The 65865-nt window shown below is 40.9% G+C and overlaps 1 protein-coding gene across 2 annotated transcripts; it reads left to right on the forward strand.

Moving 5' to 3' along the window:
* Positions 1–31590: 31590 nt before the first annotated feature.
* RAD21 (RAD21 cohesin complex component) lies at positions 31591–58770 on the forward strand. Of its 2 annotated transcripts, XM_034061932.1 has the most exons (14): positions 31591–31728; positions 39767–39940; positions 41702–41831; positions 44140–44239; positions 45181–45287; positions 46184–46387; positions 46945–47070; positions 48897–49019; positions 50256–50479; positions 50805–50964; positions 51344–51495; positions 52988–53137; positions 54363–54446; positions 56937–58770. In XM_034061932.1, exons 2-14 carry the CDS (start codon positions 39797–39799, stop codon positions 57126–57128), a joined length of 1896 nt encoding a protein of 631 aa, XP_033917823.1. In that variant the 5' UTR covers positions 31591–31728; positions 39767–39796; the 3' UTR covers positions 57129–58770. The 2 variants fall into 2 exon arrangements, with proteins under 2 accessions (XP_033917823.1, XP_005150991.1); XM_005150934.3 differs by lacking the exon at positions 31591–31728 and having other exon boundaries at positions 39764–39940.
* Positions 58771–65865: the final 7095 nt, after the last annotated feature.

Raw genomic sequence — 65865 nt, forward strand, 5'->3', positions numbered from 1 at the left:
TGGTAAAGGACTGGAAGGTCAGTGAGCAGAAATTGTGCTTTATCTTCCTTGCATATATATTGCTTGATGATTAAGTCAAAAATATTATGAATACAGATATGAGTGAAAAATATGACTATTCATAGGCAGAGACAGGAAAACAGAGGGGTTTGTTATACTGTTCATTTTAATCCCCATGCAACAGATTCAGAGATGGTTGTGCATTGTTAAGAGTTTGGAAGAACTGCTTTTCTGTCTCCTGTGGGTATTGTTGATCTTTTGCCTTACCATACCTGCAAAGCTTGTGTAAGTTACTAATATAATACATTTTTTACCAATTCTTGGCCATCTCTAGTGCAAAAATGCCTGAAGAACTAGCTCATCCTTTAATTGACAAGTGCAAATTAGTTACATTTCTATCCTATTGACTGCTAAGGGATTTGATCTTGTCTTCAAAACACCTGCAGGGATGGAGGGTGCCTCAGTAGACCCAGTAAAACTGGTTGTATAATTAGTGCTGAAAAATCTGTGGTTCATGTATTTCATGGAGTAGAGGTATGCTGCCTTTCTGGACAAGAATTCATCAAAAGGGAGGGGAAAGACCAAATTCAGACCTTCTGTATAGGGACTGTGCCTTGCCTCAGCTGAACTGAATCATAAGTTTTTAGTAATGAAGTTTCTGTTATGCTGAACTTAAGAGTAGTTTTTGGCAGAAGAGAAATGAAAAATAATAAAGAATTTTTAATGCACAGGGCAGGCAACTGGGCACGAGGCATTTCTGGTCTCTTTGCCTGGATCTGTCATTGACTTGTTGATTATGTCTTGTGGGTCTGTTTTAATCTCTTAAGGGGAAAAAAAAAGGCAATAATCAGAATATTAAGAAAGTGGGGAGGTTTGATTCACTGTAGCATAATCTGTAGGGTCATGTTGAAGGTCGGGTTAGGAGACCTTCAGTATATTTTGGCCCTTTTCTATACGATTTTTCTTATCTGTCTTTACTATATACTGGCTATAATACTGTGACCTTCAGGGCAAATGCTCTATCTGGCTGTATGCGCACAGTGACACTAGCAGTGCAAGATACATATCTGTGCTGGCTTTAAATGATATGTTTCATTAAAGAGGACATTTATACAGACAAAGTCACCAGGCTTCTCTGAGGTGCACAAAGGTCCATGAGGACATGGGGGAGATGCTTTTGGTACTTGAGCTAACTTGAATGCAATACACAGCATAGACTTATCCCTATATAGGAATATTCTACAGGGATGGTATGAAGAGAGCATCCACCTCATGCTGCAGGGGAAAGAGGAAAGGCTGTTTACTATTTATGGATCCTGTCACAACCCCCTCTTCTTGGTGAATTTGTGTGAATGGGCTTTGTAGATGCACACCTGTGTGCAATAGAAACAGTTAACTAGAAAATAGCAAAAGTACACATGGAGAGGTAGTGTGTGAAAGTCTCCCAGAAGCTGATAAGCTCTGGAAACTTGTGGTCCTTTTGAATCTAAGGTAGCTGATAAATTCAGAGTCCTCAGAATGTGTCCATGGCCATCAGCACACAAGGGCATGAACCCCAGCTTTTGTAACTCAGACCACAGCCAAGAAGATGGCAGCTGCTATTGATACAGGGGTAACAAGTGTACAGGGGGTAATACAGAGAAATTGTACAAGGGGGTTAAAGGAATTCCTTTGCTTAAACAAAAGTATTGTCAGTCTTAAATACCTAACATGCTGAGGGGGAGAAGCAGATGCTTAGTTCTACTCTAAGGGACAAAAGCAGATGCTTAGCTCTACTGGCAAGGGACAAAAGCAGGTATTTGGTTCTACTGATAAGTGGGGAGAAACAGACTGGGCACCGACCAAACCCTAAGGCCATGTGTGAAGATTAAAAGGTGAAAAGTTTAAGAAGAAGAAGACTCATTTACTTCATCTTGAGACCTCTGCCCATGACCAGAAGGGGCACTGCATAGGTGCAAAGGACCTTTTAGCTCATTATAATACGAGGCGGGGATAGATAATAACTATGTATAGTTGTATCTAACCTAATGCATATGTATACCTTAAGAGAATAAATGTAAAGGGAGAACAACCCTGAGGTGTGCATACTTTGGAGGAGCTATCCCCATGCACCTCAGCGCTAAATAAAAGCATACCTACTTTACAACTTTAACAAGTTGTGGAGTCTATCCACGTATCACTACATGCAAACACAGACCTCAGGCTACAGGGGCTATATATATGCCTGGGAAAGGAAAGGACTTCTAAACACTTTCCTAAAAGACACTGGTGTACCAGTATAGCTCTCTGTTTCTCAGTAGACACCCAGGATAGGCCTCCCCACTGCTCAACATAGGTAAAATGAAGGATTGAGGGGGATAATAGAATAGAAGGTAGCAAGTTATCTTCTATTAATACTAACAGCTTGATTCTATTGTTCATAATAGCTTGATCTATAAACTAGGTTTCGATAAATATTGGTGGTAGCCTGTATCTCCCCCTGAGTGTTTCCTCTACCTAGAAAAAATTACCTTTTTCCCCCCACAGCTGGAGACAAGGAGGCAATGCAAAGAAGATGCCATACTCTCCTGGCAGGCGATGGGGAGGAAGGGATGATGTGGAGGCATTAGAGAGGAAGGCTTTTAAAGAGGCAGAGAAGGAGAGGCCAGCAACATATCCCAGTTATCCTGGGCTCACTGAGGTTACTCATGACATCCAGGTGCTAATAGAAGTATAACATGTACATTAACAATAATGGTGGCATTATATAACCAAGATCCTTAGACAGACTGTGCTACAGGCTGTTCTGCCTCTTTCATTCAGTGAGCAAAGCAGATGCAAGAGGGTAGTCATGTAAAGATTACTAAGTATTCCTGTCCACTGATAACTTTCTACAGATACTAACTCCTTTTTAATGTGGTTTAATTTCTGGAAAGAGAACACCTCAGTCCACAGAATTTTTCTCCCATTAGCAGTATTAATCAGCTCCTGAATGGACAGTAAAATGTTTGCCTTTATGTTCTCCAGCCCTGTTGCTAAGAGCTATATACAGAAACAAACTGTTCACATAAATTTTCACATTTTTCTTGGCTAAAACCCCAACAGGAAGATGAAAAAAAAATCTGCTGACATTGATAAAGAATTTGAAAAAGCTCCTATGGTTTTTGTCATTCCAGACTGGCAGTTCATAGTCTGGGAACATTATTGCAGCTTCATTTCCACAACAAAAAGGCCCCATTCTTTTCTTAAAGGTTTGACCGTTCATCCTGTCCTCGGTGTTTTGCATCAGAAATGCGTTTGTGCTGTCAGCCTTCCTGTCAGCACTCACTTACCCAGGCTGCCAAAGAAAAGTCTAAGAAAAGGACAAGTGTCTCACAGGTTACTATAGTTTCTTTTGTGCTCTTAAAATTTGCGGACTTCAGGCACTTAAAAACGTGATTAACATTTGTGCATATGATAAATTTAAAAGTTAGGTGAACTTTTCACACTGAATGTTAACAGTTTCCATTGTCCGTTCTCCAGTAAATCTGAATCTCTGATTATTCTCACTCTATGGATTTTCGATGGGCTGTCATCCTGCTGGGTTGTACTAAAGCATTTTACAGGCACAGAACACGAAACAACCATTTGAATTTTTAACGTAAATCCCACAAAATAGAAGGTTTCTTTCCCTCCAAAGGTGAGAGAAAAGGATTTCAATTATCACACGCTGGTAGGTGACAGATGTATTGCTAATAATACGTTATCGAGTTCTTTTCACCATCACTATATATAGTTGTTTAGTTTCAAGCTATGAAAATGTAGGAATAATCCATTTATGTTGCCTCAACGCAGTCCCATAAACAAATTAAATATGATCTTGGAAACATCTAAAGGTACAACGGAATGAATGAAGTTGAGGATATAGAGATCATACAACCAGAGATCTCACATAACAGCGTTCCTCCACTGAAGTACCTCAATTAAATTCCAGAACAGAATAATTGTTAATGTAAGTCATCTTATGGCTACTTGATGTCCTACAAGAAGTGGGTCCAAAGGTTTTAGTGCTCTCTAATTTAAAGCATGCTGGTGTCTATATCACAAAACCAATCACAGTTTTGTGATATGGAGTTGTGATATACAGTTGACAGCCTGGTTGGCAAACTCAGCAGCAAATCCAGTAACTATTGCATTAGCCTCTGGTATCAGCATTTGCAGGTCAGAGTGAGTAAGAAAATGTCATGGAATCTGCATTGCATATATTCCATGTTGAAAACCTGAACTTCATTCTCTGAGGCTGCCAGGGTGATACCTACCAGTTCATATAGTCATTAAAAATGCAGTTGAGGCTTTGTCTGTAAGAGGATATTGCACCACCTTGAGCCATTAGAATGGGAAACAGAACTAAGGCAGTACCACTGAGCTTTGTTGACATGTCTCTTTAAAGATTAGTGCTCAAGAAGAAAAAAAAAGTGCTGCAACATAGAATCTGAGAGTAAACACCTCTGCATTTTAATAACTCAAAAGGCATTTTTGCTGGAATGCCATGAACATTATTGCTGTAAGACAGAACAAAGGACAATCCTATAAAACAGTACATAAAAAGACAAAGACATTACCTCTCCCACTGCTTATTTCAGTGCTAAAATGCTGCATACGTGTTCCAGCTGCACCACTTTAATGTTCCCAGCTGGCTTCTGCAGCAATGTGCTTACTTTGTCTCACGAGGGAATAAGACTATCCTTTCATCCAACACAATTCATATAGGGAACAGAAAAACACAGTCTCCCTATTACCTTTTTACTCCTTATCTCCCTGGCTGAAACAGGATACTTTTGCAGGTCACCAGCACCAACAGGAATTTTTTGGAAAGCAGTGTAAATAAATCAATGTTAAATCAATGGGACTTAATAAGTTCAGTTCAGAAGCCTCACCCCATTGCATATATTTGTGATCCCTCTGGTATGTATGTACTGGTGTTAGGTGTGAGCATCACGATAGCATTAATTGCATTAATCTGCCTGCCAGTGGCAGAGGTAGGATGAAGAAACGGGAATGTTTACTCTTCCTCAGATGGTAAGGAACCTGGAAAGAAATCGAAATGAAGACCCCAGGAGTCAAAAAAAAAACATGTTCTTGGAGGGATAGATTATCCAAGGTTTTCAAAAGGATTACACATTCAGACTCATGAAGCAGGTGAAATGATTCAGATTGACAGAAGGCATGGCTATAAGAGAGAAGCTGAGGAAGAGTTTAGCAAATTTGTTTTATATAACAGCAAAAAGATGCTTGGAAATGAGATCAGAAAAGAACAAGTATTTTAGCAATGAAGATAAGTCGTAACTTAAACAGAGGAGGTTTAGATTGGATATAAGAAAGAAATTCTTTACTGTTAGGGTGGTGAGGCACTGGAATGGGTTGCCCAGGGAGGTTGTGAATGTTCCATCCCTGGCAGTGTTCAAGGCCAGGTTGGGCAGAGCCTTGGGTGGAATGGTTTAGTGTGAGGCGTCCCTGCTGATGGCAGGGGTGTTGGAACTAGATGATCTTAAGGTCCTTTCCAACCCTAACTATTCTATGATTCTATGATTCTACGGGTAGGTTTGTCTGGACTAAAATTATTTTATTTAATAAGTGTGTAGATGGAGAGACAAAGGGAGAATGAGAAATCAAGGACTGTAAAATTCTGAGAAAAAAGGAAAATAAAGAACATCCTTGGGACAGCTGTGGTGTCTCATCTGAAGAGAATTTGACATGAGCAAGGTAACACCAAAGAAGGTATGTGAGAGGCAGAAATGCACATCAGAATGAAAAAAAGAGTTGTAAGTAACAAACTGTTGGGGAGGAGGAGTTAATCCAAATAGAGACTATAAAGATAAAAGGAGGAGGACTGAGAGTGAAAATTTGAAGGGTGCCAACAGATAGTGGAGAGAGAGTGGGAGGATCTACCAGAGGAGGTGCTGAAGAGAACAGTCTTTGAGGTAAAAGTAGAAAGCAGAGCACACGCTCACCAAAGGATAAGGTGGAAAGGAAGAAGATGTGGCAATGTGACAGTGGCCCTGAGGACTGCATTAAGGGGAATCTGAATTGTAAGGAGCTCTCAGGTTTGGCTAAGAAAGAACGTCAGTGAAGGTTACTACAGTGGATACTATATCTAGATAATAAAGACAGTATGAGGAATGCTGGCCAGGAATGAATATTTGGAAGTCTAATTGGGTATGGGAAAAGCTGAGGGTGAAAGTGCAACTGTGTTTCCAGGCTGGCTAAAGACAGAGAATGGAGGCACGGAAACAGAGAAACAGATGAGGAGTAAGAGAACAAGGGGCAGTAAGACTGTGTCGAACAGGGAATAGAGAGGTAGTACCAAAGAATTCTTATCCTCCAAGGCACAGAAAGCAAGAGGAGGTTGGATTTAATTGTGAGACAAACAGATGAGGTAGAAAAATCAAGGCAGTTTTAATTGTCTTTAAAGGGATTTTGCTATTTAATATTAACAAAGTATTGCACACTTTGAAACTGCATACAAGTCTTATAGATGTAGTGCCATATATTAAACTGATGCTATAGTTGGCCTTGGTTCCTGAAGGAGAGACAAGAGATTAACTCATATGGAAACTTTCCAACCACTAAAAGTGCAATAGAACTAGACAAAATATCATGAAATCTGTCTCAGTTAAGGGGCAATCTAGCCATTAATGTTAAGATGAAAATATTTTGGAGAATCATTAGGGTTGATTAAAAGTTTTACGTGTCCTGTGAATTATAGAATGAAACTCTGTGGGGACCCCTATTTATGCCCTGGTTCCAAGGCAAGGTGCAACAATGATATAATGTGTTGTACTGGTACTTGGGTGCTATACCCATATTGCCGTGAAGGCTACAGTCCCCTTCCAAAATTCAGTAAGTTTGCATCAGACATTAAGATATCCATCACTTCAGTGGCAGCACAGTGTGCAGGTGCTATTTGTCACATCCTCATTATATACGGTGGAGTATTAGCAGTGCTAATAGCAATGCATTAGTTGAGTATAGAAAAAGTTGCTGACCTACGCTAAAACATTGACTAAAGTTGCCATGTCTTAATCTGATATATAAAAGTGACTTTACATATCCAGCATTAAGAATTATAGGGCACACTCCTTATAACTAACAAGAAATATATCCTTGCAGATCCTACCTAATTTTACAAGAAATTGCAAAAAAGAGCTTCCTAAGTACGTTGTTTTCTCTTGCTTGTGTAGAAAAGTACCAACAATAAATGACAGGAGGAAAAAATACATTTTAAAAAAGGTCACCTGCCATTGTATGCTTCAGAAGACTTAAGTTCATTTAATAGGGCAATGATGTGTCTCTTCTACGGGACCTCTTGCAGGCTCATCTTGGTAAAGATATTAAACAAGCAATACATTTTTAAGTGATCTCCCTTCAAATAAATCAAACAACATAACTGAATTTTATCTGCTTTGAAAATTAAATTTTTTTTCAACACAAAATCAGCAACACAGCTTTCTATTTTGAAACACCATGGTAGGAGGATGCTTTCAGGTGGTGGGGGCTTTTCGTGGGTTTGTTTTTTCAAAGATTACTTATTCTTTATGGTTTAAGTACAAAGACTGCCTGCCTTCATTGGGAAGCTGGGTTAACAAAAGACTCATAAAATCTATGCAATCCTATATATCAATACATCTGATGATTAACAGTGTGTGAATCTCTTAAAACTCAGATCCACTTATATCTAATAAGAGGCAAGAACTTTGGTAAAACTTCTACTCAGAAAGTCAGAATCATTCATCAGAAAATGTTTGGTTTATCTCATTAGCACTAATCTATCCTAGGGAGAAATACAGAGAGATATAATTTCCCTACTCTAATCTCTCATGTAAATGTTGACAGAACATCTAACTTTCTTTTGAAATGTTCACTCTGGGGAAAGTTAAAGGAAGTATAAGAGGATTATAAAATCTGGCAGATGAGATTTGGCACAAAATGCTTTAAAACCAAAAGTATATATGACTGATGAAAAGATGTGACATCCTTAGATGCATCAGAAATGTAGAGAGAACAGGATGCATTGCATACAACAAATCAAAACCCTGTAGCTTTTCCCATGATTCAGAAACCAGTCATCTCAGACGAAAAACAGCCCAGCACCAAAAATCCAGGACAAATCCATGTTGGATTTTAACACTGTAATTCCTTAGTAATGGTTGATTATTTGTTAGAAAATCAGCTGTGGTCCAATTGCAAGTCCTTGTGGAATTATTCTTGCAAAGAAAACCCAGCACAACATTTGACCATGAAGCCAGCGGTGTGTGGTAGTGGCTCTTCAGGAGCCAAGAACCACTTGGCTACAAGGCTGAAACATCTTCTCACTCAAAATATTAGTAGGGCACCTGCACTGATGGTTCATGGTAATTTTTAATCTTTCCTTGCATTTATTTTATGAAATATCATAGGATTTCACTCTTTTGAGTACTGGAGACATTACTCCAATGCAATTCTCCCCAAAGCCTCACTGAGTAAGGAGGAGAGGGTAACCTTAGAGCCACAGACAGACAGACACTGGAATATCCCTAGCAAGCCTTGAGGATAGGCAGAGCAGTGCAGAGCTGGGCAAACGGATACCGTTCAGGTACCAGTATCTAATGATCCTGAGGCTGTTGCTTAGTGGATAAATTCAGAATCACTCATCCACTGTACATTGTTTTACTGTCCATCACAACTGAAACGCTTGTGTCAGCTTTGTTTATGCAAACAGAGGCCTCTAGCGGGAGGACAGCAAATGCCAGACAAACTGTTTCTGCAAGGATAGTTCAAATGGCTTAACACAAAACTCTCGTTCAGAGTTGTGAGAGAGAGCTCACTGGACCCGGATGGTTAGCGGTATGGCTTTTTTCAAGCCCCCATCCTTAGCTGGTACAGGAAACACTGTGCACTAGCTAAGCCTGGGGTACAGGGGTTCGTGAAGCTGAGCGTTATCACAAAGAATGGCATCTGGATATTGGCATCACAGAGTTGGGACCAAGTTCATTTATTCCAAAGAAAAGGCAGCGTAGAGCTACAAGAGTGCCATGTGCACATAATGGGTGCACACATATGATATTATGACAAGAGATATGTGAGATTTGGTGAGCTTTCAGAAGCAGGGTGAGTCGGCATGTGGAGATACTGTGTGGATGAAGGCAATCTCACTGTGATGCTTCACAGCCCTCCACTGACCAATGAAGTTTTAAAAACAACCTTGTCCTACTATGCAAGGATTTAAAGCACAAGCTCTGACATTAATCTCTCACATTATCATAATCTTCAATATTAAATAGTTGGCATTTAACTTCAAACCTACAGGGATTCCCCAGAACTTCTTTCATCAGTAATAGCTAAAACATTCTCAAGACCGCTGGCATCTGTCTGGCATACCTAATGTATACTGGGCCTGCTTCTTCACTGTATCAGTTTTATACCAGTGTAAAACTGATATAACAGAGAGCAAAGCCTCCAGCTTCTGTGTTTGAACTGCCAAACCTTAGCTTTAGTACAAAAGAATATAAATCAGTGTATCTGTTCCATATTTCTTGTCTTCTCTCCAGAAGCAAAATCGTTTTGGATAGGTGCCCAAGGGAGCAGAGAAGACCATGTGTTTTCAGCTTTTGTGATATTTGTTGCATCTTGGATCAGAAGATTACAGTAATCTCACAATAAAATAAACTCCAAACAATAATAAATCTCCAATGTTTCAGCTGTGTGAAGAAAAGCCCTCTCAGTGAAGACTTTCAAAAGAAAGAAGAGGTGATGGAGAGGTTAATTTGGAGGTAATTCTTTAGGGGATTTGATTCATGACTGGGAGCAGCACTACTGAAGAAAATGCATTCCACTTCTCTGATGGGATTTGAACTCGATCAATAGCAAAGGTCCTGTCAAGAAGTCTACAGCAGTGGTCCATGATTCCTAGGAAGCAGGTTGATGTGAGCATTGTACATGTGCAACAGCATGGCTCAGGAGGGTACTAAATGTTGCTTTGCCCTGTTCCATCACTTCTCCTAGCCCAAACAGGCCTTTAAAACTGCCTTGATGCCTCCCACCAGCCCAAGCTTCAGTTTTCTCCTGGTGTCTAGCAGAATATGCAAATACAGACTTAGACATGTATTCATTTCCCAAAGTTCTATGAAAAACAGGTAGATGCTTAGTGAAGACATCGTTTTTCTTCATTCTTATTCATGCTGCAAAACAACAGCACACACAACTACATCGGCTTCTCTCTCCCTCTGAACAAGCGTACACTGATACTTGAATAGTTGTGGTTAAACTGATGGGGGAGCTGGAAGTACAAAGTGCTGGCAAAAACCGGGCTTCAGAACTGCATTTCTCACAGCTGTTACATTTTCCATAGCAGGCATGAAATATACTCCTTGAAGACGCTTCCTTTTTGAAATTGTTACTGGCTTTGAGAAAAACAACACGTTTTGAGGTTTCTTTGCACATTGTAAGGAAACACAAACCGGTTACAAATGGCATTTAAAAAATTCTCTGCCAGTCCCCTTTAAAAACCTGCAACTTTCTGTAGAAGGACTCTGCTCTATTTTCTCCCATAAAAACCCTTCTGTTTCAGGTCTTCTCAGTGCCCTGTTTCTGCTATATGTAAAAAGGTACCTTAGCAATAGCGTATCACATAGGGCACAATTCTTCTATGATGTGACATCCTAATACAGTACAGTTTTAGGAATCATCCGAGCTGGAGTCAGATATTAGTTTATGTTCAGTGATGTTCTTGAAAGGTGACACTGTTCTAAGAAGAAGAAAGAAACCAAACCCTTAAGTTACAAAAAATACTACAGGAAAAAAAAAACATGGAGGTATACTTTTTCATGGAGGTATACTTGAAAAATATGTTAAAGGACCCAGGATATGGACGTTCTGTACTTGTATGTTTTTTCTGACAGATGTTCAAATCAAGATCTAGCTGAAGAAAATAAACCTGCTATAAGAAAAGTCCCTTTCTACACTGAACTGTCTTCCTCAGCTACAACATTTCCAACTGCCTCTCATGCAGGTCTTCCTAAAATGTAAGGCTGGACCCAGTGCTATCACTGGTAATGACTCCTATACATTCCAAAGGGACCTTTATGTGGTCACCTATGGTGCATTTATCTTCACATTTGTTTCCTAGAAGTTGGGCATCTAGTTCAAACCAATTGTCCAGAGAACCTCTCCATCCAGCGGAGGGAGACAAGTATCTTCATACATCTCCAGATGCGTGTTTGGCACCAATAAGAACTGGTGCTCTGGATGTACCTGTGTCAGACCACTAAATGTGAAAACAGCTTGGTTGGCAATCTCAGCCTTTACGTGACTGAATATTAACAGAATAAAGCTCACCACAAATGTACTGTTGTACTGAGGACACTATTAGGCTCAGATTCATTCCACCTTTCTTTAGGTACAATTCCAAGGCACCTATGGGAGGAGTCATTTGCCTGGAGGACTTTCTATAGAGACTGGAGAATAACAGGCGCATCCTGAGAGTGAGCCACACCACAGGGCTGCCCAGAAGAACGTGAGAAAGGAGCTCTCAGAGTCTATTCGGGTCATCCAAGATCTACTAAGAGACTACAACAGGAGCCAAGCACAAGCCTTTTCCATTTCAGGCATCCTGAACAAGCAGTTAACATTATGTGGGATGAATCCCAGCTTAAACCCCACTAAATTGTGGATTTCCACAAGTACAGTACAGTACTAACTGCAACATCATACTTTGCTGCAAGATAAACAATACCCAATAATAAGGCAAATCCATAGTTGTCTGAAATAGTAGCTCTTAAAGTGCTTTTTTATAGCAGAGCATACCAGATGCTGACTTTATGGATGTGATAAACTCTTTTAAAACTGTAGTACAATAGGATTTCAGCTGTTAGCACAGATCCTGCTAAGTCATCTGTATATGCCCAAGGAGAAAATTTGTTCTTAATGACTATACTTCTGCTTATTTTTAAGTGGCAGCTTAAAAACATCAGCCAGCATGAAGTATCGGAGACAAGTGGTCTCTTGCTGTGTCTATTAATTTCAGTGTAGAGTCATTTAACTTTGCATTTTTGCCATTCCGATGTTTGTGCACCATATTCTCCAGTATTTCTGCTTGCAGTAGTGTGGTACATGGAGATGTGTTGACATCATGTGTCAGACAAAAGCTGTTGAAGTATTTCTGGACCAAAACTTGTCCTGGAAAGCATAACAGTCAAGTATGCAAAGAAAGCGTCCAAACTAGCACACCAGGGGTCTGGCTAACCCTGTAACTGCAGCTTGCATGGTTTTGCATTCTTGTCCACCACACAAACTCTGCTCACCTGTAACACCACTCTCAGGGGTAACAGACCCAGCTGAATGCAGAAATACCTTTATTTCACCAATCTCCATTAGTCCATGTCCTACCCTGAAGTGCAGCTCCTTAGTTATTTCTGCTATTGGTAGTTTAGCTCCTGTATCTCAGTCCTGTTGGATCATCACACAGTAAAGTCAACACTGCTGCTAAACTAGGCTGGCCTCCACTGTGCAAAGACCCAAGGCGAGATAGTCCAGTCCTTCAGCTTATCTCTACAAACTTCATTAGGTAAAATCAGATACTCCCCCATCCTCCTTCTCCTTCTTTCTCCTTCTGTATCTCTTCTTCTTGACTGTACCTCCTTTCCCAGCTGCCCATACAGCCATGCAGGAAGTGCTCACTGCAAGGCACTCTCTGTTCACCCATTCTCTTTTATCACCAAGGTAAAAATAGGATGCTGTTGACATCTGAGGAAAACATAAGCAAATAATATATAAAGAGAAATTATGAAGTTGTGTAATTGATACAAATGTATAGTCTAAAAGTTAGTTTTCTCCCTACACATGAAGCAGAGATTTCTATGCTTCTAAATAATATTCTTACAATGTTCGCATTTCATATAAATTGACTTTGGGGTTCTCCCTGGGTCACTGTGGATGTTTTCCCATTACCAGTGATTGTCAAGTGCTTTCTTACAGTCTGATTTTCTTATGTGCGAAGGTAACAATATAAAGGTAAGCTTACCTTACCCTGAAGGAACAGTAAAACCAGATTTATAACACCATGTGGTGTTTAACTGCTGGGAGTTAAGGATATTGTATATAGGAAGTTTACTGGAAAGTGCAGAGCTAAGGGATTTCTGCATATTAGTTATGACATCTCTGGGAATATTTAGATTTTGAATCAGAACTCAGCTGGGTTTCAGAGACATCAATTTTATCCTGAAAGGAATATTATCACATTGTGGGCAAATAGTACTGGCTTGTTCCTGTAAGAAAAGCTTCATCTTTATAAAAAATTATGTGCTGACTAGGTGAACCTCTCTGCTGTGCTGAAAGATTGTGTAAGGTTTATGCAAAACCTTATTCTGAGGATACATAAAGACCTCAGAATAGGATGTGAGGGGGTGTGTATACATATACAGCTTTCATCCTCAAAACACGATACAGTTAAAGGCAAGAAAAACTCTGGGATTCTTGTGCCCCAGTTAGCCTGTTAAGTGTTCACACTAATAGATACAGTTGCTAGCTGAAAACACAGCTCTTGGTGTTGAGATTGCTGTATATGGGAGTTAGAGATAAGCAGAATTTTTACAATGAAACTAGAACAAAGGAAGGTAAGCAGGTAGGTTGTCACATACTAGTATTGTTTCCAAATCTCAACTAAAAGCAATTCATCTCTATCTTGGAACAGAGGGAGCCACAAGTTAGGAAAAATAGTTTATTTATTCCATGTTAAACAATCTAGATGGGTTTAGCAGCTTTAGTCTTCCTATGGCTTGAAGCAGGAATCTGGAGCCTGGCATAATACAGTTACAGTTCTACTGATCTGTGTTTGTCTTCTCTGTGAAAATGCTGCCTACAGCAGAGCAAGCTGTTAGCCTGAATTTGAAGGGAAATGAGGCTTATTCAATTACGGTCTCCGTCAATCCTTCCCTAATAATTTTTGAACCAGATGGACAGTTTAAAATAAGTACATAAATACACAAACTAATAAATAATGCCAAGGGGACTGAAGTCTCTGCAGTCTGAGGTTCCTAAAAGCTTACAGAAGAGAAGCGAATACAAAAAGAAGGAAGAATTAAATATTGCATCCCCAGTGGAGAAGTGAGCTCAAGTTACCTGCTGTGCCTGGCCTGCCAGGCAGCCCCTCAGCAGCGGTACATCCAGGGAATCAGCACCCTGGCAGCCCAGGATCCACCACAGTACACACATCCTCTTGCCTTGTCCATGGGAGGAAACTAAGGACAAAATGGGGGGGGGGGGGGGGGGGGGGGAAGGGCTTACAGGAAATGAGGAGGGAATATTTAAAGAAAAGGAAAAATGCTAGAGGCCGGGAGGGAGACAAGTGCTCTCCTAGGTGAGGGCAGAGGGAATACGTAGGAATAGAGACAGAAATTGATAGGAAATTAGATTTAAATAGTTCTGTGGTTCATGCGGCTTCCTGCTTATTAACTATAATCACCCTGGAATCATACAAAAGTGCTTCCACTGAACCCAGATTTTACAAAAATATCAGAAAAAATTATATATGATATATAAACATACATACATATGTATCTGTATGTATTTAGATCTTATTGACCCTGTTTTATCTGAACATCAGGGACACGGATATTTCTGAGGGCAACAAGAAAGGCACATTAGGTAAAGCAAAGAACAACAATAAAACATGAACATTTCTTCTACCTAAGAAATCTGGGATTGCATTATTTAGATTTGCAATTACTACTTGCAGCTTATATATACATATATATATATATATGCCATGAGCATGAAAGCTCTTCCAGCAAATTCAAACTGACTCTAAAACACCTACGGTATGACCTGAGTCAAGAATCCCTTTATTTTTTGCATCACCTCAAGAAGGCAAGCTTGAAAAATGTTCCACAGTGTAACAGATGAGTTTGCAGACCTACAAAGACCAGATTGGCCATGCCAATTTATTTTACTGCATCCTTTATTATTGTGCACTATATCTTACTGCCTTCACATTAATGCTGTTTCTATTAGACAATGTATGGTCTATATAACAATGTGTTATCATAGTACCACAGAATAAAACACTGACCAGTAATAGATGTCAATAGAAAATGCTGGAAGCCCTGTAGTGAAGAATAATGGGGCAGACAATTCAGAGACAACCTGCATACAGGAGTAAATGTTCCCTTGTTTTCAGTACACAGTAGTGGCTTTATGCAGTGTCATGCAGCCTTTATATTACTGGAGAAAATTCCGTCTAAATGTGGGGATATTATCTACATAAATACCAAGTTTTTTACATGCCTTACTTAGCCTTTGACCTGAATCTGACCATAAATGCTATGGGTCATTCTTGCATTAGATACTTCATGTTTTCTTTTATTACTTTTATAAATACTACCATATTGTCTTCTAATTGCATTGGAAGTTCAACCGTAAGTTTCTGCTAATGCCTAAACTTTGCAGCCTATAATAAAATAAGGACAGGCTATGTTCTCATCTCCTCCTCAATCCTGCCCATTTATTGACCTCCTTTAAGGCTAGAAGGCCTAGCCTACTAACTTAGACCAGGACAAGTTAAGCAAGATAAACTCCAGTGGAAACTTCAGATCCCAAAGATGTAAATAAAACTTTTTTCCATTGATCTTTCTGGATAGTAGCTGGAGGCATTAAAAACCTTACTGTTTCCTGGCACCCTGGGTCTCCAGTAGGCTAATGGTGTGTATTTTCTCTTTTATCACTTGTCTTCCTGTATGCCTTGCCTAACTATAACTCAGGCCCAGCTCCCTCTGTCTTTTGATCTCAGTTTGATTGCTTTGCTCTTTTGCTGACCAGATTCTCACAGCTTACAGGGAGCTGTGACTCAGAAAGTGATTCAGAACTAGGCCCATCAAAGTGTAATTTAGGAACAAATATAACCACTCCCACCACTGTATGTGATTTTAAAAAGGTTACAACTCAGAAGAAATTGCTAACATTTCTTTTGCACTGTAAAGATAACAAAATAGCTTAGACACATTTCAGTTATCTGTATCTGAAAAAGAAATGCTTTTCTTTAATAGAGATTAGCTGCCAAGATTTAAGAAATAAAATCACAGGTATTAGGAATGTTGAGTAGGAAACAAACTGCCAGTCATGTTATATTACCCCATTCACACACTAACCAAGAAACAGGAAGTACTTTTCACTCTTGCATTTCTCATTCTAGAGTCGTAGTTTTCTGATGTTTGGAAATTTTAACTTCTAGCTTCAGTTTTCCTGTGAAAAGACTACATGTGTTTGTCTTTGAGTCATCACTGCCAGCTGGCTGAACTGAATCTTCACCTTCTATGGAATTTACTTCTCTTGCCCTCTCTGCTTTTGTAAACTTAAATACATCAGTCCCTTTTATTCTCTTGACAGAAACAGATTCCCTGTTCTCCCAGTTCTCTCAGTACCCTCACCTCACAGTACTGCAAGTCAAGCCTGTGTTTCTAGGAAAAATATAATACCACTCTAAAGGTGGTATTTATACCAATAAAAAATATATATGTAGTACCAGCCCCTGAGGGCATAAGTACAGGATCATCCACACTATCAAAACTCTAGCCTGCTCCCTGCTACAGGTTTAGCCCACACGATCCAGCATCCCTCTGGACAACACATAGCTTGGGGGACAGAGAAAGTTATGGCCATTCCCAGGAGATGCTTTAGGATGAATCCTGGACTTCTCTTTTAGCCGTGGCAGTTGGGAAGGCGGAATGCTATTTAAGTTTATGAGCCATTTATTTACTAATGTAGATATAGCCCTACAATTTCAGATGTTAATGAGCCTTCATTTACATTCTGCCAGTATCTCCACTAGAGATACTTTGATACAGTTGATGATTGCATTTTCTGTTTTCATGGACACATTATATGGATGACATCACATCAATCGACCTTTTGCAGTTGAGGCCCTTAGAAGCTGCTTTTGTTTACACTGCCATTTAATTACAGCTGAACTAATTTCTGATCACTCATTTTAAAGCATTTTTCAATTACCACTTTTCAATAACATGGCCAAGCAAGTCTAATATAGTACCATTTCTGATTGGGTCTGTGGTTGTTTGGTGTGCCAGATTCTTGTCAGATATCAGGCTCGGAAATCTCTAAATTTTACAATCCACACCAGAATGACAGACAAGCACTTAAGTGAATTGCATCTATGTTTAAATTGAAACCTGAGGGAAGAATTCTGGCAAACTTCATTCCCTCGCTTCAGGAAACTTTCTTTTTTAACAGTCATCAAAAGGGATGGTAAACTTCTTTTTCTTTTTGTATCCCTTTTGCAGGCTCTAGCATTTAGCAATCTGTTCCACTCCAAACTGCCTTTAACTTTTTTTCTGAAGATGTGATTTCTAGTTACTTATTTCAGAACATTTTATGCTTTATAAAGATGATTGCTATTCACTTTGTCCCTGTTGTTTGTGTAACATCTAATTACATATTCTGTGTTGGTTGTTCTAATTTTTTTCCTTGCTTTTGTGTAAACCCCTTATAATTACTGTATAGATGCTTCAATTGCTTTTTACTATTTATATCCAATTTTTTCAGACAGATGAGACACTGTCCTTTTTATATCTGCTTTTATGAATTCAAATACTTGCTTCTAGCTAGCAATGTTTTTCTACTCTTTAACCTATTCTTTTTTGTGTTTGTGTACTTTTTAATCAAGTTCTGTTTAATCTGTGCTAAAACCAGATGTCTTTTCCAGTCCTCATAATTCCTTCCCTACTTCACTCATGTAACACTCCAAAAAGGCCAGTATCCCTGGTGCTCAGTACTGTTATCATAAATGTTTTCTAGGAGATGGATATCCTAAAATCTTTCTGACACAGAGACAATCCATGGCTGCATTACATTTTTATGACTATGCCACAGAATTAGAAGAAAGGTAAACTGCAGGAGCCCCTGCAGATCAAGTCCAACCTTACTGATCAAGGCAGAGCTAGCTGGAGGGATAGATCATGAGGTGTGGAAGCAGCAACAGCAGGAAAAATCAAAGGCAAGAGAAGCATGATATGAATGACCTCCTATTGAAGGCACATAGGGATTAGCAATTCATCATTATCCTAACACATGAATAGGACACCCTGATCAGAGACAAAGAACAGCTGAATAAATGATAACAATTCATGGAGGTGAGATAGGATGGAAAAACTCATCACTGAGATGCCCTAAAAGGGAAAAAAAGGCACATGCAAAAATCAGCACATAACTCCTAACCTAAGAAGAGAACAGGAGACAAGATGAGGTCTCAACAGCCAGTGTACTTGTTCTTCAAACAGGACTCAGGGACAGAACACCTGGATTCAAGCATTCTGATGCCTGCATACTGCACACACCACCTGGGTATACATGTCCTGGAACTTGTCTGTGGGAGTGTGACACAGGATTGGGCAAATCAGTATTGTTTTAATGTAAATGACCTTCCAGTCCCATTCTTGGGGGGCAGCAAGAGTGTGGTTGCTCTATAAAGGAAGACAAGCCAGGAGCTTAGGGTGACCACACATGGGCAGAGGAACCCTTCCACCAGACTGAAACAAGGTGAGAATGGCTGAGTTCCCAGGAACAGGGACTGGTGACAGCCCATTGACAATCAAATGAACACCAAGTGATGGGTCATATCCAAGACAACCCAGAAAATCCTATTAGTGAGTCAGCAAGGGACAGAGCTGGGCAAAGACCCACAACATAGCTGAAGAAGGACTGAGTAGAAATAGGACTTCAGGGCCCCTGGGAAAGAGGGTGGGCTCCCAAGTAAGGCTCATCAGGGCAATTAAGGCTTAATGGCTACTCAGGGCCCTGCTATCTTTCACTATGCAATTTGTTAACAACGTTGCAACATTCTTTCTTATTCATCCAGTTAATTTTTAACAATACCCTAAGGTCAAATATTCACAGATCCTTGAACAACCCATTAAAGGGGTAAATCTTGAGCATGGTAAAGCTTTCATTGTGTTTAAATCATAGAATCATAGGTTAGGGTAGGAAAGGACCTCAAGATCATCTAGTTCCAATCCCCCTGCCATGGGCATGGACACCTCACACTAAACCATGTCACCCAAAGCTCTGTCCAACACGGCCTTGAACACCACCAGGGATGGGGCATTCACAACCTCCCTGGGAAACCCATTCCAGTGCCTCACCACCCTTATAGTGAAGAACTTCCTCCTTATATCTAATCTAAACCTCCCCTGTTTAAATTTGAACCCGTTACCCCTTGTCCTATCACTACAGTCCCTAATGAGCAGTCCCTCTCCAGCATCCCTGTAGGCCCCCTTCAGATACTGGAAGGCTGCTATGAGGTCTCCACGCAGCCTTCTCTTCTCCAGGCTGAACAGACCCAACTTTCTCAGCCTGTCTTCTTACGGGAGGTGCTCCAGTCCCTGATCATCCTCATGGCCTCCTCTGGACTTGTTCCAACAGTTCCATGTCCTTTTTATGTTGAGGACACCAGAACTGCACACAATACTCCAAGTGAGTTCTCACAAGAGCAGAGTAGAGGGGCAGGATCACCTCCTTTGACCTGCTGGTCACGTTTCTTTTGATGCAGCCCAGGATACAGTTGGCTTTCTGGGCTGTAAGCACACACTGCAGCTGGCTCATGTTCATTTTCTCATTGACCAACACCCTCAAGTCCTTCTCCGCAGGGCTGCACTGAATCTCTTCTCTGCCCAACCTGTAGCTGTGCCTGGGATTGCTGCGACTCAGGTGTAGGACCTTGCACTTGGCATGGTTAAACTTCATGAGGTTGGCATCAGCCCACCTCATAGGCATGTCAAGGACCCTCTGGACGGCATTCCTTCCCTCCAGCGTATCAACCAAACCACACAGCTTAGTGTCATTGGCAAACTTGCTGAGGGCACACTCAATCCCACTGTCCATGTCACTAACAAAGATGTTGAACAAGACTGGTCCCAACACCGATCCCTGAGGGACACCACTCGTTACTGGTCTCCAGCAGTAAAGAACTTCTTCCTTATATCCAATTTAATCCAATTCCTTCTAGTTGGGATGCAACACTCCTGAGCTTGTAGTAGGTGATCCTTGAATATCAGTCAACAATCTTGGGCTCCCCTGCCCTCTAGAGCTATATCCCATGGAACCTTACCAAGGAGGTTCTTGAAGAGGCCAAAGTCTGCTCTCTTGAAGTCCAGGGCAGTGAGCTTGCTGCACGCTCTTCTCACTGTCCTGAGGATCTCAAATTCCACCATCTCATGATCACTGCATCTAAGGCATCCCTTAAGCATCACATTTCCACCGAGCCCTTCCTTGTTGGTGAGCACGAGGTCAAGCAGGGCACCTCTCCTTGTTGGCTCCTCTATTGCTTGCAGAAGGAAGTTGTCTTCCACACAATCGAGAAAACTCCTGGATTGTTTGTGCCAGGCTGTAGCGTCCCTCCAACAGATATCAGGGTGGTTGAAGTCCCCCATAAGAACAAGGGTCTGCAAGCGTGAGGCTGTTCCTGTCTGTCTATAGGGCATTTCATCCATAGATTCCTCTTGATCACGCGGTCTATAACAGATCCCCACAGTAATGTCTCCCATCACTGTTCTCCCTTTAACCCTGACTCACAAACTCTCTGTTGAGTGCTCACCTGTCCCCAGAGAGAGTTCCATACTCTCTAGCCTATCCCTAACATAAAGGGCAACTCCCCCTCCCCACCTGCCTGACCTGCCTTTTCTAAAGAGCCTGTAACCTTCCATTCCAACACTCTAGTCAAAAGAGCCATCCCACCATGTTTCTGTGATGCCTATTATATCATACCCCCTTAGACGTGCACACATCTCTAATTCCTCTTGTGTGTTCCCCATGCTCCAGGCATTTGTATAGGGGCATCTGAGCTGAGCTCCAAATGAAGCCAGCTCATTGGCTGAAGAGGCTGGAATATCTCTACATTGCTCTGAGCATTTATTATAGGTGCTGGCAACTGACTGGGTGTGTTGGGATGGAATGATGGCCCCCTGACCCAACACATCTAGTTTAAAGCTTTCTTGAGCAGCCTGGCAAGCCTCCTACCAAAACTGCTCTTCCCCTTGTCAGACCACTCTGCCAGCCTCTGGTAGACCTGGCCTCCCAAACTGAGTCCCATGTTCTAAATACCCAAACCCCTGACTATGGCACCACTGTTCTAACCATTTACTAACCTGGCAAATCCGCCTCACCTTTTTAAGGTCCTCCCCTTTAGCCTGGAGAATTGAGGAAAAGACTATGATTGATGAAAAGAAAATCACTGAAGCCTGCAACTGCTGCTTCTTGTTCTTTCACTATGCCTGCCCAGTCTTTTCTAAAGCTCTCCTTAAGGAGTGGAAAACTGCTTTTAGAGTCTTCTCTTCTGCAGGCTGAAGTCCACTTCACTTTGCCTCTCCTCTTACACCATAGACTTTAACTCCCTCACCAAATGGTTTAGTCACCCTCTGTAGTCTGCTGACAATTCACTTGTTTGGGGCAGGGCCCACCCAGCTTTTATAAAGTGTTTGAAATGTGACCTCACTGGTGTTAAGCAGATGGTAAATAGAGAAAGGTGAACAAAGAATAAATGAGTAGAGGACAAATGCAAAGAGATGTTCCATTTCTTGAGCATTTCTCCCTAGCTTGCCATAATGATCCCTGATCTGTTCCAAGTGATGTCATTTGTCCACAGAAAAATGACAACCAGAGGACTCTCTTGCGGTTCATCACGCTACAAATATACATCAAACTACATCTTGGTCACTTTTCAAGGCTGCTGTAACACTCAGTATGTCTACAGCTTTGCTTATGACCTTGGTATATGAAAATCTCTAACATCTTCCACTTACATGCTTCCAGACACCTTCAGTTTATTCTATATGTAGCTGTAACTTACAACATTTATTGATCATCTATTAATTATACATGAAGTATTTATAAGTGTACCCTTCATATAAAGTGTGATTCATTCACCAGCAGAAATGTATTGTTTCTGGGGGTTATATTATATAAACCAGAACTTAATTACTAATAGAATGAAAATACAGTATCCTGTAAAAATCATTCATGATTACAAAGAGAAACTATGCTCACATGTTTAATAGTATTAGAAATTAAGTAGTACAGCTATTACATTTTATATATAATATGTATGTGTTTATATGGCTGAAATGCACTTGGCTTCTTTCTTTATTTAATAGTTACTTTGATCCACTGCGTTGCTCTAACTTCTATCACAATTCTCTATAAATCATGGAACACACTGGGTCTAATTATTTGTTCTACTTGACCAAAGCCATACCTACATGAAACAGTACAATACCCAGGAGAAAATTCAACAGACTGTCCCAGGCAATTTATACTGAAAAAATATTTACATGAACACTCTGCAGTGTAAAGCAACTGCAAACAGAAAAGGTGAAATGTACAAACTCACAGAGGAAAAGTGCATAACTGAAGAAAAAAATCAGTGGGAAAATTGCCTTTTTATTCCTAAAATTTTTTAAGACCTCATACCTACATGGTATAAAATACTGTATTTCTACCAACTTCCAGTACTTGATTTGATGGCTGGATGATTTATGCCACTGGGAAACCTTGCTCAACGATCATTAATGTTACTCAAAACATAGTTTCACTCAGAATCTCTATTCCACAATTTTTCCCCAAGACTTCAACCTTGTCTACAAGGTTACCTTGCAGTAAGAATATTCTTTCTAGTCATGTAACACTAATGGGGATGCTTCATTCATGTTCAATGAGCTGACTTTTACTTTACCATGATGCATTGTTTCTATGGAAAGAATTGAATTTATTTTGAATGGCATACTCAACTTGGGGAAGAGGTATGCTGCTCTCTTCACTCCCCTTCTGAACACCATGCTTTGGGGGCTGGATTTTATGAGGGCTTAAAGGACACTTAACAGAAAGAGGTAGGTTGGAAGTTGATGTAATTGAGTATGGAACTGAGTTTTTGAAGTATCAGGATTTGTTTCCAGACATCTTTTAAAATTGCATCAAAATATAATTTTGATATAACTTTCTATACCCTTTCATAAAGTCTGTGATGCATCAGCAGTGTTTGGGAGCAAGGTATGACTTCTACCTTCTATCTTCTGTATGTCACCAATGGATCAAAGCACCTTTGGGGCCAGGAACAGACGCTAACAAAGGTTTTCAATTCAGCAGCTATGTATTGCAGCCGTAGTGTCAGAAAGAGATGGCAACAGTGGGAATGGCTGTTGGACCAGCTTCATTCTGTGCAAAACTGTTTCCAGACTTGTGAAAACCACCGATAGGTACATTTGGTACAGTCAGACCTGTATCTGTAGTGTTACCAGAAAAAAAGGGGTACCCCTGTGATCTGTGCAGAGCCTTCCTCAGAAGCCCAGTGGCATAAGAGCTTCTTTGTCTCTGTTGAAATGTGTGGCTATTTTCCTCTGAAAGCTCAGCACTCTGCACTGCTACTGGCAAGTTATGAGGTACAGACAGCAAGAAATCTTGTGATGAAGACAGGTGCCATTATTTAATAGATATCCACATGTTTTAGGGCTTATCAGGAGATAATAGTTGTGCTGTATATTGGTGTACATCAACAGGAAGCTCACTTTATGGTTCTTACCTCCACTATGTCCACCAATTGAACAAAAGGTGGGATTCAGGAAATCATAATTTGGAAAGCCTACAAGTACAGACTTACCTAAGAATCAGATTTGTCTTCTTTGACAATTTTACCTCAGAAGACTTATACCTACCAAACAATGCAACTATCCTATAAGTAGATAAGTAAAACTATAGTCTTGATGTAAATACACCTTTTATGCTAACACATGAAAAATAATGATTATATTAATTGACATCACAGGAGTCTGAGAAGTCAAATGAAAGAGAGGATGGTAAAATCAAATTGCCTAACCACAGCTGGAACAACAATATATACTTAACACTCTCATTACGAACTCTAAAATTTTCCAATACATCTAATTACTCTAGTGTGCTAAAATCTAATTAATTTGCATTTTATCTTCCAGAGATGTGGTAGCCTCAGAGCCACAGTTAAAGAAAGCTTCATGATTCCTAATGATTTTAATTATATACTCTTTCTAAAATGTTCTCTATTTAGAGAAATGTATGATGGATTATAATGGGTAGGAAAGGGTGAAGCTCCTTATGCATTGTATTTTGTGAATGCTTTCAGACATTATCAATAACAGATAATTTTCATTTACATCAGCAATATATACCTTTTTCTCTTAACAGCATTTCAGTATTGAACTACTTCCAGAGCAAGTATTATGTGAATATCACAATGTAGATAGAGATCTGATGCATACTTTTATTTCTACAAAGTTTACATCAACCTCAATTAAAATGCCATAGAGCAAGTATGCATAAAGTTGGTGGATGTGACTGAAGATCTACTTAAAAATCAATGTTTCATTCATATTTCTAATGCTTGCCTTCAGCCTCTTCCTTCTCTCCAGAGATGTCCCTGTGGTCTTTTCCCTGGAACCAGCCAGTTTCCTCATCAGTTTAATCCTTCAATCAACTTCAGAAGTTAAAAATGACCACGAACTGCAGATAGCAGGCTGGGAGGAGAAAGACAGAAATGTGTGGGAAGAGTGTAACAGAAGACAGGAGAGAAGACAGATTGCAACTGAGCAGCAAGTTGAAATCTTCAGGTCCCAAAAAACATTACCAGTATTTCCTGGTTAAATGTGAAACCTGTTAAGTTTCAGTACACAAGAAAACCTTCACCTGATAAACTGCAATTAAAAAACCCCCAAAACAACAGCCAACCAACTAAATCCCTCCTCCAAAAAAAACCCCAACCAACTGCCGCGGAATGGACTCAGTCAGAGATCAATATGATCAGACAAAAAGCCATTTATTGCAAAGCATTAACTCCTTATATACTACTGCTTACACACACCTACGGTAATTTGGCATATCATGATTGGATACTTGTCCTGAAGACCCTTAGTGACTAACATATAACTGGTTAAGCACAGGTGTGAGAACTCGATCTCGAAAGCTTGCCAACAGTCCAGTTCTCATAACTCAGTGAATTCCAGCTTCTTCTTATCTTGCTTGCTTAAGCCTCCTCGGGCCTCTCACAGCCTTGCTGTATCTTTCCGAGTTATTCAGAGCTCATGTACCAAATATCCATTCTCCTGTGAGAACACTGTCTCCACAACCAACCAAACCCAAAACCCAAGAAAACAAATAAAAAAAGCCAACCCTAGAACAAAAGAAATTCCAAACAAACAAAACAAACAAAAAAACCCTTCCAGAAAATTATTGCAAATGGCTAAGCACGTATTTCAGATTACTGGAAATAAAATGTGTTAGGAAGAGAAAGGGGAAGCTTTCAAAGCTTTCTCCTAGAGGAACAACAAGCTTAAATCTTTTAAAAGTTGCTGAGCAGCAGTGGGCTGATGTGTGGTTGAGCCAAAAGGCCAGTACAAGAAGCTGAGTCTACAGATCATTTGAAATTCCTACAGCATTTCTGCTGAGCTGGGAAAAAATCCTCTTCATTCTCAGAAACAAAATTACAGAGACCTTGTAAACCCCAATGCTAACAAGTTTATTTGGACTGATTACATGGTGCATGATTTGCTGTGTCAGATCAAACAACATTTCACTAATACAGTACTAGCAAATGTCAACAGCAGTATTTCAATTGCAGTTTCAGAAATCCAAATGCTTTTTTTTTGCCTCAGTTATACTTCTTTGTGTTCCTCAAATGAAATAAAGTGGTAGGAAACACCATTGACTCACTACGTAAAGAATTCCTAACAAATATAAAGCCTTTCTGCCTGGAGCTACTGGCAAAAGGATGCACTATGAACAAAAAGACAAAGTGGCAAGAATGCAATGTTCTTGTTTTCTTGCATCTTTCATGTACTTCATGTGGGATCTGTGCCAGGTGGCCCATACCTGAAAATAGGAAGTCTAAAGTGTCTACAAGCCTATAGCAACTAGAGCGCAAACATTTGTCTGGTAATATTCAGAATAAAGAATGCTAATTCTGGGGTGGCAGCTGAATGCCAGTTTCAGAAACCATTACACCTATGGATCGCCTAAAGGCAGTCGTGGCTTTCACTTAAAAACTGCTGTCCATGTGCACTTGCAGGAGGTCCTTTTCAAGCACCTTCTGCTCTTCTGTATAGCTGTGGCAGAGCTAACTTGCTATAAACAGCACCTGAAATTGCTCCTCAGAGAAGGTCCAACATACTGGAGAAACTTTGAATTATTTGCCTTGAAATGCTCAAGTTTTCAGAGAACACAGATTCTAATAAAAATGATGGTATTTTTTATTCTGCTTCACATTACAGAAGCGTGACTGTGACTGTCCTGAATTTCTTCTTTTTTGGCTCAAAAAAGCAATTTATCTGGCAACTATGTTGCTAGTACTTTGAAGTGATTAGGCAAAATAGCTTAAACTGGAAGGAAGATGTGTGTGTGACTTAAGAGAGCATCTGGTTCTCAAATTTCAAGGGAAAATGTTTATCAGGGAATGGTTACTTCAGTTATTCAGAAAGAATTACATGCTGTCCTTTCTCCTAAGAGAAAGTTATTTATATATGAACTAAATTGTTCTGCACTTGAAAATTGTGGTTGTGATGCCTGATAAACTTGACCAAAGCTGGAAATTAAAATAGGCTCTTTGCCTCAGTTTCTTTCTAAATGCCACTGTATAATGTGATCGTTATATGCTAGCAAGAGTGTACATAACAGTCACAAACTTGTTTTTTTAAGGACCATCTGGAATGCATGTGTCTGAGCAGAGCCAGAAGAGGAATTCAGCAAAGTACCAAGCACCGCATACAAATCAAAGAGCATGCTTTTTATCTTGTGGGGAAACAAATGGGGCAGGAAGATGAGTTTCACTATCTATCTCAGGCCAGGATGCTCAGAGCACTTTCCAATCTGAGTGAAAAACTAAACAAACTTTAGTAATGAAGAATATTTTCATGAAAACTGAAGTGCAAAAGACTACCATTGAAAAATATTTGACTTAAGTCATAAACATTTGAAGGAATCATGCAAAAGTTTAATATATGATTAATAAGGAAGACAGCTCATTTGTGTTCTTTAAAACCGACAGGTCAGTGGATGGAACTCAATGGACATGAGTTCCAATACACTGTGTTTTGCTCTTCCTTGCTTACTGTACTATAATTGCTTTAATTTTAGCAGAATATCTGAAAATGATGCTGAAGTTAACATCAACTTGCTCATGAAGTACATTCATCTCCACAGAAAAAATTAAACATCTTTATATTGGTCAATTAACCTTCGTTTTGGACCATGCAAATGAAATGACTTGATTTTAATTTTGATGGAATGAAGCATTCTGGTTAGATGAAGCAGAAAAGTATCAAAAAGACCTTGGAAAAAATAAGCCATATTAAATTAGACTGGCATCCTTATAGAACAGATTCAAGAATAAATTAAGAGGACAAGCTTACAGACTTATCTTCACAGTAGTCACAGACTGCCATGAGAAACAGATGTGATAACAATTCAAATCCTTTAGATTTAAACTGAGCCAAATTTAGACGGTAAACTCCCTGGGATTTGCATAAACTTGCTTCTTTGAAGTATGTACTTTTAAAGCCCTGTAATTAAGTATGGAAAGGCTGGAAACTAAACTTTGGAAGAATTGCAGAATCTAACTATGGTGAGTCATCTGGAAGGGACTGGACCTGTGTATTAGCTTTATGCTTTTAACAGATGGTGGGTGTTACCAAAAACTTACCTTTAAGCATCTTAAGTTAGGTTTCAAAAAGGCTGTCTTTCAAACCATCAAAAAATCTGAGACAATTTTTTTTGTTTTATTTTAAAAAAGGGCAATTATTAAGAAAATGGCAGTGACAATTTGAAAAAAAAAACAAACCCAAAACATAATTCTCTCCCACTGTTAATTTCTGCCATCAGTCAAAGGCAATCTGATGTAGGGTTTACAGACAGGCAATCAGCACACACTGGCCAATGTGAGCTAGAAAAGAAATTTTGGACAGAAGCCACTAATACTCAGTGTCTGCTGAGACAGAGAAATAAAGATTTCTTATTAAAATTAATGTAATTGAGATAAGCACTCAGCAGGGCAAGAACCAAAACAAGGCTATGCTGTAGACTTCTCAGTAATAAGGTGGGTTGAGGTATGAAGTTTTTCCTACTCTGTGGTTTGCATGGCAAAGCTTTGGTAGCAGAGGGTTGCAGAGGTGGCTTCTGTAAGATGTCCGAAGCTTCCCCTGTGTCCAATAGAGCCAGTGCGAACTGGCTGCAAGAGGAACCTGCTGCTGACCAAGGCTGAGCCAATCAGCAACAATGATAGCACCTCTGGGATAGCATGGTTAAGAAGGCTGAGGAAAAACTGTGCAAAACCAATTGCTGACAGAGAGCAGTGAGTGTATGGGAAACAGCCTGCAAACACCCAGGTCAGTGCAGAAGGAGGGCAGGAGGTGCTCCAAGTGCCGGAGCAGAGGTTCCCCTGCAGTCCATGGTGCAGCCCATGGTGCAGCCCATGGTGAAGCAGGCTGTGAATCTGCAGCCCATGGAGGTCCATGGAGAGCAGATATCCACTTGCAGCCTCCACACTGGAGCAGGGGGATGCTCAAAGGAGGCTGTGACCCAGTGTGAGGCCTGTGCTGGAGCAGGCTCTTGGGAGGACCTGTGACCTTGTAGAGAGAGGAGCCCACACTGGAGCAGGTTTGCTGATAGGAGCTGTGACCTGCAGGGGCTGCATGCTGGAGCAGTCTGTTGCTGAAGGATGCACACCATGGAAGGGATGCATGCTGGACCAGCTCATAAAGAACTGCAGCCTGTGGGAAGGACTCACATTGGAGAAGTCCATGGAGGGCTGTCTCCTGTGGGAGGGGCCCCACACTGGAGCAGGGGAAGAGTGTGAGAAGTCCTCCCCTGAGGAGGAAGGAGCAGCAGAGACAACGCGTAATGAACTGACATAACCCTTATACCCCGTTCCCCTGCACTGCTGTGGGGGATGATGTATAGAAAATCAGAAGTGAAGTTGAGCCTGGGAAGGTGTGAGGAGGGTATTTCTAAGATTTGATTCTATTTCTTATTATCTTATTGTGGTTTGACTGGTTACAAACTAACTCCCCCAGGTCAAGCCTATTTTGCTCATGACAGTAATTGGTGAGCGATCTTTCCCTGTCCTTAACTCAACCCAGGAGGTTTTTGTGATATCTTTTCTCTCTGTCCAGCAAAAGAGGTGTCCTGGGTTCAGCAGCAGCAGTCATTTTTCTCCTTCTTAGTAGCTGGTGCAGTCCTGTGGTTTTGACTTTCAGCCTGGGAACAGCACTGACAACACCAATGTTTTTTGTTGCTGCTTAGTAATGTTTAGTCTGACCAAGGACTTTCTGAGTCTCATGCTCTGCCAGGAGGAGGGGAAGCCAGGAGGAAGCAGAAACAGGACACCTGACCCGAACTAACCAAAGAGGTATTCCATACCACAGCACGGCATGCCCAGGATGTAGAACCAGGGGCAGTTACCCAGAAGGGTTTGATTACTGCTTGGGTCAGGCTGGGTATCGGTCAGTGGGTGGTGAGGGTTGTATTCTCTTCCCTTGTTATTTCCCTTATCATTATTATTATTGGTGGTAGCAGTAGTGGTTTGTGTTATACCTTAGTTACTGGACTGTTCTTATCTCAACCAGTGGGAGTTACATTCTTTCGATTCTCCTCCCCATCTCTCCGGGTGTGGGGGGAGGAAGGGAGGAAGAGTGAGAGAGTGAGCTGCGTGGCTGGGCTCAAACCACGACAAGAAGGCAGTGACAGAGAAGCTATGGTGGGCACCTGTCATCCAGCCAGGGTAAAACCACCACACCAGCTCACACAGTTTTGTTACTACTTTACTGCATTGGTGTTTGGTTTTGTTTATTTCCCTATAACAGCAAACAATGCATCTTTGCTGGTCCAGACTTCTGGTGGATTTCACGCAACCCAGTGTATCACCACTGTTAAGTTTCTATACAATGGTTCACTGGCCTATAGCCTACATGCTCCCTGGTTCAATGCCTTGATCACTAACTCACTTCATATGGGGATAGAGGAGGGAACAAATAGTGGTGATAAAGCAGATGTTTTCTTGCAGATAAAAACCCTTGAAACATTACTGTACCCCAGAGAATTATGTGTGGGGCATATGGAGAGGCAATGTTTGTCCTGAATAAAGGTTCTAGTGAGACATCATAAACGAAAATGGATGCTGAAATCAGCAAAATTGAATCTGAGGAATGAGAATCAGGAGACTGAGCCTGTATACTTTTACACATTATTTGTTGATGTTGTCATCCAGTAAGATATGCTATCAGTGTTTGAAATAACAGTAATGCTTCTTAAAACCTTAGTAGGCACATTTTCTTGGTATTCTAACAGTATTTTTGTAAACTGATGCCTCATTACACACAAAATACTATTTTAGAGATGTGATTTTAATAAGATTTTTGTATCTTGAGTCTCTTTGGGATGAAGATCTTTTGTTATTGATACAGAATTTTACTTTATGTACTTGTAGCTTCAGACTTCCTGGTGACTCAGACAGAAGACCAGAAAAATCTTATTCACAGAATCACAGAATAGCTTGGGTAGGAAAGGAACTTGAGATCATCCAGTTCCAACCCCCCCTACTATGGGCAGGGACATCTCATACTAGGCCAGGTCACCCAGGGCTCTGTGCAACTTGGTCTTGAACACTGCCAGCCTTGTTTCCCTTTCCATTCCTTTTACCTAGTCATTGACCCTTTCTGTTGAAGTCCAGTTGTAGCCACAGCTCTCTGTTTAGCTATCATCACAGGTGGCTGTCATACGTAGATAAGCAAATTTGAAATAAGAAAACCTTTCTCAGTCCTGTTGAAATAGTTAGCCCAAAAAAAGAAAACACAGTGTGTGCAGCTGTTCCCAACACATGCACCAAGCACCCCGACAGCATCAAAGAAACACCTGCAGTGTCCTAGATAGCAGGAGTATGCTCCAAATCTCAGAAAGACCTTGTGTGTTACCCTCCCTAAGGAAGCAGGGTGCATAAACGGATGTTTTATTTAAAAGTCTTTTGTTTTGCTTTAAACTAACTGAAAATTCAGTCACCTGCAAGGTATTGTTTTTTGTTAGCTGGGTAACAAGAAGCACCACACGCAGACAGGCCAGTCTCCACAACGGCCCAGGCTGGACATGACGGTTGTGCTACACACCTCTGCCAGAAGGGGGCCCTCAGGCCAAGCCCGACCAGGCAGCACCAGGGGTGCATAGACACACGAACGCCCCGCGGGCTGCCTGCCCGACACCCCTCAAGGCCCAGCCCAGGCCCAAGCCGCCCCGCCGCGGCAGAGGACGGAGAGCGATGCGGCAGGGCTGGGCCAGCTAACACTGCCCGCCTCATCAGCCGCGCGCTCCCATGGCAACCAGCCACTTCCGCCCATAGCCGCCGGAGTGAGGCTGCGCAGGCGCAGTATGCCCCTATCAGTGAATGGGTAGCACTCATTCGGCCGTTCGTCATCCCGGGTTGTGCGCATGCGCAATTCTGGTCGCTCGGAAGGCGGGCCGCGGCTCGGCGGGGTAGGGCGCAGGCGCAGAGCGTGGCGCGGCGCGCGGAGGAGGGGGCATTTTAACAGTAAACATCCTGTGATTTGAACGGCCGCTTTGGGCGGCAGGAAGGGCCGCGGCCGCCATCTTGTTTGTTTGAGTGAGCGGCTCGGCTCGGCGCGGCGGAGCGCAGCGGTCACCGGGCCAGGCCTCGCCAGCCGCCGCACCAGGGTAAGGAGCGGCTCCGGCCGCGCTCACGCCCGCCGGTCGCACGGGCTCGTTGCCGCCGTGCAAAAGGGGCATGGCGGCGGCCTGCAGCAGCCTGGCTGCCGGGATGCTGCCGGCCTACTCGGATTCGGCTGCCGGCCCCTCGCGGCTGTGCGCGGCCTTTCGGGGAGGGCCGGGGCGATCCTGGCAGCCTGGAGCGCGGCTCTGGGGCTCCTCCGGAGGGCCCGGGGCGGGGCTGGGTGGTTATGGTGGTCTTGCCGCGGTCAGGTGTTGTGGGGCACAGTCTGCGGCCTGGCGGGGGCACGGATAGAGCTCCGCGGGGGAGCAGAGTGCGCCTCCGGGCAGGGCAGAGCGAGATATGAGCGGCGTGGTGGGGCGGGCTGAGAGCCTGGAGTGATCTCCCTGTTTCCAGGGAAGAGCCAGTTCATGGGAGGCGAGGGAGCAGTGCGTTAGGATCCCGTGGCCGACATAATGTACCAGATCCTCGGCTGCAGGTTGGCAGAATGGATGGTGTAGCTGCAGGGCTGCTGCAGACTGGGGAGGGGAGGGGAGGGAAGAGGAGCTGAGTTTCATCGGCCTGTTTGTGTTTCTGATGTAATTTAACTTCTCACTGGATAAAGCACACTAGTGAATGCTTTTGCAGCCATCGCTAGTAACATGTAAACTGTTTTCTGGTATTCTGTTCGTCTGCAAATAAAAGCCTCCTTTAAAAATACCTGCCTCTTGAAAAATTAAGATCTTACTCTGGCACCTTCTGTGGACACTCTTGATATAAATCTTGCTATAATTTTTAAGATTTCTCCTTGATTCTGAAAGGCTTCTGTTAAACATAAAACAGTGCCATGTTTCTGGCAGTAACAAAGGGAGTTGGGGTCACTATGACTTACTGGCAGTGTTTCAGAGAAAACAGCTTTTTGTTACATTTCAACACACGGAAGAAAATACTGTAGATTTGGAGAAGTTATCATTTAGGCCCACATTGTGTGAACTTGTGCAATAAACATGCACTTTCATTAATCTCTTCCTCGGTAAACCTTGTTACATCAAGTATGTGAAACATCAAAACATTAGTAGGGCCGGGCTTGCGTTTTATTTCATGAAGTTTCATTTGTAAATATTTGTCATTCTGTGAAACTTGGAAACACAAAGCCTGCTGACCTGAAGTTGTAACTAGAGAGTAATTAGGTGGGGGGAAGGATAAAAGGCAGAACAAAAAGTTAGTGAGACCTACAATAAACCTAAATTACCACACAATTAAATCAGTTTTGTCTTGCCATCAGGGTCGCCAATACCATGGGATTTCTCAGAGAAATTAGAGTAGTTGCCTCAGTTAATACATGAGTTTCTTTGTTGCAAAATGTTAGAAAGTTGGTTTTTTACATCTAGGCTCTTTGGATGAGCAGTGCTGGAAAAGATGGAATAACATAATGAATTCTATTCTCACATTCAACTTATGTACATTTAGGAAGTATGTTAATACATGTTTTCTGCAAGTGCATCAATTTGACTTGGAGTTGCAGAAAACAGGTTGGGACAATTGAGATAGGGCCGAAAATAGAAGATTCCTTTCCACTGGATGAGTGGGCATACAGGATCTAAGGGCCAGGGCAGGATGCCTGCTGAGGTTTAGATGTGAAGTGGAGGTGGGAAGGGGTGAACAGTGTTCATAGGGTTCAGTAATCTTAAGCTCTGTGCAATAATTCTGAGTGATCTGCCTTTTGAATTAGTAACTTTAATGGGATGCTGGTTCTAACAATTTGATTGTATAAGTGTATGGTATATCATAATGCAGAACAGTGAATGCAGTTCCTGTGAAGGGACGGTGCACTTTGAGCAGATAGAGACCTGATAGGGCAACCTCAGTCACAGGATCTCAGACAAGAGGTTGGTGGAAAAACCCAGACCTGGAGACAAATGGAAAATGCTCTATGTGTTTATCAAAGGTATGTTGAGTTGGACTAGTTCAGTTTCATCTTGTCAATAATTAATTTTGTTGACATAAGAAATGGAGGCGACTTGTCACTGAACTTCAGTAAAGCTGCAGGTGCCATAAAGAAATAGATGAAAATTCAGAAAAATGTGGATTAACAAAGAATTATTAAGGTGGTTGAAGGAACGGGATGAAATAAGGTGGTGCTGAAAAGAGGCATTGAGCTAGGAGTAAGGAGTTACTGCCAGTTTGTGAAAATGGGTCCTATGATGAATTTTAGGTGTTCTTCAGTGGCACCAGGTGCTCAGTATGCAAATGGTGAAACAGCAGCAGTAAGAGCCCACACCAGGGAAGCTTTAGAGTCATAGAATAGTTAGGATTAGAAAGGACCTTAAGATCATCTAGGTCCAACCCCCCTGCCATGGGCAGGGACACCTCACACTAAACCATGTCACCCAAGGCTCTGTCCAACCTGGCCTTGAACACTGCCAGGAATGGAGCATTCACAATCTCCCTGGGCAACCCATTCCAGTACCTCACCATTCTAACAGTAAAGAATTTCTTCCTTGTATCCAGTCTAAACCTCCCCTGTTTAAATTTGAACCCTTTACCCCTTGTCCTATCACTACAGTCCCTAATGAATAGTCCTTCACCAGCATCTCTATAGGCCCCTTCAGATACTACTAGAAGGCTGCTATGAGGTCTCCACGCAGCCTTCTCTTCTCCAGGCTAAACAGCCCCAACTTTCTCAGCCTGTCTTCATATGGGAGATGCTCTGGTCCCCTGATTATCCCTGTGGCCCTCCTCTGGACTTGTTCCAACAGTTCCATGTCCATTTGATGTTGTGGACACCAGAGCTACACACAGTACTCCAAGTGAAGTCTGAGGAGAGCAGAGCAGAGGGGCAGGATCACCTCCTTTGACTTGCTGGTCACGCTTCTTTTGATGCAGCCCAGGATACAGTTGGCTTTCTGGGCTGCGAGTGCACACTGAGGCTGGCTCGTGTTCATTTTCTCATTGGCCAACACCCCCAAGTCCTTCTCCGCAGGGCTGCACTGAATTTCCTTTTTGCCCAACCTGTAGCTGTGCCTGGGATTGCTCCGACCCAGGTGTAGGACCTTGCATTTGGCATGGTTAAACTTCATGAGTTTGGCATCAGCCCACCTCACAAGCGTGTCAAGGTCCCTCTGGATGGCATTCCTTCCCTCCAGCATATCAACCAAACCACGCAGCTTGGTGTCATTGGCAACCTTGCTGAGGGCACGCTCAATCCCACTGTCCATGTCACTGATGAAGATGTTAAGCAAGATCAGTTCCAACACCGATCCCTGAGGGACAGCACTCATTACTGGTCTCCAGCTGGACATTTAGCCATTGACCACAACTGTTTGCATGCTCCCATCCATCCAGTTCTTTATCCACTGAGTAGTCCACCTATCAAATTGATGTCTCTCCACTTTAGAGACAAGGATGTCATATTTTGACATGTAAGAAGGACTGTGAAGGATTATGAGTTAAAATTTAATAACTCCAAGTACAATTGTAGGGTCAGGGTAATCCTGCTGGACTTCGGAAGCTTGGCAGAGCCAACTCAGGCTGTTTCAGGTGCACAGGTTAAGCTCACTCTTCCCCACATACCCCAGGGCTGGCTTGGCTTAGCAAAACAGAAACAGAGAGCATAGGAAGAAAATGTGTGTAGGGAGGAACCAGGAGAGAAGAGAGGCTGAAATATGGGCTAAGAGCAAATAAATTTAAATGACTGGCTGATTTTTACACTGTAGTATGGAAGTTATCTGCTGATCAGTGGATGAATGTGGCTCTGGAGTAGCCTGAGGAACAGAAGTAGTGACAATAAAACAAGACTGAACGTAACCTGTGAACTGGCATGTGTATACATAGCCTGACCTAGCAGAGTAACAGGCAAGTGGATTTAATGGGCTATAGTGAACCAGTCAAATAAAATTATGGTGAATGTTGTATCTGTTGTCTGCAATATTGTTGTCAACTGTTAGATCATTAACCTTTCTGCATGACTTGAAGGATGGGACTCAAGCTATGGGAAAGTGCTTTTCAGAGCTCACATGGATAAATTGCTGTTCTAAGGTGCAGAAGGATTTCAGGGCTAAGTATTTGTGAACTGATGGTCAAGATGAAGTTCATGGGTAGAATCTGCCCAATTTTCTTGCTTCTCCAGGGGGTTAAATTACCAGATTCTCAGATGGGAGAATGAAACAGGCAGATACTGGATCAGACCCTGTGTACTAGCTGTATTTTATTAGTTTTGCTTTAAGTGCTCAGTTACTTTCTGTATCGAATTATTGCCTTTTTTACACTTCTTAGAAATAAACATACTGAAAATAAGATTATGCAGTTGTTGAAGACCAGTTTAAGCAGGGGAACCTGAGGGAAATTGTGGTACATGAGAATAAATTTGAGGTTAATTAAAAACAAGGTTAAAGTCTTAAAAGCACAATTTGGCAAGATGAGGATTTGATCCCACCTGGTCCTGTGTGAGTACATACTATTTTTGCCTCAGAGCAGTGCAAGCGAAATGAAAAAGTTAGTACATTCTTAAAGCAAACTTTAAGGTCCTAGTTCACATCCAGTCAATTTCAAAAATTAAGAGTTATATTTTACCTCACAAGCTTTTCAGGAGCTGTCAGCTACCCCTTTTCTTCTGAGGATTCTTATGAGTTGCTCTTGCAGCCAACAACATATGTTCTACATGTCTGCCTTAGCACCCTGCCACTCCAAAAGCTCTTAGTTCCTTTAACATTCTTCCCAGCCTCAAATTATGCCAGAGAAATCTACTTTTTTATGCCACCGCATCAGCATACTGCCCTATGAATTAAAGATCAGACAAAAAGCCTGAAATAAAGAAAAGGATTATCTGAAAAGAAAGAAATCTGGGGACAGTGAGAGCAGGCTTTGGGGCCATTGCCTGATCCTCTAAACAGCGGCACAGAACCATGAAGGTGGGCTTTGTACCATTTATGGTACCCAGGTATTACCATACACAGCAGAGCATCTGCTGGAATTTCAAAGTAGCAGAGGCTGATATTGTGACAGGAAATTAGTGCTTCATGGAATAGGGGTTGAATTTGTTAGTAATAGTTCAGTTTAAAATACATTTTAAACTGTCTGTAGTCTGTCGCTGTTTCTCTTCATGTGTTTTGCTGTGGCGAGGCTTCAATAATGTATGAGGAGAAACAGAAGACCTCTGTCAGAATCTAATTATTTTTGGTTCTTACTGCCTCCAAAAGTTCAAACAGCCTGCACGTGTAGTATTATTTATTCATTAGTCTTCCAAGCAAGTTCTAGGTTTGATCTATAGCTCCTGTGCTGGGTGGTAGTCAAACCTGGGAAACATCACAAGCACAGGTGACCCCTTACTGTTCTTGTGCCTTCCCTTGATACTATAGTTTTCAGCTTCTAGTCTTTAATTTATTTGGTAAGGAAGCATATGTTTTGAAACCCATTCATGCATGGTAAGCCCCCTTATGGGGAGTACTTTGCCTTGGATTATCAATTCTTTATAAGACAGAGGTTAATAACGTGTCAAATAAAAAGCTGTAAAATCATTTTAGCACTGGTGTGATCCAAACACCTAATTTTTGGGGGAACCTTGCTTCCTTTTAGATAGCCATTTGTCTTATGCTTGCATTACCCTTGCTGTTTGGGATTTAAAATGATAAGTTGTTTCTGAGGTGTCCAACTAATATGTTTCACATTGAACAGGAATCTTCCATATATTCTCAGGGTTACAATTAACCCTATGTTTGAAGGTTTGTGAATCCATGCTACGTATTTTAGTGATTGTCAAACATTGCTGAATAATTGCCCCAAACTCTATGAATCAGAGTATGGTCTTCTGCAGCTGTTGTTTTTAATGGAGTAATGCAAGCATTTTTGTTAATTGTGTGTTTGTATTTTTCCCTGTTCCTCTTACTCAGGGGTAATTTAGAGACCTGCTGTTGCCAAAGCACTGCATGGTTGTGGTAGCAAGTTGAGATATCAGAATGCTGTGCTGCAAAGTTATGTCTCTGCATACACAAAAGTACTGAGGCCTTTGAAAATGCACAAGGGATTGTCTGCTGGCCTTTGAGCCAGTGTGGTGTCTTTCAAAAAACATGGTGTGGGAATAAGCACAATACCTTCCTTTAGATAACTTTTATTGACTAAGAAGTTTTCCAAATTGTTCTGTTGTGCTTCCTAGAAAAGCTTTCTCATGGCCATCACTGTACAGTGTTGTCCTTGGCCTCAACACAATCTCAACAAATAAAAGTGGCTTTTTAACTTTTTGTTAATCTGCAGCTTTGTTATGATTCAAAGATGTCGACTTCACCCCTAAGAGTAATTTAAATCCTTTCTATCTCCTGAGTTAATTCAAGCTGAAGGTGAACATGGCCTTTATTTCCTTTAAATCCTCTCCACTGTGTACATTCTTGTTTGTGAATGGAGTCAATGGCCAGTCTGTCATTAAGACTGGTAAGCTTGGTAGTCAGTTCTGCTGTCTGAAAACTGTTCTGCTTAATGCAGCTGAAATTCACAGCTTTCATCATCTTGCATGTTGAAAAATACCTAAGAATGGGTACAAGTATGGAGTATGGTATTACTGTAATCTTCCATATGCTTTATATTCCTTCAAATCCCACTTGTCAAAACAAAAACCACCACCACCCCAGCCCCATCCCCAAAAATAATTGTCCTTACTTTCAGAGAGGTCAAGCTCTGTTGTTCAGACATGAGATTGGCTTTGCTTCCACTGAACAAGTAATGTCAGTGCTTCTCTTGCCCCTATGCTTTTTTTCTGGAAATCACAATTGTGTTGCTCCTCTTGTTTTTTGGAAGTGTACCCTATAAATAACAACAGCTCTGCCCTACCTGCTTTGAAACTTGTTTCTTCTACCTATAACTAAATTGGTATGGTTTAGGAATTAGCTTCTGGAGAATCTCTCTCTGGCTGTCATGTTTACCAATGCTTTGTGTTTCCCTGTGTTTCCTATATAATTGTGGTGGTGTGCATTTGGGAAACACTGGGTCTTTTTTTTTTATGGCTAGAAACTGGTGCTCCTTGCACTGGCTCTGCTCAGATTAAACTGCCCTGCTTTTACTGTTGTGTTGCTGTGCTTCCTCTGACAGTTCTTCTGTAGGCATGGAGATGAAATGCAATAGTTGCATCTCTCCTGTTCTTTTCATTTCTGTTCCCTGGTTATGGATATTGCCAAAGAAAAAGCTGTTTGTGGAGAATCTTCCACCTCTTTAAAGCAAACTTTGTTTTCTCAGCTTGTAGTTGAACTGAATCATATGCTTACCTCATGCATGAAATCAGCATCTTCAGATCAGAAGACATCATGCTGTTCTGCTTTCCAGTGGTTTGATATATTGCCATCTTACTAGCTGTAAGAAGGCAGTTACTGCATAAATAGGTAAAAGGAAGCCTGTCCTGGTGAAGGAGAAAAACTAAATCTTCAGGAAGTTCAAGATAATAGAGTCAATTTTCTTAACATTTTTATCAACACTTGAATAAAAAATATGAAGTGTTATTAAAAGGATTATGAAATGGAGAGAGTCTGCTCAGAAATGAAGATATAATTTTACTTTCCATAAGAAAATACAGGGAAATCCAAGAAGTTTGGAACGATGTATAACACTGAATGTTTTACTGAAACCATGTAGAATGTATACTGGTGTAGTATATTAGTAGCTACTGAATTAAGAGTGGAAAGGGTTGAAAGTGGAAAGTAGGAAACCGCTGTGGACTGAAAAGTGAGTCATGTTTGTGTTGTATGAGTTTGGTGTCATTACCATAAAGTTTAATATATTAAAGTTTGGTTTTTCCTTGTGGGATAGTAAACATTTTTAAATTATATAAATGGACATTGGTTACTGTTCTTCCTGCTTTGTATTTCCTCTGCAATAAATATATATGCTATTGCTTGGCCACCACTTGTAAGTGTTGGGTTTTTAAATAGCTTCAACAAATAGTCTGACCATAATGAATGAAAAGCAAACCTGTGCTTTGCCTGCTGAGGATAAGGGGTTGTTTATAGGGATGTTACTCTTACAGATCTTCTACAAAAAAGAACAAAACTGCCTTTCTCTTTGCAGGTTTGCACTTTGTTTTAGACATCTGGGATCATGTTCTATGCCCACTTCGTCCTCAGCAAGCGTGGGCCGCTGGCCAAAATCTGGCTGGCGGCCCACTGGGATAAGAAGCTGACCAAAGCCCATGTTTTTGAATGTAATCTGGAGAGCAGTGTGGAGAGTATCATTTCACCCAAGGTACATGTTTTACACTGATGTAATGTTATCTTGTAGTAATAAGAAATAGTGTGTACAGGTGGTAGTTACTGTTTGGGTCACTGATACAAATAAAATCTGTCATGTTGTTACTGTAAAGGGTGGAAAGGTCTGTTCAGATGTTAAATAGTCTGTTGACTCTGATTCTTAAGAGTATTTTCTTGTCAATTTTCTAATTCGGAAGTATAATGCAATTTAGTTACAAAATGTTTTGCTTTGTGTAAGTAGGAGACTTGTATCTTGATATACCGTGTGTCATTTAGAAGGAAGTATTTGGAAGAGAGGAAAGCCCAGGCTTTCTGACAAGTACCATTTAAAGGCATTTTGCTAAGACTCTTTCAGTGCTGTTGTTACTGGGAGGGGTAGAAATAATATTTTAAGATAACTTGTTTGTGCTTGTTACTGAAGTTCAAAGCATTTTTCTGCTTAGCTACAACAAAAAGATCTGAAGTATCATAGTAGCTTGTAATGTTACTGGTTACATGAGGGTAGTTTTACATGCAATAAAAGTACTGTATTAGTGTAAAAGCTTTTGAACCTTTTTCTCTGGTTTTCTGGGAAGTGAATAGAGAGCAACAAAACTGAAAGAATGTAAGACTTCTGGATGGCTCTTGGGATTTTCTTTTTACTTTTTTTCCTTCTCTTCATGAAATTTTCCATTGAAGAGCTAGTGGACTGATATGGTTGTGACTTTTGCCACTTAGCAGGTGCCTGAATGTCTCGAAGGAACAGCAACTCTTTGAAAAAGAAAACTTATTTTTATCTTTCAGTACAAACATGAAGTGTTTCTATAATGCTACTCTGGATTTTGAAGAACTGCAAAGTATAAGCAAAAACTGCATCATACAGTCAGAGGTGCTCTTCTAGAGCAGTGATTTGCTTCAGTGTCAACTCTGGAGGGATTTAGGAAGATTATGATAATGTTTATGGCATCACTAGTGAGCTGCAGCATTCTTGCAGAAAAAGGAAAATAGGCACTCTTGCATATGTTTAATTCTGTGGAACACTTTCATTAACTGGGATGTTAGAAAGACACTGTATACAGCACAGGTCTGGAAGTTTTAGAGTTTGAGGTTAAAACCCTATGCCTTCTATGGCTTAATATTTCTAGGAGACAATTTTCCATGTGCCCTTCATTGCATTGCACACTAAAATACTTAAGAAGAGTCCTTCTCTGAAACCTTTTCAATCAGTTTTCTGTTTCCACGGCAGATACTTGATTACATAGTAAAGCAGTCAGTTTATAGAGGAAAGATACTAACTTGTTTTAATGTGGCAGTGCTCGTTTATGGATGCCCCACATCTTCCACTATTTTTCGCTGTTTTTTTCCTTAACTGCAGGACAGAAGATGGAGAGGCAATAGGTATCAGGTTTTAAACAACTTTTACTTAAGTTGTGATTTATGACTGTCCTTTCCCCCACCCCAATAACAAAGACGTCAGAATAAGATACTGTAAAATGGGGTTTGCTTTGTCACTTTTTTTTTGTACTAGACAGAGCAGTGTTTGGGAATTCCTGGAGTGGGATGCTATTAATTCATGGATGACCTGGCAAATACCAGTCAGTAATGTGTAGAGTATCATCTTGAATTGTCGACTTTGTATTCATTTGTTCCTCAGTTTTCTGCTGATTTTTATGCTTGCTTTGGATATTTGATGTTACTTGTGCAAAGCCAACTGAAATTTCATTAAAGGGAAAAAAAAGTGAGGCCGTATCTAATTCACTGTGCAATATGTTTTTAGGTGAAGATGGCACTTCGAACCTCAGGACATCTCTTACTAGGCGTTGTTAGAATCTACCACAGGAAAGCAAAATATCTTCTTGCAGACTGTAATGAGGCTTTCATTAAGATTAAGATGGCTTTTCGTCCAGGTATCTGTCTTTAAGCACTCTGAAAAGTAGCATTGTTTATCTACGTTGGAGGTACTCAAGGCCCGCCTGGTCAAGTTCCTGTGTGATGTACTCTAGGTTACCCTGCTCTTACTGGGGGGTTGGACTAGATGATCTTTCGAGGTCCCTTCCAACCCTTGGGATTTTGTGATTCTGTAAAGATAACTGTTAAGAAGCTATACAATTCTATCTTCCTGTCTCTGTAGAAGAATTGCATACAGTTCTTTCTACATGATTATAGAGGTTCTTCAGCACGGTTTCAAGTCCGCTGAGTTTTATGCTAAAAAACATCTTTCGTGTTCTGAAAGAAAACTTTAGTGCTGATTCACTAAATCTCAGTTATGATTTTGGCTGTTGGTGTATAAATGGAAATATGCTGCATGGTTTTTACCTTCTGTCACAAATCTGTAAAAGGTCAATTGCATGCACTGCATAGAAACACAGGAACTTGTTTCCACTGAGGGCAAAGAATGCCTAGCCATGAGTTACAGAAGAAATGTAGAAGTAAGCTGGGTTTTTATTTTTATCTCCTTCACATTTTAGTTTCTGGAAATAATGTGAACTGTATTGTGTGCAACAAAGATATTTTCCCTTTTGTATGTGCAGCACACAACTTCTCCCCTGTATAGTTGCTTACTCTTAAGATTTTTTTTCCATGCAGATGTGGAGCCATATTAATAACTGAAATTATTTTCCATACAGCAATTCATTACTTGGCTAACACACAGTTGATAGTTTTCTTTCATTTTGGCCTGGGAAACTTTTTTCCAGCTGTGGCAGTGATGCTGCTGGATACTTACAGCTGCTGAATACATTCTACCTTTTTAAGTCTGTGAGTATAACAGATTTAAAAGCTGAACTTTTTCTTTAAAAGCAGTGCTTTAAAAGAAGACTTTTTTGTTTTCTGGTTTTTTTTCAAAGGCAACTCTTGAAAGCCAGTGCAACAGTAAATTTGAGGAAAGTGAAGGCATATCATTCTTTTATCTTCGTTTTCCAATCTCCATTTTGTGCTTCAGGCATTGAAGTTTATGTAGCTTTCAGTGACAGTTTGTTGACCATTGCAGATTTTTTATTTACTGTTGCATTTAACTGCCCAAGGTGATCATATCATAAATTTGTCTAATTTCACAAAGCAATTTGTTTTCCCAGTTTTTCCACTCCTAACAGAGCGTGTGTAGAAGGTGAAGCACCTTAAAACAAGGCTAACAGGGTATGGCATGCTGACCTGAAACAAGTTGAGGCACTTATCTTTGTTCCCAGTTTATCAGCTTTGTGGTTTAGACATTGTCTTGACCCTGTCTGCACTGAGAATCATTTACATGTTTTATTTTAAGCAGCCAACAGCTAAAAATATTGGATAGCCCTGATAGGATGGACTAGGGTTTTTTCATTCCTAGCCAAGTTCCAGGATGAGTAAACTACAGACTCATGCTTGTTCCTGGTCTCTCTAGACTGTGACTCTCTGCTTGTTCATTGCAGAAGGAAATATGATGGGCAGAGTGTTTCTGAAGTAGCTGTACCTCAGAGTTGCATGTGTTGTGGGGGTCAGAAGGCAGAACATAGATCTCAAATGTTCGTCAAGTTACAGAAGAAATTGAACTTTCATTTCCTATGCACTTTAAAGTGTCCTGATCTCTAAGCCTTTGAATAAAAGAGAGGCTCCAACTACTGGCACTATTCTTATGTGATGCCTAATCTGATAGTCATGCTCTCAGAATGCCCACTGAATAGTAGGTTATACATCTCAGGAGGGTAAGAAAAGATATGTATATGGTTTAGGTAATCCAGCTCTTCCAAATGCTGAAACCTAGGAGTTTGTGCAGCCCAGGTACAGTCAGTACTGTGCTGGGACTTTCAGAGCTCATTGAACTGACTGAATCACTGCTTTAACCAAAACAGACTGCTGTGTTGCTGCTTTACCCAAACCAATGGGACTAACTAGCTCATCTGGAGCATCATGATAAACTGATTATGTAGCAGGTTACCTGCATAGTGTTTTGATGATATGCAGTGCCTCTGTTAGCTGCAAAGCTCTGCATTGTGCTACACAAACGTTACCCAGTGATCTGAGGCTTCCAGGGTCATACAAAACAGGACAAGGGCTTGAGGGTATATATTTTGAATTTAGACTGAATCTCAGTTCTAACATTACCTAAGGTTTCTTCATAGGTGTTTAGCATCAATTCAATTTAAAGACAAACTCATGCAGAGAAAACAGTACTGAAGGCAGAGGGGAGAACGCTGTCCTTGTAAGGAGTGGGATCTTACATCTGGGTGTTCTTCTCTGCAGGGGTTGTCGATTTGCCTGAGGAAAACAGAGAGGCTGCTTACAATGCTATTACCTTACCTGAGGAATTTCATGATTTTGACCAACCACTTCCAGATCTAGAGTAAGCTTGGGTTGTTTTTTTTGTTTGGTTTATAGTTTGTTTGGTTTTTCTTTTATTTCCATGCGAATGATGTCTGGTTTTAGTTACGGAGAGCTTGGTTTTAAACAGCAAAAGCCTTGACAAACTAAAAAAATCCAGTCTGTAGGTAGCTTGTATCCTTAAACCTTTTGTACACCAAGGAAGTACACCATCATCTTTGCGTTGATTTGAGGTTCACAGTAACATGTAATTTTAACTGAAGCTAAAGCTGTCCTTACAGAAGCTTTTAAGAAACTCAGATATGCATTATTATTTGCTTCTTTCTCTGTACAAGGTATCACATGTATTCTCAGGTTAGACAAGATTAGTTTTATGGAAATGTCTGTAGTGGCACTTTCAATTCTTTTTAATACTGATTGGTGACTTGTGAACATAGTAACAAGGGTACAACTTGAATTGTTTGTTACCCTTTTGGATTATTCATAATGGAATTTCTGGGATTCAGTTTGCTTTACTCAATATTCTGTCTGGTTTATATTTCAAATTAATTTGAAACTGCATAAAAATTCTGTGGTCTTCTAAGAAACAGACCTTAACACACCACAGAGTGTTAACTTGTCACTGCTACTAGATTATGATAAATTAATATACTAATAGCTTTTGAAGTTTGAAAGGGGGGTATCTTTTCTTGCTTATTAATTTGGTCTTTAAAATTAGTGACCCTGACATAGCAAGGGGTAAGAGAGGCTCCTGATACATCTCCCAGAAACTATTGTAATTTGGATGATAGGTTTTAATTGTGAATCATCTGACTGGTTTAAATAGTGTTTTCTGTTCTGTATCCACTATAAGTTTTTCATTGATTGAAGTATGTAGTGTACTACTTAGAAGCTCATTTCACATTTCTCTAAGCAAGCTTTATCTGTTCTTCATTTTTAATAATTGTCTTCTCTTTGTTCAAGTGACATTGATGTGGCTCAGCAGTTCAGTTTGAACCAGAGTAGAGTGGAAGAAATTACAATGAGAGAAGAAGTGGGCAACATCAGTATCCTCCAAGATAATGACTTCGGTAAAAATCTTGTATATTACTGTGTGTTAGTAAGCTGGTTTTGGTAACTGTAAAGTTACTGTTTGCAATTGCAATGGGATTCCCACCAAAACAGGTCCAAAATGTTGTGTTTCTGTACATTTAATATTTAGTTTGTTCATGTCAGTTTTTCCTCTTAATTTCAGCAAGCTTTTAGCTGCTTATGTAAAGCTGAAGAATCATAGCGTCAGCTGTGTTGGAAAAGACCTATAAGATCATCAAATCCAAATATAGTAAAGGGTATTGAGTCAGGTTGATTAGTGAAGTACTGTGTCAATTACAATTTTCAAAATGTGCTGTGAATATGAAGTCAGCTGTTGCTTTACCCATAGGCATGTTTCTAATCAGAAACTGTTACGAGGTTTCTAAAGCTAAAGCAGTTACGGCCACTAGTTTACTTCTTTCAGTATCTTTTGAAGGACAGCATTCTAAGATCTGAATTAAAGCCTGAAGACAGCTGCACTTGAATATCTAGTTCCCAGAGTACACAAATGTAATCCATAATTTAGTAATCTTTTTGAAAGTATAATCTAAGTATTGATGGTGGTATTGGCTTGCTGTCTGTACCTGAAGCCCAAGCTCAAGGCATAAGGTACAACTTTTTTTTTGATTTCTCGGAATTCTTTGGTTTCAGTGAAGCTAAATTTTAGTAGGATCTCGCTGAAATCAATTCACATAATAAAATTCTTTGAAGAGGAGATGGTTATTTTTGCAATTGTTTGAACAGTATTTTCACTGTGGTGTTATTGGGCACTATTCCTTATATCTTGTCATTAACTGCAAGTAAGGTAACTTGAAATGGTCTTACATATGGGCCTTTGATGAGCTAGGTCTCTTCCATCTTGGTTCTTTATATCAGTGAAACCGTATCCTTGCAGGTGACTTTGGGATGGATGATCGTGAGATGATGAGAGAAGGTAGTGCATTTGAGGATGACATGCTAGTGAGCACCAGTGCTTCCAATCTCCTACTGGAACCTGAACAGAGCACGAGTCACCTCAATGAGAAATCTAATCACCTGGAATATGAAGACCAATACAAAGATGATAATTTTGGAGAAGGAAATGATGGTGGAATATTGGGTATGTTTGAGAAATTTGTTTTTCCTCTGTTCTATCTTCTGCCTCAACGAGGGGAAGCAGGGAGGAGGGTGTTTCCTTTGTTGGCAAGGTCCCTCTCTAGGTTGTGTCTTCACCAGTGGGAATATGGTTTGAGAGTGCTACTGTGATACAAATGATGTGTAGCATGTTAAGTGTTGGCGTATTTTAAATGAAGTAAAATTAAATCATCCTGAGTTTTTACCATTCCATAACATTCTTTGACCAAAATATTGTACTCTTCTTGTTCTTTGACTCCTTCCAAGGGATTAATTAATATGTTGAGAATTGTATCAAGTGCTTCTTTGTGAATTACTAAGGAACTAGTAAAATGCAAGTATGTGGAATGTGCATTGTAATAAAGGCTATCTGTAATCTCAAAATTTGAGCAGAAATGTGCCTTGAAAAAAAGCATTATGTCAGCTTTGAAAGTATAGGTTTCTTTAATCTTTGCATTATCTTTATCTGTGTTGTCATGAGTTTGTTTATACTTGTTTCATGAGTTTGTGGATGCAAAACTGATTGCTTCATATGGTTTTCAGATGATAAACTTCTCAGTAATAATGATGGTGGTATTTTTGATGACCCACCTGCTCTCTCAGAAAGTGGAGTGATGATGCCAGAGCAGCCTCCTCATGATGATATGGATGATGATGATAATGTGTCAAGTGAGTATGATAGAGGGCTAGGTCTAGAATTACTTTTTCTAAACAAATTTAATTGGGATCCTGATTCACAGAATTATAGAATAGTATTCCTTAAAAACACATTGAGCTTGAAAGTATGAAATGTGGTAAACCACTTTAAGGTGTGAAGGAGGGAATTGTCAGGATCCGATTGGAGAAAAACCCAGTGTCAGACCCTTTTTCATTTGTGATCCCAAGAGTGAAATTAAGATGCAAACAAGGTCAAGTATTGTAGTTGATCAGTTGGCAAGTAGAAAATTATACAAGAATTTGGGATGCAGAGGGAGAGATAGTCACCACCGTGGATCTGGCAGTGTCCCAGGGATCTGTTGTAATCAGTGGTGGGAGTTCTTCAGGGTTTGTAGTCAGTATTAGGGCAGAGTGTCCCCTAAGAGTCTTTAGTAGTTGTTGGAGGTGGGTGTTCTCGTGGAGGTGTCCTGGAGTTGTCCTCTTGAAGGCACCCTTGGAGGTGTCCTGATGGAGTCGCCCTCATGGCGATGTCTCATGGATGGTGTTCCTCAGGGTCCATAATAGTCATCGATGGAGAGTGTCCTCACAGAGGTGTCCTTTTGAAGTCATCCTTATGGCAAAGGTTTTTTTTTTTTTTTTGTGATTACCTGTTGCCCCTTTTATAATGAGTTTAGGGGAGTACCTCTGTTCTCCATGTCATGTATTTGTTGTGGTTTAAGCCCAGCCAGTAACTTGGAACCACACAGCCGCTCACTCATTCCCCCCCCCCCCCCCCACTCCCAGAGGGATGGGGAGGAGAATCGAAAGAATGTAAATCCCACAGGCTGAGATAAGAACAGTCCAGTAACTAAGATACGACATAAAACTACTACTGCTACCACCAATAATAATAATGATAAGGGAAATAAAATAACAATGGGAGAGAATACAATTGCTTACCACCCACCGACCGATACCCAGCCAGACCCAAGCAGCAATCTGGGCCTTCCAGGTATCTCCCCACAGTTTATATACTGGGCATGACATGCTGTGATATGGAATACCCCTTTGGCTAGTTTGCATCAGGTGTTCTGTCTCTGCTTCCTCCTGGCTTCCTGTGCCCCTCCTCACTGGCAGAGCATGAAAGACTGAAAAGTCCTTGATGGGAGTAAGCATTACTTAGCAACAACTGAAAACATCCATGTTACCAGCACTGTTTTCAGGCTGAAGTCAAAAACACAGCACTGCACCAGGTACCAAGGAGAAAAGTGACTGCTACAGCTGAACAGTACTAAACATTCCTGGGGGACCAGTTTTCCTGGTCTTGTAGCCAGCTCTTCAACTGCATGTGCCTGCAGCAAATCTGGGGGTAATGGGCAGCAGTTCTTCACACTTCAAGATAATGGAGTCCTAGCTCTTTCATACTCATCCCTCAGGCAATGGATTAGTGATGTCCCATTTCAGCTCCTCACACCCTTTTCCCAGGTATTGGACACTGGAGTCTTAACTCCTCCCACTCCTCTCTGAGACAATGGACTGGTGGAATTCCATCTCAGCTTCTCATAAGAATCAGATCTCTTACAGGCATGGGAAGGGTAGCACAGTTTCTTAATGTTTGACATTGTGAAAGGTACTTGTTCTAGTTGGCAGTGGGTGGACCAGACAGCCCAGACTTGGTAGATCCAGTTGAACTGTTGCCAGCTATTCCATAAAAGGAAAAATGGTTATTCCTTAAAAGCATGTTGAGCTCAAAAGTATGAAATGTGGTAAACCACTTAAAGTGTGGAGGAGGGCATGGGAAGGGTAGCACAGTTTCTTAATGTTTTGACATCGTGCAAGATACTTGTTCTAATTGGCAGTGGGTGGACCAGACAGCCCAGACTCGGTAGATCCAGTTGAACCATTACCAACTATGACTGATCAGACAACACTTGTCCCCAATGAAGAGGAAGCTTTTGCTCTGGAGCCTATTGACATTACTGGTGAGTAAGCAATTTGTGGATGTTCTGCTTGGGTCGTCAGAGACCACCTTAGTTTGATGAAGTGGAAATGAATGTCTAGCACTGCTGCTGACTCTAGTTCTCAGTTGAAAGAGAAAACAGAGACCAAGCGCTGTATTTCTTTTATTCTAACCATAGCTTTCAAGCACTTTCCACGTAGGTAACTTCCACTGATGGTCTAAGCTGATCCTAGTTCGTAGTTTCTGCAGTCAGTGTGTGCAGCAGCATGATACTGTAGCTTTTGGTAAACATGCTGCTTAAAATACAGTGCATTGGAATAGAACTTACCATGACTTTAATTCTAATGCAGTATCTGTAGTGCAGCACAATTATGTTTGATGGTCAGGAGTTACTGTTTACACCAAGAATGAGAGCTCTTCTGATGACTGATAGCTTTAATGAATTGATGATTTCTGGAGATGCATCTGTAGTTGATGTTCTTCTAAATAGTGAAATTCCTTCTCTTTTTCTCTAATGCAAGACACTCTCTTATTTTAACTGGTGCTTTACTTGGCTCATCAGAAACAGATCCCTGTTTTATTAAAAAAATTATAAAAGATTTGGAAAAAATGTAGTTTGTTCTGTGTTTTCAGACTGAACTCCAGGCCAGATTTACTGCTTGGCCAGTTAAAAAGCCCTAGCGCTGCCCTCTGGTGGCAAGCTAGCAACAGAGGTCCTAGCTGATCAGCTGGGACCAGCAAAGACAGTGTTTGCCAGAGCTTCAGGGTCAGCTGCAGAGTGCCAGGCTGTAAGCAATTTGCAGTAAAGTCATTCTAGAGCAGGATGAGAGGTACAGGTAAGATAACCACCCACATTAACACTACCAAAGTTCAGATAGGGCTTAGGGGAAAAATTTGGTAGCATTTTGACTCTTTGGTCAGAGGGACCTTACGTCTCAAGGGTTTGCTCCTGAAGAACACCAGCCTGACAAGCAAACCATGAGGGAGGGAGGCAGATGAGGACATTGAGGCTTAGGTAGATTTAGAAGAGCTGCATGTACACATGGAAAGGATTATAGGTTCTCGTACAGGATTCATAGTGTTTGACCCTTAATACGGCTTGTAGCTTTTCATTCCTTCTTGCAAATCTAACATTGCCTTAGATTCTTGAGGCAGCATTATACATGGGTGGATAATATCTATAGAGAAGCTGCAGGATTATTGCACAGTGCAGTGTCTGTTTGAGCTAACCTTTATTACTCGCTAAAAATCTCAACAGTCAAGGAAACCAAAGCAAAGAGGAAGAGAAAGCTGATTGTGGACAGTGTGAAAGAGCTGGATAGCAAGACTATTCGAGCCCAGTTAAGTGACTACTCTGACATTGTTACTACGTTGGACTTGGCACCTCCTACTAAGAAGCTGATGATGTGGAAGGAAACTGGTGGTGTTGAAAAGCTTTTCTCTCTGCCTGCTCAGCCTTTGTGGAATAACAGGCTACTGAAGGTAATGGCTTTGTGCAGGTTCGTTTCTAAATGGACTATATTCAGGATTGTGCCTCATATATAGTAAGCATCAGCATATGAATAGCGATGTGATAGCAGTATTTATAATTTTTTAAAGTCATTAAAACAACCAAGATAACACTAGTGCTTAAAATAGTTATTAGTTACAGAAATAAATTACCTTTTTGTTAAATGTTACTACTGTTGGAAAGGAGCATAAAGAGTGGGGAAGGAAATGGTCATAATTGCTTGTTCTGAAATGAAATTAAATGAAATGAAGGACACTGAGAACTACAGTAGTGATTAACGTCACCTTTCCCCTGTAGCTCTTTACTCGTTGTCTTACACCCCTGGTACCAGAAGACCTAAGAAAGAGGAGGAAAGGTGGAGAAGCTGACAACCTTGATGAGTTCCTTAAAGATTTTGAAAACCCAGAGGTTCCCAGAGAGGAACAGCAACAACAGCAACAGCAGCGAGATGTCATTGGTTTGTGTCTTGTCAAAGATGCTCTGCTTTCTGTCAGAGCTTATTTTTGACTCCTCTGTTTGTGCATTGCAGTAAGTCACCAAAGATTATGAAAGAAGCAAAGAGCTTTGTAATGGTTGTTTAGCTCGATATACAGCCTGTGACTTAAAATAGCCTTTTTTCCTAGAAGCAGAAGACAATTAGAGTTTTGATCCAGTAGGTTAAATGGATGTTGGATTGGGTTGTATGCACATCTGTACCAGTTCTGTTCCAAGATGGTGACAAAGCTATGCAAGCTCTTAAAAGAGTGCTCAATTCTCGATTAATAGCAGGTTGGGCTTAGCGATGTAATTTGAAGCTCTACCAAAGTATCTAAAACTGGGTTTGTTCTGTAAAATAGATGAACCTATTATTGAAGAACCAAGTCGTTTGCAAGAATCAATGATGGAAGGCAGCAGAACCAACCTGGATGACTCTGTTATGCCACCCCCACCACCTCAGACAGGTGTTAAGCGCAAACTACAGCAAGTAGAACCAGAGCCAGTGTTACCTGTGAGTAAGGTTTTTTTTTTATTTTATTTTCAATATAAAAATGAAAAGTGATACAGATTTGAGGCACTAGTTTTCTGTGGTGGTGTGAATATGCTGGAGTAGTATCAGAATCTATGGTCCTGAGTAGTCTTTGTGGTATTTTACTTAAATGCTTCAGTAAGATTTGCATTTAAAATGCAGGTAGGATAAAGAAATAGCGTTGTCTCCTCCAGAAAATAGCCTTCAAGGAGAAAGGTTTGTGGCTTACAAAGCTATACAAAAAGCTTACAAAGTTCTGTTTGGCAAGTGTGTATGAGCAGCTTTCACTGATGAAGAAAGGATTGTGTTAAGTTTTACAACTTCCTTTTAAAGATGGTCCTGATGTTCTACAATAAAGGGTTCAAAGGAAAACTTTGACTTTTAGGAGAGATTTCCTAGTTGAGCTATGAGTAGGCTTGGAAACCAGCTCATATCTTTTTCTTCTGTAAAAGATACTATGATACAGTATGAAAGGTAACCATGCTTGTGAAGGTGGGGGGGAAATGAGCAAAACAAAAGTTGTATTCCTTTTCTGAATGCTTACTTGGTGAGAGCAGTCCAGGTTTATGCTGTCTTGTGTGTGTATTTTTTAACCCCACTTTTCACAAGTTTCTTGGCGAATAGGTCATTTGCTGTAGAATGGGACTGTTGGATATTACATTATCTTACTAAAAAGGGTTTCAGCTGCTGCTCCTCTTGGCCATGTCATTGGATGAAATTGGCATCGACTATACTTTGTGGTGAAGTCAGTGCCGTTGGTGTGTGTTGGGAATTCTTTGATCATGTCAACCAGATCAGGCCTCTAGCAGTAAATTCTACCTGTAGCAGTATCTGCTCTGTGTCTCTAAAATTTCCAGGTGTCATGGTAACTTTATTGGCAATCACTTAACTAAGTATAGATTCAGGGGGGGGAATAATGTTATTAAAACTGAATACATAAATCCTTTTAAATTGCTTTTCTCAATTTTCTTGATAAAAAAATCTGAGAAATGATACCTGAGTACCAAAGTCACTCATACATTTTGAGAAACTTAACAAAGTACCTACATCTTAATTCCTTCATGCTTGTCTTGCAAAGAACATAATTTTGATAGTTTGAAGATATCTTCTTCCAGTGAGTTAAAATGTGTTTGTGTAGCACTGCATATGGTTACATGGGATTTTAAAGTTGCACGAGCTGATCCAAAAAATGAGATCAGTAGTTTGGGTGGTGGACTAAGTGAAGTTTATTGGAAAGCCTTTTTCCTTATAGTGGTGTCGTAATTAGTGGTTTGAATAGAATGGAAAAGATTAAAATACATCTGTGGACAGCAAAACAAATTGCTTGATGTGTTTCAAAACTGAAAAATTCAGACAAATGGCTCAGATTTAGGGACTTGGATTTTGTGAAAAGTGGTTTACAGCATCAGCATTCTATTGTAAAAGCACAGATAAATGATGCCTACTGGTTTATCTGTATTGTGTACTCTTAAAGCATCCACCATCACAACAGCTGGAAATACCACCTGTAGAAATGCCTCCAGAGGAGCCCCAAAACATCTGCCAGCTAATACCAGAGCTAGAACTTCTGCCAGAAAAAGAGAAGGAGAAGGAAAAGGAGAAAGAGGAGGAGGAAGAAGAGGAGGTAAGAAATCTTATGTGGAAAGGGTTTTTGTGTTCCTCAGCACTGATTGACTTTGGAATCATTAACTGGCATAAGAAATAAATCTTTAGTCCTTACATGGGAAACTAAATTTGTATTTCCAAAGGTTCTAAATGTGAATTTAAAAATTATTCTATGGCCATTTCATATTATTTATATTATTCGGTTTTATAAATTGCATATACATCCTTCTTTGAATTAGAGGGTTCACCTGTTCTCCAATATGGTTAGATTAAACCGCTGAATGGTTATGATGCCTTATATGAGAAGTTTTTACCTTAATTTTATGATTCCATTTCAAATAATTGATGCCAGTTCATAGATGTAGATTTTTGTAAGAAAACTGTTGATGTTCTAAAATGTGATAACTGAAGCTGTTTCTTAGCAACAGTATTTAATATTCTATGGATATCAAGCCAAACTTCATTGATTGCTTTCATTTTACACCCAGAAAACATAATATCAAACTAGTTTGTTGAACTGTTTTATTGTTGAAGAAGGAATGTATCTGGACATGTGAAGTTACTCTCTGTAAGAAGTCACATATACAAAGAAATGTGAATTACTTCAGTCAGGATGATTTTCCTAACGGTGTAAATAGCTGTTAGAGCATTTTCAGTTGGAAGTGATGTACAACAATCATCTAGTCCAACTGCCTGACACTTCAGGTTGTTGCTTTTAAAATATATAACACATCTTCTATAAACAAGTACTGTTTTGTGTAGGTGAGTGTTTCATAGGACATAGGGAGCTGAGTCATTACAGCTGCTCATCTTTGCAGCTTTTAGTAATAACCTGTTTTCAGTAGTTCTGGTTCCAAAATGAAATATGAACATACCTGTGTTTATTAGTGTTTGCAATGTAAAAAGCACCGTTAGTACTGTGTTTAGTGCTAGCAATCCTAGATTGGAAGCAAGGGTCTCATTCATCTGTCATGACTGAACTTCTGTGTTTTACTAATTCTCAGCATAACATTCTGGGGTATCATCACAGTAGGCAACCTTGCTGCGGTGCATCAACTTAGATCTGTGTCTGCCTCCAACCTACTTCCTGCCTCTCCTAGATGCTTCCTGCAACTCAAGTTGTCTAAACTTTCTGGCTTGATCAAAAGAAAAAAGCTGCAGTGATATCTAGATATCCTCTTTTATTATATAACTTAGTGGATGAAAGATTGTTTTGTAAATGCATGAATTTTTGCTATTTGCAGGAGGAAGATGGCACAGGGGGTGATCAGGATCAAGAAGAAAGGAGATGGAACAAGAGGACTCAACAAATGCTTCATGGACTTCAGGTACCCATGATCATTTGCTTCTTTTAAAGTAGCCTTTGATGCGTCTGACCGAAGTTGGAAGGTTAAGAAAGAACTTTCTTTGCAGTAGATGTTACAGACTTAACATACCAGTTCTGTTTTTGGGGGGGGAGGGAAATGCTTGTAATTGATTAAATCATAATATAATTGTCATTCTTTGTCCAAAGAACATTTGAAGTTCAGTTTTTTCTTTAAGTGCTTTTCAACTTTTATGTCCGCACTTGGTGTGCAAGAAAGCGGAAATTCAGATTTTAAAATAATTAAGTTTGATAGTGTTTTTAATGAAACCTTAGCACCTCTGACTTAGTGCTGTGTTACCCTGAGCAAACCCCAGCAAGGTCTAAGGATAAAACCCTGTTACAGAATGTTTAGTCTCCTTTCAAACTAGCTAGGCTAGTTTGAAAACCTCCATGCTATGATAAGCTGAATTTATAACAACTATGGGAATCTGACCTTGGCTAAGGTGCAGTGTTACTTTTCAGCATGTGGCTTTGGTCTGTACAGATAGATAATCTTTGTAGGATGGATTCTTGCTTGCTTTTTTTCTGATAACCGAACACCCCATGTATACACTTAAGTGCAAACTGCTGTCCATTTGCATTTAGGTTTCTGTGTGTGTACTTCATGTATTCTTGGACTACCTTTGCCTTTCAGTCTAGTTTATGGTTCCTACCCCTTTGTTCACTTAAAAGTTTTGGCAGCTCCTGAGATTCCACTGTCACTGAAGTGTTTCAGTTCTGTCTCAAAGCTGGTTTTCTTTTCCATCTTTGCTTTTTGGTGACATTGATAGGCTCTATATCTGCTGATAAAAGCTCATTGTCATTGTATCTCTGAATTTCCAGTATAGTGAACTGGAGGCAGGGATGCTGCAGAGCTTTCAGTAAGATGAGTTTAAGTAGTATTTTGTATTCTATTAAGCTTCTCAAAAGTCTGATATAATCAAGCAGAAGCTTTACAGTTCTGGAAAATGGTACCAGAGTTGTATTGTAAGAATTTACTCCTTACTTCACAAAACAATAAAATTTTAATTTCAAACTCCTAAATAGCCCTTACGACACCTAAGTAAAACTAAATTTAAGTGCCTTTACATTGTAAACTAATGTGATTTAAGTTCATTTGCACACCTGCAAGAATTCTGCTAGTAAGATTGTTTTAAAACTGTGGTTGTGGCTTAACGCTGGTAATAGGCTTAGCCCCACATAGCCATTTGCTCACTCCTTCTTGTTGAGATGAGGGAGAGAATCATAGGGGTAAAAGCAAGAAAACATGGGTTGAGATAAAGGTGGTTTAATAGATAAAATATCTGCAAGTAAGGCAAAACAAGGAATTCATTCATTGCTTCCAAACAGCAGGCAGACATCTAGCTGTTTCCAAGAAAGTAGGGCTTCACTGCATATAATGGTTACTTAAGAAGACAAATGCTGTAACCCCAAATGCGTGCTCACATCCCTCTTTTCCCCTGGCCATTGCTGCAGAGCATGACTTCATGTGGTATGGAATATCCCTTTGGTCAGCTGGGGGCACCATGAGCTGCTGTCGCAGCCCAAACCAGTACAACTGTTGCCGAAAAGCAGTTTTTCAAGTGTGCAGATGTTCAGTTGGTAATGTTGTGTAATGTTTTCCTCACCGAATGTTTCATTACAGTTTCTCAAAAGAGCTTTAGAATTCTCTTTGGACCATGTGTAGCTTTTTTCTTCTCTTCTGTCAATTCTTTCTTCAATGTGCCCCAAAGAGCATTGCACTGGATGGCTGAAACATTAAGTCTGTAATGAGATTTGAAGTTAAAATCTGTTTAATATAAGGTAATTTGGTTTGGCCAGCCGAATATCTTTTCATCTAGTAGATATTCCAGAGCAGACGGTTCTGTTTTGAATTGAAGACGTCAGTTGTTGTTCTCGCCAGCAAACAGATGTATTTTCCTGAATATTTTAATATGCTGGCCAAGACTTTGAAAAAAGTGTAAGTGACTTTGGGTAATTCAGCTTCAGACAAATAGGAGAGCTTTAGAAATAAACAGGCTTTCACCTTGGGAAAATGAGGCATTTTAAAGAGCCTGAGCTCTGGAAATTTTGTTTCAAACAACAGGTCATTATTATTATTATTTGTTTTGGAGTTTTTTTTATTTGAGAAATAAAACAGGATATATCGCCCCCATCCCCCCAAAGGCTTTGTCCTGTAGTCAGAAAGGACTGGCTTAGCTCTTGGTGCAGAAGACAAGCTAGTGCCATACTGCAGTTTTTCTGGAATAAGGTCAAGACTAATTTTTATTGGCACATCCCTGTGAAGCCACTTTGGTTTCATTTAGATAAGATCCATATAGAAATTTCCATGTACATGTTGTGATGTCTCCACTCAATCTCACGTCCTTCCTAGAATCATGGGGGTGACAGCAACCAGAATCCTGCCAACAGACATTCTTGTTTGTATGTAGTCCTTTATTTAATTTGTGGTATCAATGTTTGTGTTTTTCAGAGAGCTCTTGCGAAGACCGGAGCAGAATCCATCAGTTTGCTTGAGCTGTGCAGAAATACAAATAGAAAACAAGCAGCTGCCAAATTCTACAGTTTCCTGGTACTTAAAAAGCAGCAAGCTATCGAGCTGACACAGGAGGAGCCTTACAGCGACATCATTGCAACACCTGGTCCCAGATTTCATATCATTTGAATGGTTAGATACAGCAGAGCTAGTGTTTCCTTTCACTAGTGCATACGTGTATTGCCCCATCTGTAGGGCCCACAAGACCATTGCAGAGAATTTAGATTTCATTGTCTGTATAAAGTCCTTGGTTTTTCTTTTTGGATTATTTTGGTTTTTTGTATTTTAAATCTACCACTTAAATTTTTAGTGAAACTGCTGGGGTGGGTGGCTTGAGTTCCAGCTGCAGAAACCAGACGGCTCAAGGACCCAGATGAAGATTGTTTAACAGCTCAGAGCAGATGTGTGCAATATTGGTGCATGTAATGTTGATTATCAATGAAAATGTCTTACAATAATTTGACTAGCTGATTCAATAGTGATATTTTTAACCTATACAAGTAAACCAGAATGGCCAACCTCTTGTCTGATTAAAAACTTTGCCAAATTCGTCTAAAATGTTCAGTCTGCTTCTCATAGTAGTGGGGTTTTCCCCCTTTCTCTAGAAATTTGTGCATACCATGGGTCTCTCAAAGCTGCCAGTATGAAAGGTAGTGCCTGATCCGTCAGCTTGTGTTCTCACTGCATTTTTGCAGGGAGATTTTTTGTAGCCCTTGATGCTAAAGAGAATCAGGTGTCTGTGGAAAGCTCTTCCTCTATGTGATCCTGTTGCATACAGAGAAGGACAGAACACGTGGTAAGCATGTTAGATGAAACATTCCCTTTCACTTGTCACCTCATGATGGTCCACTACTGATAATGGCTGATTACTGTTAATAAGCATCATGTGAAAACTCTATAGTAGTTTCATTTAAACTTTGAAGGTCTCAAAACGCTTTAGGTTTGTTAGAGTTGTATATAAACTCCAGACTTTTTAAAACAGACTTCTAGATTGTAAATTATCTGATTTTTATGAAGCAGGCGTATGAAGACATGATTCAGAGAAGTAGAACAGTTTGCCTTTGTAGAAAGGCTAAATGAAGATACTGCCTGTACTGAAAGGGCAACAAACTTGAATATACAGTACAAACAGGCACAGTTCCACTTAATTGTGTAGGGTATTAATGGCTTTTTGGATATATATGGTTTAGTATCAGTTCTTCCAATACGCGCACTCCTGTGTTCAAAACATTTTATCAGTTTGGCAAAAGAAGTCCCAGTTGATTTTGCTTGCAGAGAATGAAGCTTTACTGCTAGACCAGGTAGCACCAGACATATATGTGAATATATTGATTATGGAAACCTGTCTTAACTTTTCTTAGGGCAAAATTATTCACACTGAAGGTTCTGGTTTTAATGTTGGCACTTTTGTGAAGTAATTTTGGGACTCTTGAAAATTCAGTGTATACTCAACTGTAAAATTATGTGAATGTTTAAAAAAAAGCTGAGACTACATGATGACCATGTTTTAATAATTCTTGAAAAAAGTTAATTGTATAAAGTTACTGCAGCTTTATTTTCAACATGATGTGCCTGTAAAACCATGGTTTTCCCCTTTGTAAAAAGAGACATTGTAGATAACTTGAATGTTTAATTATAGAAAAGGTCATTAGTTTCTTGTTACACATTTTTAGTCTGGTTTTGTTGCTTTTCAAGGTTAATATTCTTGGAAATAGTTGATGCTGTTATGTATAACTTTTCTAATAAAAGTTGTGTTATAAGCTGTTAGGCATTAGCTTTGTATCTTGTGTGAACACCTTTCGCTTGTGCCGTAGGGACCTGGCATTTCAGGTTGCTTGTTTTGGGACTGAAAGTGTTATGATTTAGCTCTTTTGAGAGATTTAGAGCTTGAGTATGTAAAGAGATCTCTTGCCACTAGGAAGGGTTATTTTACTAGCCATAATGTTTTGTTCAGGTGTTTTATACTAGGAATGTCTGTGTGGAAATTTAAGGGAGATTGTGTATGGAATGCATTTCACCTCCATGCCAGTCCCTTCTGAATGTCAGAACATACCCACCTGGAGTTGTAGCTTGCCTGTTCCCTTGCTGCTCAAATTACTGCTGCATGTGGACATATCAGTGCTGATGAAGTTTTGTGCTCCTGGATCATCCAGGCCTGCAGAAGCAGTGCATCTCCCACAGAGTTAGAGTCCCTCACTCGGGTTACCTGCAGAGCTTGGAGCTCCAGGTGGTGGATTCTGTTGGACATGGGCTGCCTCTGCCAGCAGGATCCAATAAACTGACTTAATGCGGGCTCCATGCACCAAGCACATGTGCCACTTGTCATAGGAGTTGGGCTGATTTTGTTTATGCTCTTAAGTCTTGCAGGGCACTGGCTAGCCTGAGTGTGTATGCATGCATGCAGCTTGCCTGCACTGGAAAATAAGGACTTGGTTTTATTCCTTTGGTTAAGGCTCTATAAGGGAGAGAAATACAGAAGTTTGGGTAACTAGGACCAGAATGGAAGGAAGATTTTCTGCCTTATATCAATAATCTAGGACACGTTTATGACCAGTTTAGCTCTTTGCTACACTGCTGTGATCAGCATTCAGGGCAAGTTGATTTTGCAGAGGTGTGCATGCCTGATGGCACTAAATATAATCTGAGGTAACGTACAAGGTTTGTTACTAGCTTTGAACATGACCTGTAAGTAGTACTGACAGACATGCATTTTTTGGAAAGCAGGCTTCATGGTAATACACTGATCAGCTGTTGAATAAGGTCTAAGGAATAGTGAAGAACAAAGGATATTTTCTCTGTATTTCTCTTCTATCTACAGGAATCATATTTCCCTGCTGTGTTACTGTGTAGACAGATGATGAGATGCAGAAAGGCTACCTGTTGCACAGCATTTACTCTATTTTCCCTATGACTGCTGGAGTACTTAAAGCACAGCATCTGCATTTTATTACAGTTCCTTTTCAAATAAATGTCTAAAGGGTTTTAAAGGAATTAACCATAAGCATTCAGTTAGTCTTCACTAGATAAGAAGCCATTTTCTTAGCAGTGCAGTAACACCATCTACTTTCAGAAACCAATCTTCTTGTAAGGGATTTAGATCGATAACATTACCATAAAATGTATTTATTCCTTGCTGCTTTACCATCCAGGCTGGAATGTCTCCAGCCTGCACCAACAAGGGGAAGGAGCTGCTGTGAACACACCTTGGTGCTTCATCATCCACACTGCCAGCAGGTTTGTTCTGTCTGCAGAGCTTGAGTCCTTCCATCAGTGACTATGAGGCATGCCCTCATTCCAAATCGCTCCTTTCTGGTGGGTGAAAAGGAAAACAGTTAATGGAAATACTCCTGCCAGGAGATTAAGTTGTTGAATTAATTGCTGCCCTGCATGTCTGACCACCTTGGAAGACATCCTGCTCCAGCTCTCCCTGGAGAGAGAGCTCTGTTCTCCTTCCAGGGCGGAAGGGAGGAAGTCAGGCAGGTAATGCTATCTACAGCTGGAGGTTAAATAGCTCTGCTTCTGGGAAGGGCAGGGGTAGAGAGCTCTGGCATCCAGAAGACAGTGTACAAGGCAGGTTCTAACAGCTAACAGCATTGGCTGAAAGTACTGCTGGGACTCACAATGCAGGATTTTAAACCAGCTTGGATAGTGACTCAACTAGCAGCTTCATGTGCAGGGACTTCATTGGAGGGTCAGGTCCATGGTGTTACAGATGCTGAGCTATGCCCAGCTTTTATAGACACTAGATTGCCTTTTCTCCTTTGGTCTTCCCAGGTGCTCCTACACTTGCAAATAGAGGAAGTAAAGCTTCCAAGGGTTGTTCTCCACCCGCGGTTGTCACCCCACTGTGCAACTGTGTGTGGTGGTATGTAATGTTAGTTGGGGCAGGGAAGTGAGGTTCTGGTAAGTTTTTCTGTTTGCAAAGCTCTCAAGTGTCCAGGACTTGTGGAACATACTTCCTCAAGTGCTCATCATGTTCTTGCTTGTGCTTTCTCACAGATTCTTCTGTCATACCCATGAGGTGGCTGAGCTGTATATTGTGAACTGAGTGAATACAGAGCAAAGCAAAAGGACCAGGAAATAGACTGTCCCAACACACAAGGCAGGAAGGACAATTCTCTCTGCATTTCTTGCTAACCTCTAAATATCTGATAAAGCCCCTAGAGAGACAGGAACCGGAGGTAAGGAAAGGGAAGGTTTTCCCTCGTTCTCACAGGAGCTGTGAGAATAACATTGGTTTAGCATTTGTTTTAGTTCAGAACATTTTCATGCAGGACCTGAAAACTCACATAGGAGAAAATATTCATATTAGCCAAACACTAATGTTAATGTTGTGTTAGAAGTAGAATAAAGTGCCAGAAACTTTCTGGGAGAACACACCCTCCAATTTCACTTGGCCCCAGCTATTCCCCAGCAGCCAGGAAGGATACAAGAAGTAGTCTGGCTGTCACGAGCCAGGTCCCTACATGTTCTCCCCTCCCCAGCCCCTCTGCTTTTCTTGTTTGCCCAACTTTTGTTTTCAATAAAAGCATTAAACATAATAACAGCCTGAAGCTAACACTAAATAATTGAGGACTGTGTGGTTGACCTTTAGTCATGGATGTTTATAAATATTTGACATTGATCAAGAGTACATGTGATGAGAAACACAGATTTGCTGATGATACTCAGCATCCTCTAAAGCAGATGGTGTTTCAGAGCCAGTAGGGTTCCCTGTGAAAGTACTCCTTTACAAATTAAACTGTTCTGCTACTTCCTTGGAATACTTTCCTATTCCCTGCTTTGCAGTGCCCAGGTAACGCTGGCAATTATTTGTACCATTTAGTTACCTAGGCTTGGGGATGGTAGGAATTGATTCAGGGTAAAACCCACCAAAGGAAACATAGTTCTTTCCTCCAGCTGGATCAATTCCTGCACCCAGCGCACTGGGCAGGCACAAAGAAACGTGTGCCAGCAGAGCACAAGAAGCACCAGGCAGGAGAACTGAGGAGGGGAGTGGTGAGGATTGCTTTGTTGAGTGGCTCTGCCAACTTTGCATGTGTGTTAAATCAGTCAAAAAAAGTGATTCACAATAATGCTCTTTGAATTCAGGAGGGTTGGCATGTTCATCGTCAACTTGCGCAGCAGTGTTCATAGGCTGCTTTTCCAAAGCAGAAATTGAATGTTCTCCCTCAAACAGGGTATTGCTGTGACAGAGCCCAAATCCAGCCTCTGCCAGAGGATGTGCCTGCAATGACTTTCTTTGCCTCTTGTGAAAGTTAATATAGCCAGTCCTCGCCGTACTTGAGAGTAAGCCAGAATTAGAGGCAACGTGCGCTTCACAGGCAGCCTGTACCACACATCACAGTGAATTGTAGCTCTGACACGGAGGATCGGAACATCATAAACGGCTCCACCTCTGCGCAGTTCTGCAGAGAAGTTCAGCTACATTTGGTTTTGTACAAATTAAGCTGCTTCTCATGTTCCTTGACTACAGGACTAATCTCCAAAGCAAAAGAAATGCTGATGTTTAAGGAATAAAAACCCACAGTCAGTGTTGTGAGAAAAAAATAGAGGGAGAAGCAGCTTAGCATTTGGATTAAAGAGCTACATTTGGTGTTTAACTCAGGAATGTTTCTCTGATTAGACAAATAACTGATGAGCAACCCTGCAGACAAACGATATGTTCCATTTTGCATTTTGTAGTTACATTCATACAAAATTGAATCAGGTCTTGATGATGCTGAGGGAGGCAGCAATGAGCCAGAAAAGGCATGAAAAGGTTTGTTATGGTGGCAGCTACTTAGCAACAGGAGCTGCAGGTTTTCCTTGATCGTTTCACAAGGCTGGAATAAGTGCGGAAGACAGTGCTAAGTTTCATCTTCACATCTGTCAGAAGCAGCTCCAGTTCATTAATTGTGGCAGGCTGCTCCCTGCGGTGTGAATTGGGGCTGGGATCTCTGTCACCTTCACCACCAAACTGATGAAAGTAACAGGGAAGCTTTTGAGCTGAGCAGGTAGGCCTCACGTTGAAAAGGTTTAGAACCAAGCCCAAGAACAGACCCACCATGTGTGAATGTACTTAAACCATCCTTCACATCAGCAGCAAAGCCAGCGTCATTCCATTGCTCGTGCTGTTCCCTTGGCAGTGGTGATGTGACCATTGGAGCATTGCAGATGTCCAACAGGTTTTGTCAGTTATCAAGGTGCTGCTCCTGATGCAGCACAACTGAGCAAGTGGCTCAACCTCTGGTGTACACAACCGTGGAGCAGGTTTTCCATACAGCTCTGTACTCTGTGTCCCCATCACTCAGCTGCTCCCTTGGGCAGATACAGAGGCTGAGCCTATCTCAGGGAGGGCTGTTAGGGAAATACAGTGGGTACCAAATCCAGCCAGATGCACTGGGCTAACACATAGTGGAGCCATGCTACTCTGAAGTTTTGAGGATGGACGGAAGGTGAGTGAGCTGTGGGTTTTCACTGCAAATGAGGTGGATGCATGAGCACTGAGTCCAGCAGGATGAGCCACGGCCTGCAGCTTGACTGCTGGGATGAGGATATGACAAACTTGCCTGCTCAAGAGATCCACAGGTACAAACATGAATCTCAGCTGTCTCTGAGGTCTTGTTTCAAAACCCCTCTCCATTTCCATGGTCCCAGAGGCCCAGTTTTTCAGCTGTAAAAGAGAATTTTCTGCTTAATTTTAGGACCCAGACATTTGCTGTCAAAGGACCACATTTCTGGAGCTAAGGCTACGTGTGCTCATTCTTTACTGTAAAGCAAAGCATACCTTTGTCTCACAGGTAAGTAAGGCATCATCAGTGTTAAGACACAACCAAAACATGCTTACCATACTGGAAGGAAAACCAAGACTACTCTTACTCTTTAGATTTTGGTGTCTACATGCTCCTACCTCTGAAGTGCGGCACTTTGTTTTGGTACGAATGTGTGTGATTTTGGTTAACAACTAAAAAACAGCAATGTTTTGAACTTAACACCTTCTTCCTTACAACAAGAGGAGCTAGGCTGCAAAATGCCTGGATACACGGCAATGCAGTACATGTGATTTATAACTTGTCATCTATGAAGAAAATGGGCACACAGTATCAGTGTTTGTGTCTGGTTAAGGGAGACGGTGCTATCGAGAAGTGTACCACAGCTGTCAATTTCGGTAGTGTAACAACCCACTTACACATAATTTCTGAGTACACAGGTAAAACCTTGGCCTGTTTTCCTGCCCAAAGGGAAAATAGATGTTCTTATGCAGCAGCCCCAAGTCTGATTCTCAGCTGTGAGCTGTTAGGAGTTCCCTGACAGCCTTGGACTCAGGGTTTGCTTGCTCCATAGGAGCTGATGTTTTCCTCAGGGATGCACCATGTAGGTACACGTGTGTAAGCACTCCTTAGTGAACAGCACTTGACAAGTCACCCAAGCTATAAGGTGCCCATTCTCCTTCCCTTGCCCCTGCAGAAACCAGCCTGTCCTACTGGAAAGCTTAATTGTGAAGCCTGTGAGAGAACCCCATGAAGGTGATTGAGGTGTGTGCCCTGACATCACACTCCTACATCCCATCACAAGTGATAGCTGCAGGGGAAAGGCAGCACTCTGATCCCTGTCACAGCATGACCTGCCCGTAGCAGAGGAGTGGGGTGGAGGCAGCATCTCTTGCCATAACCCTCACAGTTTGGACAGAGCTCTTGCACTCAAGTCACTGATGGTCTTCATCACTTGGGTACGACTTACACTGGAGTACCAGGACCAGGCTCATGGACAGAAAAGATGTCTGTGTGCTTTACAGTAGGAGTGTGAAAACAATGCAGCTTCTAAGCAGGAATCAAGCCAGTTCCACCTGAGTTGCACAGGTGTGTATGAAGACTCTTTGCCACCTACTCCAGTGGAGTGGTACCAAATTAGCACCGTGTTTTAAACCCGAGGAGGTAACTTAAAACATGTTGGGACTGATATTTAAAGCAAGAAATAATTTTAAGATGATTGGACTCTCCTGCTGCAAGTACTGTGTGTGTTATTTGAACACTTCAGCGCCTAATTAATGCTGTCCAAAATAATTCTGTTCCCAACACAGGACAGAGAAATCCAGTTTAACCAAAAGGTACAGATAGTAATGAGGCGTAACATTAATGAAGTTCAACTGCAGAACTAATTGGCTCTTGATTTGACAGATTACCACCATAATACATAGCCTGCATGTGTTTAAGGCACATCCTCCTGTAACCAGCTTCTAGATCCCACTTAAATGGAGTAGAAGTAGCTTGCATTTAAATTAATCCTTTACAACCTGTAGTTTCTCCGTATTTTTTGCCTCTAATCAGCTAAATCAGATCTTTTTATCCAGGCTTAGGGTTTAGAAGCACCATGAAGTCTGGTAGGTATGACTTCTTGATGAAAGCCATGCAATGGTGGGCAGAAGGCCAAGAAAAGGAGATTTAAAGGAGTTAATTTCCTGCTGACTGAAGGGGGTGTGAGGTCACAGGCATTCATCTTCCATTGTGATTCCCTATTTCCTTCTGGAAGGAGAAGGAAACTTGTCTTCATGGCATTACTGTGCTGGTGGTTTAGAGGACCTCACTCTAAAAAGGACCAAGAACTGAAACAGCCCAGGGAATGACCTTAAATTGTTGAAATACTTAAAATACTTTGAGGTGGAAACACTCCACAGAAAAATGTCATCGGATCTCTGCTACCAGTCTAAATATTTGCACCAGCATCAAGGACTGGGCAACCTCCTCCCTCCATACCCTTTACTCTGCTCTCGTGAGACCTCACTTGGAGTATTGTGTGCAGTTCTGGTGTCCTCAACATAAAAAGGACATGGAACTGTTGGAACAAGTCCAGAGGAGGCCACGAGGATGATCAGGGGACTGGAGCA

The sequence above is a fragment of the Melopsittacus undulatus genome, chromosome 1 (assembly GCF_012275295.1).
Source record: "Melopsittacus undulatus isolate bMelUnd1 chromosome 1, bMelUnd1.mat.Z, whole genome shotgun sequence".
NCBI classification, from domain to species: Eukaryota; Metazoa; Chordata; class Aves; order Psittaciformes; family Psittaculidae; genus Melopsittacus; species Melopsittacus undulatus.

What these genes read in the sequence shown, in the direction of transcription:
- RAD21 (XM_034061932.1), top strand. Translation starts at nt 39,797, where the DNA reads ATGTTCTATGCCCACTTCGTCCTCAGCAAGCGTGGGCCGCTGGCCAAA. An exon ending in CCTCCAAGATAATGACTTCG is followed by an intron (nt 45,288 to 46,183) that starts GTAAAAATCTTG and finishes GTATCCTTGCAG; the next exon opens with GTGACTTTGGGATGGATGAT. An exon ending in AAATGATGGTGGAATATTGG is followed by an intron (nt 46,388 to 46,944) that starts GTATGTTTGAGA and finishes TATGGTTTTCAG; the next exon opens with ATGATAAACTTCTCAGTAAT.